Genomic DNA, 72,089 nt, shown 5'->3' on the forward strand with positions numbered 1-72,089 from the left:
TTGCCATTGGGCCCCAGTGATGGGTGGGTGCTGCACAGTGTGCAGGTGCAGGCCTGGGGAGACTGAGGACATGGAAGGTTTGGTGGAGTTCTGCAGTTTGAGCCCAGGACACCAGCTTCAGAGTTGCTCCGAATTCCTTGGTGCAAAGGGTCAGGCCCAAGTTCCATCAGCCTAATGCAAAAGGCATCCAGGAGACCAGCAGGGCCCTGCCTGGGGACATGAAGCCCAGAGGGCAGGTGCAGCCTGGCAGAGGAGCAGGGTGACAGCTGTGGTATGTGGCACTGGCCCCAGGCTCCCCAGAGGTGTACCCTAGCTCTCATGAGGAGAGCCCAGTTACCTGCCTTGCTCTGAGGCTCTGAGATGGTGGCTGGATCCCACCTTACGTGCAGCCGAGCTGGACTGGGGCACACGGGAGCCGGGTGTGTACAGCCCAATAACAAACAAAACCATAAGGCTGAACTTGCACGTGATCCATGTCTCCTTGATCAGCAGCTCTTCACTGCTCAGAGCCTTCATGGTGCCTGCCCTGTGAAGCCATGTGGTGGGGATGGGGGTGGGGACCACAGTGCTGCTGACCCAATCCCCTTCCAATGTTTCTGCCTTCCTGTTCCTATTTCCTCTCTCAAGGTAGCCAGAGGTTTCTTGTCTTTCTGGCCGTCTGAGTGGCTTCCTTATTTATCTCTCAACATCTTGCAGCGAGTGCCAGGATTGCTTTTGTTCTTGGAAACTCAGACAAGCTGGGACCAAACAGAGATCCATGGAGATTGTTCAAAGGAGAGAAGGTAGAGGGAAATGGCAATGGGTTAGTTTTGCAGGACTCAGCTAGGTTCTGGGGGAGCCAGCAGAGAGAAGGATTCCTTTCTTCTCTCTCTCTCTTTCTCTCTTTTTGTTTTTTTCTGTTTTTAGAGACAGGGTCTTGCTCTATCACCCAGGTGGAGGTGCAGTGGCAAAATCGTAGCTCACTGTAGCATCAACCTCCCAGGTTCAAGTGATCCATGATTCTCCTGCCTCAGCCTCCCGAGTAGCTGGGACCACAGGCACACATGCTACCATGCCCGGCTAATTTTTACTTTTGTAGGAATGAAGTCTTGCTATGTTGCCCAGTCTGATTTGAAACTCTGGTCCTCTAGATGTTCTTTCACCTTTTAACTGAAACCAGGACTGACTCCTGTGCCCCTCCTCCTCTCTGACCCAGTAAATGTCTTCTCTTCACAGCTTCTGCACAGAGACCAAGTGAAATTGCTTGGCTGCAGTGGCTGACATGACCCATCACTTTGGGAGGCTGATGCAGATGGTGGATCATTTGAAGTCAGGTGTTTGAGACATGCCTGTCAACAATGGTGAAATCCCAGCCTACTCAAAATACAAAAACTAGCTGGGCGTGTTTGCACACACCTGTGGTCCCAACTACTTGTGAGGCTGAGGTGGGAGAATAACTTGAACCTGGGAGGTGGAGGTTGCAGTGAGCTAAGATCATGCCACTGCACTCCAGCCTGGGTGACAGAGTGACTCCATCTCTGAAAAAAAAAAAAAAAGTGATTGTTAACAGAATCATGGCTCCTAAAGTAGGGTTGCCAAATAAAATACGAGAAGACTAGTCAAATGTGAATTTCAAATAAACAACAAATAATTATTTTCGTATAAGTTATGCCCACATATTGCATGAAATATGATTGAACTCAAGAATTATATGTTGTTTATCTGAAATTCAAATTCAACACAGCATCTTTTATTTTTATTTGCTAAATGTGGCAACCTGATCCTAAAATGGCTCAGCTCTCATAGTTAAAATCAGATTTCTCAGAAAGAGAGGGAGGAGGAGAGAAAACAAAAGAACAAATCACCCCCTAAAGAAATTACTCAGTGTGCCTGAGCAGTGGAGGGGCCTCCTCCCATGGGCCCAGATACAGATGTCCCAGGAGAGAGGGCCAGGCTGCGTGGGGCACTCAGGTGCTAATACTGGTTCAGCCACCAACTTGCCTGTGGGTCACCCTGGGCAGTGGTTTTATTTCCCTGGGCTCCTAGCCACCTCCTTGCTGAAGATCCACAGGCCCAGGTGTCCTGGGTGCTGTCCGTTCATCGCACTAGTTCCCAGCACCCCCTCTGTCTGCAAAGGCCAGGCCCTGGGAGAGGAATAAGACTCCAAGGCCCCCAAGCAGCTGGCTAGCAGGCAGATACAGACCCATAAACAGATCTCCAAGATCCAGGGGGTAGAATTTCTGCCTCTTCCTTTAGACAGAGAGTTAGTCTCTGCTGAGCCCCACACCTATTCTCTCCCCTGTGTCAGCAGCCACTCAGGGATCTGCAGGGGCTGCCTACAGGTGGAACTGGCTGCGGTGGTCCTTCTGATAGTATCCTGTAGTGGCCCTAACATTATTAAAAAAAAAAAAAAAGCTCTCCATGTAGGCTGGGCCCAGTGGCTCACGACTGTGGTTGTAGCACTTTGGGAGGCTGAGGCAGATGGATCACCTGAGGTCAGGAATTTGAGACCAGCCTGGCCAACATGGGGAAACCCTGTCTCTACCAAAAATATAAAAATTAGCCAGGTGTGGTGGTGGGTGCCTATAGTCCCAGCTGCAAGGAAGGCTGAGGCACAAGAATTGTTTTAACCTGAGACATGGAGGTTGCAGTGAGCCAAGATTGTGCCACTGCACTCTAGCCTGGGCAACAGAGCATAGCTCCATCTCATTTTTCCAATTATATCTAGTATAGTGTATTTCAAATCTAAGTTACCTACTAGTACTTCTGCACATTCCAAAAATTTAGAAATTTTCTGAAAAAGAAACTGGTAAATCTATTCCAGGAACAGGATATAAATATATATAAATGTGCAAATATACAGGAAGGGTTACTCTGAATACATGTTTAGACACACTATTACATAACTGTTTTCAGTGGTTCTTCACAAAATATGAATTAAGTAAGATGCTCATTTGAAAGACTTTTCAAATTCTAAAATAAATCATTGAACGCATGCATTTCTTCATTTTCTAATTTCTCGAAAGTTGCATCGCTAAGGTGAATTCCTTGGTAGTTATTAAATTTTAAAAAGCTAACAATATGGTTTTATGACCAGCTTAATGTAATTTTCACCTATTAAGTGTTGGAATTCTTGGCTTAGAAATACCAACAACAGCTACTCTTCTCGCAGGATTAAATAGCATAATGCAAATCAAAGGGTTTGAGAAATTGGTAAATTTGAAACTTCACAGCTTGTCACACAAAGTCATTCAGTATATGTTTGCAAAAAAAATGTAGACAAACGGGATGACTTGTATTAGTGAGTTATGGACATTAATTCTTAATAATACAAGAAACCTCAATTATAAGTGAATATGTTCTTTTGATGAGTTATAATATAAAACTTCCATTTTTTTGGTATATTTTCTATCAGTTCTATGTCACACAGCACATTTTATTGCACATATGAAAATTAGGTTAGAGTCATGATTTAACATTATATTTAAGCATGTTGCTTAAATTTTTTTCTCCTCCCTGTGATGAAATGGTATCCTACTCTCTCCTCCTAGTATTTATGTACCATAAAATTGCCTCACGCTAGATGGACTGCCCTGAGGGGATAGTGAAATCATAAGACTTATCAGAACCTTATAGAAACTCACATTGCTAGAAGAGTCCTTATTACTGTTTCAATAATTTTTGTTTTACTATGGAATTCTGTATTTGGACTGAGAAATAATGGGCTATCAGTTGAATTACCATTTGTTTCATTAGCATTTTTGCTTTAGTGAATGAAACTAAGCAATGTCATGATTATTACGGAAGACAATAGAGGACACAGTAGTTCCACACAACCTCGGAGTTGGACCAGTCTTGATAGGAATTTCATTTTCAGTGTGAGAGCCTACAACAGCTGGAGGTAGGGAAGCATGAATGGAACATGTATTCAGAGAGCACCAACCCTGTATCTCAGTCAGGGGCAGAAACTGAAATGAGGGGCTGGGTTTGTGTTTGCGGGGGTGGGCGTGGATGTGGTGGCTGAAACATGAATGCAGCGTCATCATATAAGTAAGATTGTGTGCTATTTGTCTTTCTGTGCGTGGCTTATTTCACCAAGCATGTTGTCCACCCATGTTGTCAAAAATGGCAGGAATTTTTTCTTTATTAATGCTAAATAATATTCTGTTGTGTCTAGATAGATAGATAGATAGATAGATTTCTTTATCCAGTTATCCAATAACAGGCATTTATGTTGTTTCCATTACTTGGCTACTATAAAAATGCCAAAATGGATATAAAAGTGCAGATATCTTCTTCAGATATTCATTTTATTTCCTTTGGCTATATCCCCAGAAATGGGATTTCTGGGTATATAGTGGTTGCCAGGGGCTGGAGGAAGGAGAGATGAGCAGTTGTTGGTCAAAGGGTACAAAATTTCAGTTACGCAAGATGAGTAAGTTCTGGAGAGCTCCTGTACAACACTATGACTGTAGCTAACAACACTGTGATGTATGCTTGACTTTTGCTAAGATGGTAGATCTTACGTGTTCTTACCACACACACAAAAGAGGGCAACTCTGGAGGTGACAGAAATGTGAGTTTGACTGTGGTGGTGAAGTATACATATATCAGTCATCAGGCTGAACACTATAGAAATCAGATTTTATATCAGTGAATGAATGAATGAATGAACAGATCCACATTTCTGGATTTTTTTTTTTAAAGAAGACACCCACAGCTTTAGCAACACAGGACACCCATTCCCACACTCCTGCACCACCTCTATTCCACAAATACCTGACATACATCCTTAGAGAAACATGATCTATTCTTTTTCACACTTTGCCTCCTTTGTGTAACTAGGAAAATAGAAGCAAATGGGGCTTTTTAAAGGATTTTAATTTTTTTTCTAATTTTATTGTATCCATTTTATCTTCCCTAGTGGCTTATTTATCTTATTTATCATATCTCTATTTGACCTTACTTTATTTTATTTTGTAATGGCTCCAGGGTTTACAGCAGGCACCTTTAACTTAATATATCCTACCTTTTCTTTTATTTTCTTTTTTTTCCCACAGGGTCTTGCCCTCTCGCCCGGGTTCTTTTTTTTTTCCCCTCCACAGGGTCTTGCTCTCTTGCCTGGGTTGGAGTGCAGTGATGCAATCTCAGCTAACTGCAACCTGGAACTTCTGTGCCGAAGTGATCCTCCCACCTTAGCCTGCTGACTAGTTGGGACTATGGGCAGGTACCACCATACCCAGCTATTTAAAAAATTTTGGAAGAGACCAGGTCTCACTATGTTGTCCAGACTCATCTTGAACTCCTTGGTTCAAGGGATCCTCCCACCTCAGCCTCCCAAAATATTGGGATGACGGGCATGAGCCACCATGCCCAACCTACAGTCTGCCTTTAAGTAACATAATACCATTTAATGTACTGTATTGTATATGAAACAGAGATACTTTTTAATAAATCCTGAGACATAAAAAGTAGATAGATAAAGGAGTGGTAAATAACATGGAAGCACAACTTTGGTGCCTACAGAAACTGACTGGAAAAGAAGTGAGTCAGTTTGTCTTGTAGAATGAAAGGCAGGTTGTGAACTTAAGAGGCAAGTGGCACTTTGGAAAGTAGAATAAAATGTAAAACAAAAGCCAGCAAGGTCAGTTGAAAATCTCTAACCAGAGCCCCAAGTTCACCTGTCCTCCCATTTGATAAAAAACTTAGATGTGTGTTCTCTACATATATCAAACCTGAGACTTTCTAGCTCAGATACCATGGTTTAAACCTGAGATATAATGAAAACTGTACACCGAAAATGGAACTCCAACTTTCTTCCCTGACTCTGCTTTTAGAAAGCAAGTACGCTTTTACTTCCCAGGCAGAAAATTGGGAGATCTTTCTCAGAAGAAGCTAAAATGTCTCACATAAAGATCCCCAGATAATACACTGAGGTCCCCCAAATAAAATGCTAGTTCGGCTTCCAAAACCTCACACTTAGTGCTATCAGTTAACAGACATCCTGCTTCCAAATAAAGCAAGCCAGGGACCACCACACATTGGAGGGAAGCCTCCAACAAAAGAGATAGAAGCAACAGAAAAAAAGGAATTCATGGGACCAGTCAAAATCAGGAGCAAAAACTTTAAAAAATATCTTAAAACCCTCTCATAAACATATAAATTTCAATAGAAACAGTAGAGGATAAAGTCACAGATTATCCCAGAAGTGGAATAAAAAGACAAACTGAAAAAAGTAGATGGGGAAAAAATTAAAAACCAATGCAGGTATATTGGTCTAAGCAGCCTAGTGTCTGAATAACAAGACTATCAGAAAAAAACAAAGAAAATAAAAATATTCTCAAGGAGATAGTCTGCAGACTTACTAGACTTAATAAAATGAAAAGATTCCCACCAAGCTGTTATTATGAAAATTCAGAATCTCAGAAAGAGAGCATCTCCTAAAAAGCTTCCACAGACACATAAAGCCTGGTTATAAATAATGTATCACACAATCACAACAGATTCAAGAACAACAGTGTAATGAGAGCACAATTGCAAAATGTCTTCAGAACCATAAATTTAGATTCAACCTAGAGGTTACTCTCTATCAAAGAGGAAGAATTTTAAGGCTGGCCAGATCTCTAAACATTTCCACCCAGGAAAATGTGTTCAAGTACAACTAGAGAGGATAACAAGACAGAAGGAAACAAAGAATCTAGGACTCAGGCCACCTCACACAAGACGGCAGTTATGTGAGATCACAAAAGACTTTCAGGAGACACCACAGAAAAGCAGACATCATGCATATCTAGGGAAAGCCACTCTATATTGAAGTAGGATGACAAAAGCCCAAAGAAAGTTGCCTATCCCCTTGCCAAAAAAAAAGGGAACAGATGTTTTTCAGTAGATGAAAACTATCTTTGAAAGCCATGTGATAAATGCTACACTTGGGGGTAAAATAGCTGTTAGAAAACAGGCAAACAAATATAGTCAGAAAATTAGCTTCATGCTAAAAAAAATAATGGATGTGAAAGCAACCAGACCACTCAGAGGCTACTTACTGCATTTGGCTGAATAAACTAACATAGGCTAGGAAAAAAGAGAAAATCCAGAAGTACAGAAGGGCTCAGATGTCAGAACTATTTCAGAGAAAGAATGAAGAATATGTTCTTCATTATTTTTTCTAAAATCATTAAAAAAAAAAAGGCCAGAATACTAAAAGCTCCAAGAGGAACTTAGATCATGCTTTGTTTCCTACATAGCCTCCGCCTTTGATGCTGGAAGGCCCTTGTAGGTAAACATTCTTACCACTGAAGAGTGAGGGACATGGCATAGCTTTTCTTTTACCGTTTCCATGTTCTCTAGGCGTGAGAAGCCCATGGCTCTGGAAGGAACTGGGAAATACAATTCTGATACAGTTTAGATTTGTTCCCCCTCCAAATCTCATGTTAAAATGTGACCCTTAATGTTGGAAATAGGGCCTAGGGAGAGGTGTTTGGGTAATAGCGATGGATTCCTTATGAATGGCTTGGTCTCATCCCCATGGTAATAAGCAAATTCTCATTCTGCAGGTTTAAAAGAGTATTGTACCTCCCCCCTACCACTTTCTACTCCCTCTCTCACTGTGTGGAACCACTTGCTTCCCTTTTGCCTTTCATCATGATTGTAAGCTTGCTGAGGCCCTTATCAGAAGCAGATGTTGAAGCCATGTTTGTCCAGCCTGGAGATCTATGAGCCAATTAAATCTCTTTTTATTATAAATTACACAGCCTTAGGTATCTCTTTATAGTAATGCAAAAACAAACACAAATTCTAACCAGAAATAACTGACTCAAGACAGGCAAAGTCTACTCAAACTAGAAAAACAAAGGTTACAACCCCCCCATATTTTACTGTGCTGCATTACTTCACATATCATTATAGAACCCTCACTTGTATGCTTGCTGTTTAAATCAACTGGAAAACTTGCCTGTGTATGGCTTTTAAGCAACTAAATGAGGATTTAACATAACATTGAGGAAAATAAGCAGGAGTAGGGCATGTTTGAATTTACATTACATCAAATGAAAAGGTTAATAACTTAAAAGTTTTGAGTAGCATAAACCTGGATGTGATAAATGCATGTGGTCAGAGGACTATGTAAGAGGAAGCCCAAATTCATAGATTCAATCCCTGATGATGAACAACTATGTTTTTTTTATTTGTCAAATGAAAACCAAGCTGAAGCCTAAGTTCTATCATTCATTTTTAAAATGTACCCCTTGAAACAAGGGAAAAGGGACAAAGAATGATAAAGAAAGGTAAATCTATGACCTTTCCATCACATGACAAATTGCACTGATAAAAAGATGGCAAAATGTATAAACAAAAAGTTTACATGTTTTCACTAAGATGGTAACAACTAAAGGAAAGTATATTACATTTTAAAATAAGACAAGTGAATATGTGAAAAGTTGAAAAATTTAAACCAATATGAGTTTTTCTAAATACTTTCTATAATATATCCAATCAAACAAGAGTTTTCACTCTTTTTCTGGGTGGAAAAACAATGGTGTCTCACCATCTGTTGGAGACTTCCTCAAGTACATTGTGCTTGCCTCTGGTTGGCCAGAAGGGTTGGACTCCAAAGCTGTATCTATAGAGGGAGAAAAGAAAAAAGATTTGGTCATTTACAAAAATTTATCAACTCGTTTATTCAACTGCTGCATTTAGGCTATTTCATTACCTCTACTTTTATTCTTATCCATTGAAATGAATGTATAGACATAAGATGGAGACAGGCAAGATGGCACACACTTGTAGTCCCAGCTACTCAGGAGGTTGAGATGGGAAAATCCCTTGAACCCAGGTCAGGAATTTCAGGCCAGCATGAGTAACACAGTGAGACTCTCTTTTATTTTTTTTTAAATGAAGACATAAATGTTGGCTTTGAGTTGTTTAAAATCAAGTTTGCATAAAATAAATCAAGATGGCAGTACATTTTAAAAGACAGGTCTATTTTATAGGCAAAATATAAGATGTATTTTGGAGTTTAAAACCTTTTTAAAAAGTAAATTCAGCATATCTGTCATTTCCATGTCATTCTGAGGACAGAACCTTACTTCTGTTGAGTAGCTGTCTTCCACAGTCATATGAGATCTCTAAGTCTTTATTTCTTCATTAACAACACACAGGGAGAACATACACAAGCCTTTTTTGTATTGGAAAGGGCCAGAAGAGACATACATAAGCTGTGTTGTAATCTTAAAGAATGACAATAAAGAGCCTTTTTTGGGGCTCTCATCAAACACTATCCATCTATTAACTTGTGTTTAAAATCACTCAGAGGCTTTCCCCACACCACCAAGCAGAGTATAAGTTTACACAAGTACTTATGTTTTGTGTATAAAGGTATAATCAATTAATTCACATAATACATTTGTTTATTCTAAAGCGATCCTGAAATATCTTGAAAAATGAGTATAGGGTCGGGCGCGGTGGCTCACGCCTGTAATCCCAGCACTTTGGGAGGCCGAGGCGGGTGGATCGCGAGGTAAAGAGATGGAGACCATCCTGGTCAACATGGTGAAACCCCGTATCTACTAAAAATACAAAAAAATTAGCTGGGCATGGTGGCATGCGCTGTAATCCCAGCTACTCAGGAGGCTGAGGCAGGAGAATTGCCTGAACCCAGGAGGCGGAGGTTGCGGTGAGCCGAGATCACGCCATTGCCCTCCAGCCTGGGTAACAAGAGCGAAACTCCGTCTCAAAAAAAAAAAAAAAAAAAAAAAAGAAAGAAAGAAAAGTGAGTATAGTACTTCCAAGTTACAAAGTCACACTCATCTTGAGTCTTAATCATCCTATCTCTGAAAAAATTTAAAGTTCAACCAAAGTTTAAATAGAAGAGCTATATAAGACATTTCCTCTACAGTAATGAAATCTCTGCCATTTAAATGAAACCAATGAGCCAAATGGATTTAATATCTTTATGGTACAATCTTTTCGATTTTGAAAATTTTAGCTTTTATTAAAGAAACATATTATTATACAGAATTATTTCTACTTAGAGTCATCTCTTTGCAAAATTTTGGAGGCAGACCAACTGTTTTCTCTTTTCTACCCACTCTCATCCCCCTTCCTCTCCCAGCAGTGTAGACTGAGAAACCTCCAACTTTCTTATCTTTGAACAAGATGCTAGTGTCAGGAGGTGGAATGACAAAATGGGAGCCATGGCAACAAACACTTACACAGGCAAGGTCTGGCATTTTAACCATTTTTTTTTTCTATTATACTTTAAGTTCTGGGGTACATGTGCAGATCTTGCAGGATTGTTACATACGTAAATAGATACCATGGTGGTTTGCTGCCTCCATCCCCCCATCATCTACATTAGGTATTTCTCCCAATGTTATCCATCCCCAACCTCCCCACCCCCTGCTATCCCTGCCCTAGCCCCCTACCCCCAACAGACCCCAATGTGTGATGTTCCCCTCCCTGTGTCCATGCGTTCTCATTGTTTAACAACCACCTATGAGTGAGAACATGTGGTGTTTGGTTTTCTGTTCTTGTGTCACTTTGCTGAGAATAATGGTTTCCAGCTTCATCCATGTCTCTGCAAAGGACACGAACTCATCCTTTTTTTACGGCTGCATAGTATTCCATGGTATATATGTGCCACATTTTCTTTATCCAGCCTATCACTGATGGGCATTTGGGTTGGTTCCAAGTCTTTGCTATTGTAAATAGTGCCACAATGTACACATTACAAGTCTACATTTATATTTCATGTCTTTTGAAAGTTTTGACCACAAACATCCCCACATCTTTTTTAGAAGAAGGAGGTAAATGTTTGTTAAGTCACCAGAATAAATCTGAAGACACATTTTGTATTAAAGTAAGAACTTTAAAGTAATCAGAGCCTCATGGGTACACTCTTTTGGGGAAAACAGCCCCCAACCTGTACCCATTTTTCTACAGCCCTAGCTGTGACATTTCACACCTTCCACAATTATTTTACCCACCCTCCATTTTCTTTCCTTCTGCATTCAAATTACAATTAGAAGAAACTAAGCAGCTTCTATCACATGACTTAAAGCACCCCATTAAGAATACCATATAGTCTCTCCCATGGCAACCTCCATTCTGAATTTAAATAAGAAGAAATCCCCAAATATTTGAGTATGAGTTGTCCTGAGATTTAGCTAATTTAACAAGGGAAACAATTAGTCACTTACCTGGCTCCTTCACTTATGTACCATCTGGATAGGTACAAAGGAAGAATGAGATGGGTACTGGAAAGTTGGGGTATTTAAGTTTTTATTGCAAAAAGGGAGATATTTCAAAGAAGCCTCAACAAAGTCCAACAGGATAATAAATAGAGCTACAGACAAGAAGAGCCATAAATAAATGGTCCCATGCCAGCCTGGGAGAATGAGATGAGGAAGAACTGGGCATTTGGGAGGGAAGGAGAAAGGAAACTGACTGGACTCTATGGAGAAAGACTAAGGTGCGGGATGCAAGGCAGAGCCAGCCTTTGTTCCTGGCCAGCCCTGGGAAAGCTGGCTATAGACAGAAATGAGTTTGAAGTGGGGGATGCCTCCCAGGAAACCCTGGGGACAGCAGCAGCCAGAGGTGAGCCAAGGGTACCTGTCACCTCCTTACCTTCAAGCATCTCCCCATCACAGATATGGTGCACACAGAGGCCCTCACCAACTTCGAAAGTCACCTTAGTGGACTCTACAGTGTGAGCCACTGGTGCTCCTGCCATTGTGTCCCCAGCTGCTGCCTCATAGATCTCAGACTCACAGGGACACACTAACCCCTGGCGCTGTTCCAAGTGAAGGCCCTTACCAACTTCAAAAGTCATCTTAGCAGGCTCTACCATGGGAGCCATCAGTGCTCCTTCCATCCTGTCCCCAGCTGCCTCATAGATCTCTGACTCACAGGGACACACTGACCCCTGGTGCTGTTCCAAGTGAAGGCCCTCACCAACTTCAAAAGTCACTTTAGCAGGCTCCACCGTGGGAGCCATCGGCACTCCTGCCATCGTGTCCCCAGATGCTGCCTCATAGATCTCTGACACACAGGGACGCACTGACCCCTGGTGCTGTTCCAAACAGGTGCTGGCCCTGGGGCACTGCACATTAACAGGTCAGTGTGTACCCCACGATGTGTCTCTACTCCTGTCTGCCACCACCTGTGCCTCTGCTCACAGCTTTGACCATGTACTCCCACTGCCCTAGGTGGAAGCTATTCTGCACTTGCACAGATGGTCTTGTCTGCTCCTCACTGTCCACCACACAGCCCAGCCCCAGCAGGGCCTCAGGCCAAGGATATCACCCTGCTGCCACCCCTGAGTTGACTTGTCTAAGAGGGTAAAGACCAGCTGGCTTATTTAATAGGTTGTGAACCCAATAAGTGCTAAGAAAAACAACTTTCTGAAGAGAGTACAGAGGGAGGCTCCACCTCCTTCTGCAGTCACCTACAGACTGAAGCCCACTGGCCCAGGTGGGAGCCAAGGCATGTGTGTCACAATGATCCACCCCACACCTCACAATGTCCCACCCTGGCTGCCTCCACTCCCACACAGCTCAGATTGCTCCTGCTTGGGCTGCCCCACCCTGTGGCTTATGATGTTGTCACTCTCCTGGCCCCTAGTTCAGTGCCAGTGGGACTAAGGTTTTCATTTATTATCAGCTTCCTGAGCATTTTACTCCTAACAAAAGCACAGAATGGTTTCTTACTTAAAGCCATCTTCCCCTATGAATTCTATACAAAGCTTCAGTTAGTAGAGTGGGTCCCATTAGCAACCAAGATGAACAACTTTTATTTACTGACTGAATTTAGATATACCTGAATTGTTGACTGCTTTTGTAACTAAATATTCCCATCTTCCAATGAGTAGTTTTTGTCTGCAACTTGACTACAGCAATCCCTGAAATCCTAGCTATACTCTCAAGAAAGAGTTATGGTTGTGTGAACTTGAACCAACCTTAGGACCCATCCTATCTCCACCTTCTTCTCCATAAAATAGAAACCTAACTTGTCCCTCTCCAAGCTTTGAAATGCTGAAACTTACCAACTCCCTTTTCTCCCCTCTTTCTTCCCTCCATGGCAGGGACTTTCACATTTTATTTATTTTACTAACAAAGCACTAAGTATGATTTTGTCATATAAAATCAAGAGCCATAAAGTAGGGTACCACAGTCCTAATTCAATAAAGACAAATAGTCAACATCTGGCAAACAGTATGTACCTGCCACTGTTCCCACTGTGCTATGCTCATTTGACCCTCAGAACCAATCTCATTTTACAGATTTTACAGAAGTTGAAATGAAGAAAATAAGTAACCTCCCCAAAGTCACATGACTGCTCAGGGTGGGGCCACAATTTGATCCCAGATACTCTGAGTTTCCTAAATCTTCAAGCGTGGTTACCAGAAAGTGCATTAGTCCACCTTCAAACTGACATAAAGAAATACCTAAGGTTGGGTAGTTTATAAAGGAAAAAGGTTTAATTGACTTACAGTTCTGCATGGCTGGGGAGGCCTCAGGAAACTTACAATTATAGCAGACAAGGAAGCAGGCACGTCCTACATGGTGGCCACACAGAGAGTGTGAGCATGTGAAGGAGCAACTGTCAAACAGGTATAAAACCATCAGATCTCGGCTGGGCATGGTGGCTAATGCCTGTAATCCTAGCACTTTGGAAGGCTGAAGTGGGTGGATCACCTGAGGTCAGGAGTTCAAGAACAGCCTGGCTAACATGGGGAAACCTCGTCTCTACTAAAAATACAAAAATTAGCTGGGAGTAGTGGCACATGCCTGTAATCCCAGCTACTCTGGAGACTGAGGCTACAGTGAGCTGAGATTGGGCTACTGCACTCCAGCCTGGGCAACAGAGTGAGACTCTGTCCCAAAAACAAAACAAAACAAAAATCCCATAAGATCTCATGAGAACTCATTGAATATCACAAGAACAGCATAAGGAAAACTACCCCCATGATCCAATTGCCTACCACCAGGCCCCTCTCTCAACACCTGGGGATTATGGGGATTACAACTCAAGATGAGATTTGAGTGGGGACATGGCCAAATTGTAACAGAAAGTAAAGGTAGAAGTCAAGCTTGGAGGGGAAGTGACACTGTAGATTACTTAATATATTTTTAAAAGAACAAATTTTTTTTTTTTTTTTTTTTTTTTCAGATCGAGTCTTGCTTTGTTACCCAGGCAGTGGCACAATCTTGGCACACTGGAACCTCTGCCTCCTGGGTTCAAGTGATTCTCATTCAAGTGCCTTAGCCTCCCAAGTAGCTAGGATTACGGGAGCCTGCCACCACGCTCAGCTAATTTGTGTATTTTTAGTAGAGATGGGGTTTCACCATGTTGGCCAGGCTGATCTTAAACTCCTGACCTCAAGTGATCCACCTGCCTTAGCCTCCCAAAGTGCTGGGATTACAGGCATGAGCCACTGCTCCCAGCCAGAACAATATTTTGCCTCTCCTTCATTCAACATTGTTAAGTCCCTTCTACACGCCAGGCATTGTACGTGTGAAACAGTCCCAACTATCAGTGAGTGTAGGTAGATACACAAACAAAGGCTTAAGGAGTTCAGTTTTATGAGACCACACTGGTGGACAGTGTATGAACCTGGGATACAAACCCACCTTTATTTGATTTTAATTTTATTCTGAGAATTTGAGTCATTTAACAATACAAAGGTAAGAAGTCTCTGTCAGATGTGTGTGTAGTGGTTTGTATAATAAGGAAGAACTGAAGGAAGCAACAAGACCAATTAAGAGACTTTAGTCTAAAGGAAGAGTAATGCTAAAGGCAGTGGGAGTGACAAAAGCGGCGGAAAAAAGTTTTGTGCTCATTTGGGAGATAGAATAGGAAGTGCTTGGTCATGAGATGTGAGAGGGGAAGTAGAGGGAAAACAGAGCTGCAAAGGCTCTGCTGGGGAAGACTGGGTACGTAGCGGTGCCTTCCACCTGGCAGAGAATGTAGGAAGAGAAATAGGTAAAAAGGAAAAGACAGTTTTTAATTCTCAGTGTCACATTAGAATGGAATTCTCTGGTCAAAAGTTGAATATAAATCTCTGTAGACTAAATTCATTTGTGACATCCCAACATATGTTTTCAAAAATAACACACATACTAAATCAAACTTTTAACTGGGGAAATTTCCTAAAATTTACATGCTAAGACTATCATCATTTTTCATTTATTACTTTCAACTCTGAATCTAAGGTTATAGCATATGAGGCATCTTATATAAAATAAAGCTAATACATGAAGCAAAATATTTAAAATTCCATTGTCCTCAAACAATAGAGAAAGCAACTGAAGCCATGGGTGTGGAAGTGATTGCCACGAGAAGTGTATAGTAAGGAAAAGTGGGAATAAAGACCTGGAGAATAGGGTGATTTACACGGCATTAAGTCAAGCTTGCAAAAGTGAGTGCCAGGAGTCAAGGGACCTGCGTATGAATCAGGAACAGCTGCTCCTGTGAGTCACTAGAAAGGAGATGATGTCTGTTTTTCATTTCTGTAACGGCAGCACCTAGAACAGGGTCTGGTCAATAGATACTCAATATGTATTACCTCAATGCACAGAGTCAAATTTTGCCAGGAGGGAAGAAAAGCTACAAATCGGCTATGGTAACTTGGCGATTGGGCTTGTGTGTGTGATAGTGAGTTGGATGTCACACAGTGGGTAAAGTAGTGAACTGGAGTTGAGAAAACAACGACACAAACTGAGGGCTTCTCTTCCCAAGTATCTGACTGAAAAGAGAGATGTAGTAGTAATTAAAGGAAGATGCATGGTAAAGAAAGCCTTTCATTCCAAGATTTGACAAAAAGGGTGAGTATACTTCTATGTTAAAGGGGAAGAGCCAACAGAGAAAACACATTTTTGAGGTTAGAAAAGAAGAAAGAATGAATGCACAAGGGCACCTAAAAGGGACAGGTGTATGCAATCCAGATCAGGGACAGATTAGCTTCAGACTCCTACAAAAGCAAGAAGGGAGAAAGGACCTTATGACTCTAGAAAAATTTCTGGTAGAAGAGAGGTTTAGGAAGAGATCTTTTGATGATCTTTAATAGACTTTTCATAAAACTAGTGTGGGAAAAAGGATATTATGTATAGAAAAGTCTATACTTCTTGATACACCTAACCAAAAAAAAAAAAAAAAAAAGCTTGATACACTAAATAAAACCCAAATAATGTCTTCCCTAAAAAAGTGGAAAACTTAAAAAGCAATTTAAGCAAAAATCAAGGAGTTCATTTATAAATAAGTATATCCAAAAAGTAAAAAATGGGTTTAATTTTTCCCACAAAGAGTTAACAGAAATAACAACTTTAGGTGAAGAGGAAAAATAATTAAGAAGAAAATTATATGCAATTGTAAAATGTGTGAATATTTACAAACTCTAACATAACTAACTACAAAAAGGACCAGCAATAATCATTATCATAGGAAGCAAAGGATCATTTCAAAAATCAGGGAAGGAGGGATGATTCATATTTAATTTCCTTTTGTTGAAAATATTTAAGTTTGAGGACAAAAATAGGTGATGTTAAAATGCTGGAAACCACAGTGAAAGGAAAAAAGAATTCAAGAAAGTTTCATTTCAGTAACCAATATTTAGTAAAATCCTCAAGATCTAGTGGCTACAATCTGTGTTAATAGTGTCTGAAGACCTAGAAATGTCATTAGATATCATTTTGGATAACTCTTACAGACTTGAGATGATGTCTATTTAAAGTTACAAAATGGTGCCTGCACTTAACAACAGACACATGCAGAAACAGATATCCATGACTTTAAAAATTTCAAAATTTTAAACTTCCTAAACACAAAAATATTGGGAAGCATTGTTATGAAAACAGATTTTAAAACATTTTGGTTGAAAGCAATATTGAAGCACATTAAGAAAAAATCCTATCCTTCCATGACATTGGCAAGTCTGAGAGAGCAAAGAGGAACAAATTAGAGTAGTGTGATTTGAATTAATCAGGAATTTGATTCTGTGAAATGAGCTGAGACCTTGTTTATTTATGATTCCAGAGTAAACTAATTAATTCATGGATTCATTCAATACCTGTTTAATACCTGAGCTCTTAGTAAACATGCTGCACACTGTGTGTAAGAGTTGGGGATATTGCTTGGACCAACATGAATAAGGTTCTTATTCTTGTAAAACTTATCTTTCAATAAGGAAGCTAACAGATTGTGTTGCCCATCACCCCTGCCTGCATTATCTAGGATGGCTATTGATCTCCAGCTATTGGAGCTTCATTCCAGACAGTAAAATAGAGAAAGAAAAGGAGGAAGGTTTTTTAGAAGGCACTCATAGCACAATGCTTACAAATTATTGGCTTAAAACTTAGTTACATGGTCATATCTAGTTGCAGGGGAGGTTCAAAAGACAATCATATAGCTAGGGTAATGAATACAAGAAGAAACAATTGGATATGGAAAAAAAGAACTAGCATGCTATGCCACAATCTCTAAAGAAAGATTAGGGAAGTTTTGGCTTAAAGCAAGAATAATCACAATAAAATTTTACAACCCTTTGCAAGTATATATGAAAGACATACAAAAAGTTTGCAGTGATCTTTTCTTAAGCTGACAGGAAAAATGAGAAAATTTAAATTATAAAATGAAACTTTGGTTTAGAGGTAAGAAACATTTTATGACAGTCAAGAGATCAGGGTTGTACAGTTTATTATGTGAATGTTGTGACTTATTGGTTTCATCTTGGATATCATCACTTGACATTTTGAAAAGGAGTTTTTCATGGGAATTTTTTCAGGTGTCCTATAAAGTCCTGTCCCATCAGAAGTGAATAATAATCTTCCATATTCTTGAGATATCTTAATGGCATCTTCTACGGTTTTCCATTGTTTAGTTTAGGTAAACCTGGGAATCATGTTTGGGTATTGTCTTACCCAACTTCTGTTACCCATCCTCACCACAAATCAGGAACATCTTGGATATTTTGTGCTCTAGCAATTAATTCATCATTAATCCTGGAGTTATTTGCTATTCCAGTCATTTGCCCTACTTCGCTTCCTGTAAGCATAATGGATTTACCACCATTAACTCCTAAACCATATGGAATTTCTACATCTTATTTGACTTTGTGAGCAAAAGTTCTATGTATATCCTGTAAATCTTGTCTAGTTTAAAACTTATTTTCAGTAGAGATTATATTTCTGTACTCATGTACCTATGTAATTTTCACTGTTATTGCTGGTCAGGCTTTCCAGGGGTCATTATAACCTCCTGGGTTCTCTGGAAGAGAGACATATTCTTCAGGATGACTTAATATTTTGTTAGGTAAAATCTTTCATCTATCTAAATTGATAGTTCCTAATGTCTTGAGTAACAAGGCTATAGTTTTTTATTTTTCTTAGCTCTGCAAGTTAATGTGACCAATGCCTGAGGTTGGGTAATCAGGACAGTATCAGACTGGTCTTTGCCAGAACGTTTTGCCTAATACATTTCTCTATTGCTTTCTACAAGTCACTGGATGTTAATCTGGGCTCTGGAATTGCAATTTTAAAAAATGTTTTGTGAATGACTAGCAACATAGTAATTTAATTTTCAAACATAATTTACAAGTGAAATGTGTACGCCCCCAATAAGGCACAATGACCTAGATCCTAAATATGATCCCCTCAGAAAAGGCAAATAGCGAGTTGAGCAAGTGTACTCATGTCTGCTTACACCAGTCACTTTTGAACTGCTCAATGGCAGGCAGGGGGAATGACCTCTGGTTGGCAGATGTTCACTCAGTATAACCCTAGATTGGACATATAGTTACCCTGAGTCAGGCCAGTCATGTGTTGTTGGATTACTCCTTGGAGATATACTCATTAGTGACTGTTAAAGTACCTGAGTCATTAGGTGCTTGTAGACTATGCCCACTGATATGTGCATTAGGTGCAAGCTGCCTAGCTGTGCTGACACTGACTAAAGCTGTGAGCTTTCACAATGACATGGCAGCTGATTACACATGCTCAGATTTACCATTTATCAAGAGGCAATGGTATCAATTATGCAGTTATCGTTATACACACAGGCAGTAATAAAGGAAGTAAAAAAAACCACAGTGATGACTCGGCAGATCAGTGTAACTCCAGAAGAGTCCAGTGGGTCCAGAAGTTCTTTGGATGCTGGTTAGATGCTCTTTTTGGGCAGAGATCCCAGCAGCAGCCACCAGGTCTGGATAAGTCCGTAGAGTTCTCATGGACAAAGCTTCTGAAGGCATCTTAGACAAGACCTTGTCTTTGCTGGTTTTATAATCCTCTGCAGATGGGTCTATCTTATTTTCTCAGTCATCTTTTACTTCCTATTAGTTCATTTCAGGTTGCTCATGATCCCAGATAGCAATAGTTGTTATCATTTCAGTTCATTCATATATGCTTATGTCTTTGAGGATAAGGGGACAACTTCACTATGGACTTAATTCTACTGGAGATGAGTGACCCCCATTTTAAGACATCAGGATCACAAATTATTATCACATATTATCAGGGTAGACAATAACTACCACCTGGGGCTGAAAGCGGGTAACTCCATTTATTCAGAAAACATTCTGTCTTGATTATGGTGTCAGTTGCTGTGAGGGACTTCCTTTATGCCACCCGTTCTTAACAAGGTTTGATTCTGAACTGCTAACATTCTACTGATTTCCAGGTGAAGAAACTGAATGCACCTGCCTAGCCCATCAAAGCACTTGCCCCAATACTTTCACTTTAAAAGTTTTCCACCATGTCCAGAACTATAGTCCGTTAATCCCCTCATTTTGATCTCTTATGAGAATAAACAACACATCTCATGTACACACCCTTCTTCCCCCAAATACCAAACACATAAAAATCCAATCTGTCTCCTTCTACCTAAGCAATTTTAGCCACTTTTTCATAATTACCTTAAGCTCCCTGACTTGCTGCTCATCCTTTCTCTGGTAAAATCTCATCCCTGGATGAGCCCCACTTTGTGTTTCCTCAGTGACACCACTCAGCTTAACCAGAAAAATATCAAAAGGTGTTCAGAGGTATCATCATAAATTGAAATTACTTACACAACAAATTGGCCCTAAATATTTCCAGAAATCAATAAAAGTTTTGTTTCTCCAATGACATCATTTCTTCAGAAAGTCAACATGTATACCCAATATTTTCTATATTCTAACTTTTATTTAGCTTCTCTCAACTGATGTCTTGCCATATTATTCAAGGAGAAAATATATCCCATTAGGCAAGAGCCGATTATCTTCCCATCTCCTAAGAAAATAATATGCACCGAATGCACCCACCTCATCTTTCTCTGACTCATCATATCAGAAAAAGTACCCCTGCTTTTATCAAACGGCAAATCTGAGATAAAAGATTTAGACAGCCTATAATTCTGGCACTTGGAGAGACCAATGCAGGGAGATTATTTGAGCCCAGGACTTTGAAACAAGCCTAGGCACGTTAGGGAAACCCCATCTCTAAAACAAATACAAACAAACAATTAGCTGAGAATGATGATGTGGTGGCACATGCCTGTAGTCCCAGCTACTCAGGGTGGGGAGCACTGAGGTGGGAGGATCACCTAAGCCTGGAAGATTGAGGCTGCAGTGAGCCATGATCACACCAGTGCACTACCACCGGGGCAACAGATATTTTCAAAATGATCTTCTCTGTTAAAAATAATCAAATCAACAGATGGCCATGAGGCTGAGGTGACTCCAGCGTGCTCAATTCCTCCTTAAACAAACAAAAACTTCACTCAATGTAAATAATAAAAGGAAACTTAAGTGTAACCAATCAGAAACCACCAACTTACATTGAACTTTCCACTCTAATGATCCAAATGAAGCCACTGCTCCACTTTACCCAATCAAGTATTTCCTTTTTCTTCCACATTCACCATATAAAAGTCTTCCACCACTCTCCCTAAGCCTCTCTGTTGGAGCTCTGAACTGTTTGCAGTCTGGGGCTGCCTGGTTTCTAAATTTCTGAATGCTCAAATATACTTCTTAATGTTTCAAAGTGCCTAATTGTATCTTTTAGCACCTCTCATGATGACATCATTCTTTCCGGATCCTCAAGTTCTACCTCCTTCACTAGATTGATTCCTCAGTATGTCAACAAGTTCTCCTCTACTATCGTAAAGACTCTCCTAATATGGGCAGTTTCTTACCAAACTATACATACTCTTACTATGTAATCCAGCAGTTCCACTCCCTAAGTCTTTATCCAAATGACCAGAAAGTGTATGTCCACACAAAAACCTGCACACAGATGTTTACGGCAGCTTTTTAAAATAGCTGCCAAAACTTAGGAGGAACGAAGACATCCTTCAGTAGCTTAACTGATAAATATACTGTGGTATATTTAGAAAATAAAATATTAATTACCTCTAAGAAGAAATGAGCTATTGAGCTATCAGAAGAGACTGAGGAATCTTAAATGCATATTACCAACTGAAAGAAGCCAATCTGGAAAGTTATCTACTCTATAATTTCAAGAACATAACATTCAGAAAAATGCAAAACTATGGAAAAGATTGGTGGTTTCCAGTGGTTAGAAAAAGAATAAATAGAGCAATAGAGCACAAGATTATTACAGTCCTGAAAATATACTGCAGGCTATCGTAGCAGTTATAATGATACATTCATTATACATTTCAGTCTCATTATACAATTATCCAAACCCTTACAATGTGCGCCACCAAGAGTATCACTCTGAGTGATGAATATTTGCCATTGTAAGTTTACTGACTATAATAAATATTCTACTCTGGTGTAGGAGGTTATAAATGGAGTGACCAGAGAGTGTACAAAAATTTAGGGCATATGAGATCTCTGGACTCTGCACTCCATTTTGCTGTTCCCTCAAAACTATTCTAATACTATCTTTACAAATCTATAACTGTCACATAGCCCATTTCAAAAGTCTCCAACTGGTCTGAGCCACTTCTACTAAAACTTGGAAAACTCTGGTTAATAAGCTAGATTTGACCCAACTGGCAAGAAGAGGCAGGAGAGACCAAGGCAAGGGGAGTATATTGCACATGCATGCACCAAGAAACTGGAGGAAGCTTGGAGGTTCTTTAGCCTGGTCCTGAGCCTGTTGAAACTGCAGTTACAGACACAGATGCCTGGGGCACCAATCTGAATCTGCCAACATCCAAGGCCACATGATCAAAATGTGCAGAGTCTCCTCTGTGATCAGTAGCTAAGGATGTTAGGCCATAATTGGACCAGGATGGGAGATAAACTGAGAACAATAGAATCTGTAGACTTTTGTTCCTACCCCCAAGCATTTAACTCTTTCCTCTTGCCACAGGTAACAGGGAGGCTCCCTGTGAACAACATCTCCATAGCCTATAGTTGTGTCACCCTTGGTCTCTTATACCCTCCTATGGCACAGTCAATCAGGACATCCAACCCTGCAAACTCAAGGGTCCACACATGGCCAAGATAATGTAGGAGTGAACAGAACCCCCACTCTGATCTGCAGACAAATGTGCCCTATCTTCTGGGCCTCTACCAGCAACTGGAGGTCCTGGAAATTTCCAAACACACATCAGTGTTCTAAACTGCAGGCTGCTTCCCCATCCTATGGCAGAGTAGACCTTTTCTCCACCAGACTTGACCTGTTATCCAGTTGAATGAAATGTCTTTTTAATACAGAAACAGGGCACAGAAACTAGTGTTCCTTGGCCCTGAACCCCATCACACAGTCTGCAGATACACATCAGTCCCAAGCAAATACCACAGAATTGAGGTCTCAGGCCCTGGAGTGTACTCTTCGGCTCTGCTTTTTTGGCAAGTCTGCAGGCTTCATGCAGAAAAACAAAAATGAAAATAAAACAAGTGATGAACACACATACACACACACACACACACACACACACACACATGCCATAGTGACTAACAGAATCTCTGTCCAGGGAATTTGCAGAGAGAAGTGCAGAAACCATCCCAGGGTCCTTCCACAGTTACATCCTTGAGTCCCTTTTCAGACAGTGTCGTCTAGACCTGTCTTAGTCCAAACACCACCACTCTGATATGCAGGAGCTGGTTTCCTTACCTAAAATTCAACATCAAGAAACAATTTCTTCTACTTAACACTGAAAGAAATATTCTCAAGCAACGTCCTCATTGGCAGGGGTGGAGTAGGGGAGTTTCTTAAAAACTGAGGCCTCTGCCCACCATCTAGAGAACCTGGAAAATTCCATCTACACCACAAAGTCCAAATCACTGGTCACTGTCCCAGTGTATGGCAGGCTAAAACATCTCTCCATTAGATGTGGGTTGCTATTTCATTGAATAAAATGACTTTTCTATTACAGGGACAGGATAAGGAATCAAAAGGGTCTTATGACTGAACTCCAGCATACAGTCTGCACAGACACTAGGGTTGTGCAAATATGACACAGTGAGGCCCCAGGATCCTTGAGCCAGCTGAATGAACTGAAAACAGTGAGATACATTCATCAAAACACTGGGCTTCATGCTGAAAGAAATCAGTCCAAGAAAACACACATTGCACACACATATACACACACACAAACACATATGCAGACACCCTAGTGGCCAATAGGTCCTCTCACCAGGAACCTGAAGACAGGAGAGCAAAAGCCTCCCAGGGGTTCATCAGTTTGCTTTCTGGAGCGCCTTATTAGATGAGCAGCCCCAGGACAGCACTGTCTTATCCTGGTCCAGCTCAAACTGCCACTTCACCAGAACTTCAGAAAATTTTCTCCTTTTTTTTTTTTTTAAATGATGAGGGAGAACCTTCCAATATTGTCCTGATCAGGGTGAGTGGAGAGGAGGGTTTCCTAGAAAGGCAGGGCAGAGCTAAAGGCCTCTGGGTTAGCTGTGAGCTTTTTATATGAAGGCAGGTAAGACTGGACAAGTAGGGGGATTAGATAGGGGATGGACTGGGGTGTGGAGAACTCCAGTTGGGCTCTGTACACCAGGGAAAATGACCACAAGACGTCTCATCTTCACTGCTCAGAGGAGGCTAAATGTGCTATGAGCTAGAAAGCCATATGGGAGTAGCTGATGAGTCATCAAATGAGAGAAACCTGAGTCCTGTGTTCCACAGGCCTCTGGTCCTTGTTCAGGCAGCAGGTCACTGTGAGATGTGGCCCCTACCAGTCACCACCTTGATTGCATGCTTCAGGGAAAGAGACTGAAGTCCAAGAATGGGGTCTTGCTCACCACAGGATGATGGCTCAGTGTGCAGAGATGAGCTACAGCCCAAGAGGCAGAAGGTGGAGATGACCCAGGCTGGGCTGGGGTATCCAACTGAACATGCACTTGCTAAGAAGCTGTGGGCTGCCAAGATGCCTTGGGACCCTGGTCTGGGTCTAGACTTGCAGCAAAACAGGTTAATGGTAAAAGTTTTTGGGAAGCCAACCCACTTTTGCTATCATCCACGGGTGAACAAACCAACCCCCACAACCTGCATTAACCACTTCCCAATCCCTTTGAAAGCCACCTGCCCCTCTGATGGACCACACAACAGTGTCGTGCATTAAGGCACAGGTAGACAAGGCATGCAGCCATGCACACTCCAGGGCCCACACATGTCCAGAATACACTGGTTCTTGTTGAGACATGATTCTTCCAAACACAGACAAACACTCCCCATTCTCCTCAGCCACTCCCAGCAACTGGAGGCCTAAAAACTTTCATGCATGCCGCTATAGTCTAAACCACTTGTGGTGGTTCTGATTTCCATTTTCCTGATAATCAGTGATGTTAAGCACCTTTCATTTGCCTTTTGGCCAACTGGATGTCTTCTTTGGCTAAATGTCTATTCAAATCAATTGCCCATTTATAAATCTGCTTATTTGTGGGCTTCTTGATTTTTTTTTCTTTTGTTTTTATTTTCCTATTTATACAAGTTCCTTAGGTATGTTGGATATTTGTTAAAATGCTTTTCAGCTCCACTGCCCAGTTATAAATCTGCTTATCCGTGGGCTTTTTGATGTTTCTCTGTTTTATTTCATTTTTTCCCTATTTATTAAGACCAGTTCCTTAGGTATTTTGGATATTTGTTAAAAAGCTTTTAAATTCCTTCATTGCTTTCTTTGTTGTGAAGGTTTTCAATTTGACATAGTCTCATGTTTAGTCTTCATGTCTCTACTTTTGTGACATACTCAGTAAATTATTGTCAAGACCCACGCCTAGAAACTTCTAGAGAAAAACCGTAAAAAAAGGATTTCTCATTTCAGGTTTTACATTCAATTTTTTTTTTTTTTTTTTTTTAATGAAGTCTCACTCTGTCACCCAGGCGGGAGTGCAGTGACAACAATCTTGGCTCGTTGCAACCTCCACCTCCAAGTTCAAGCGATTCCCCTGCCTCAGTCTCCTGAGTAGCTGGGACTACAGGTGCATGCCACCACGCCCAGCTAATTTTTGTATTTTTGGTAGAGACGGGGTTTCACCATATTGGCCAGGATTGCCTCGATCTCCTGACCTCGTAATCCACCTGCCTCAGCCTCCCAAAGTGCTAGGATTATGGCGTGAGCCACCGCACTCAGCCACATTTAAATATATCACAATATACTCAGAAAACTGAAATTTTCTAAATTAAATCTTTTTAAATCTTTAATAAATTGTTATTTTTTTTTTGTAGTGGATGGTCTAAGATAAAGCCATGGTTTCCTCCTTTCGCATGTCGATACTATTCTTTATATCATGTCGATTCATTTCTGCATATTTGATAAAAGAAAGTTTTATTTCCACATTGTAATTGCTTGTCCCCCCTCCCTTTGAAATATCTGTTGTCTATCTATATAGGTTATTTCTAGTGACTTCATTCTGTTTCATTGTTTATTATATGTATATTTTTATGCCAAACATGCAAGTTTGGTTACTGTAGCTTGTAACATGTTTTGAAATCAAAAAATGTAATGTCTACAACATTGTTCTTTCTCAGAACTGCTTTGGCCACTTCGTTTTCTTTTCCCTTGAGTACAGTGGAATTCACTGGTACATGACAAGGTGGGGCTCCCTAGGTCCCTTCCTCTTCAGGGGGTCTGGCTTTGAAAATGTGTTGAAGAGAGTCTTAGGATGATGGAAGATGAGTGGTCCAGGAACTTCCCAACAGCTAAGGGCCTCTCATGCTCTTCTTGGGGCTGGGGGACTGGGGGTTCTTAATCCATGAAGACCATGTGAACCGTAAGATACCCTACCCTGTTGTTGTAGCCAAATTCACTGGCAAAGTGGTCATCAAGTAAAATGCCAGCACCAGTATCAAAAGTGAAAGATTGGGTGTCACCATTAAAGTCAGAGCAGACAACTTGGTGCTCAGCGAAGCCCAGGATACCCTTGAGGGATCCCTCTAAACCTTGTTTTACCACCTTCTTGACAGCATATTTAGCAGGTTTCTCCAGATGGCAGGTCAGGCCCTTGACTGACAGATCCATGGTGGGAACACAGAAGGCCATGCCAAGGAGCTTCTTACTTATCTCAGGGATGACCTTACCCATAGCAGCCTTGGCAGTGCCACCAGATGCAGGAACAATGTTTTGCAGAGCACTGTGGCCATGACACCAGTTTTCTAGAGGGTCTATCCACAGTATTCTAGATGGCAGTGATGGTATGGACTGTGGACATGAGTTTCTTCATGATGTCGAAGTTGTGATGAATAACCTCATCGGGGGGCTAAGCAGATGGTGATGCAGAAGACAATGTTGATAACCTTGAGGCTGTTTTTGTACTTCTCATGGTTCATGCTCATTACAAACATGGGCAAATCAGCAGGAGAGGCCAAGATGGTAACCTTTTTCAAACCCCCCTCTAACTAAACTTCAGATTTCTTCATGGTAGTGAAGATGGCTGTGGGTTCCATAAGCATCATTCCCTTTGATTTTGACAAGATCTCTCTTCTGAAAGATGGGAATGAGATTGCCATTGATGACAAGCTTCCTAGTCTCAGACTTAATGGTAGCATGGAACTTGCCATGGGTAGAACCCTACTGGAACCTGTACTCCATGTCACTGGGATCAAGGAAGGGGTCATTGATAATGACAATACCCACTTTTCCAGAGTTAAGGCATCCCTGATGACTAGGTACCTAACACAGTCATATCCTTTTTGTCTGGCCTTCACTGTCTGCATAGTGTCTCCGAAATATGGCTGGTAGTGCGCAAGGTTTGGCTATCTGTCAAACAGGAGGAACAGAGAGCCAATATTTGTGTGCTTTTCATGTTCCATATCAATGGCATTTTTTCTAATTTGGTGTAAAATAGTCATTGAACATTTGAAGGAGCTAGCATAAAGTCTGTAGGTTGCTTTGCAGAGCATGGGCACTTTAACAATGGTAAGTCTTCGGACCCATGAACACAGGAAGTCTTTTCATTTATTTTTGTGCCCAATAATTACTTTTCCTGATCTTCTCCCTTCTCCCACCTTTAACTCTAAGCAGTGTCTGTTATTTGTGTTCATGAGTTCTCATCAGTTAACTCCTACTTACTTAAAAGTGAGAGCATGTGGTATTTGACTTTCTGTTCCTGTGTTAGTTTGCTAAGGATAATGACCTTCAGCTCCATCCATGTTCCTGCAAAAGACATGATCTCTTTTTTATGGCTGCATAGCATTCCATGGTGTAAGCACTACATTTTATTTATCTAATCTATCAATATTGGGCATTTAGGTTAATTCCATGTCTTGGCAATTGTAAATAGGGCTGCAATGAACATTCATGTACATGTGTCTTTTTGGTAGAATAATTTATATTCTCTTGGGTATATACCTAGAAATAGGATTGCTGGGTTGAATGGAAATTCTGTTTTCAGCTCTATGAGGAACTGCCATACTGCTTTCCACAATGGTTGAACTAGTTTATACTCCCACCAAGAGCGTATAAGTGTTCACTTTTCTTCACAACCTTGAAAATGTGTTTTTTTTTTTTTTGACTTTTCAATGACAGCTATTCTGACTGGTGTGAGATGGTATCTCATTGTGGTTTTGATTTGAATTTCTGTGATAATAAGTAATGTTGAGATCTTTTTATATGCTTGCTGGCTGCATGTATATCTTCTTTATAAAAGTGTCTTTTTATATCCTTTGCCCACTTTCTAATGGGGTTTTTGCTTTTTCTTATATATTTAAGTTCCTTATACATGCTAGATGGTAGACCTTTGACAGATGCATAGTTCACAAATACTTTCTCCCACTGTCTGTGTACTCTGTTGAGAGTTTCCTTTACTGTGCAGAAGCTCTTTAGTTTAATTAGATATTATTCGTCAATTTTTGCTTTTGTTGTGATTGCTTTTGGCATCTTTGTCATAAAAGCTTTGCCCATTCTTATGTCCAGGATGGTATTGCCTAGGTTGTCTTCCAGGGTTTTCAGTTTTGGGTTTTACATTTAACTCTTTAATCCATCTTGAGTGAATTTTTGTATATGGTATAAGGAAGGTATCCAATTTCAATCTTCTGCATATGGCTAGCCAGGTAACCCAGCATCCAGTTATTTATTCAATAGAAAGTGCTTCTTTCCTCTTTTTTTTTTTTTTTTTTTTTTTTTTTTGGTCAGTTTTGTTGTCAATCAGAAGGTCATAGGTATGTGATGTTATATTTAGGCTCTCCATTCTGATTCTGGACCATTAGTCTATGGTTTGTTTTTGTACCAGCATCACACTGTTTTGATTACTTTAGCCCTGTAGAATAGTCTGAAGTCGGGTAATATAATGTCTCCAGGTTTGTTCTTTTTTGTCAGGATTGCCTTGGCTATTCAGGCTCTTTTTTGCTTCAATATGAATTATAAAATAGTTTTTCTAGTTCTTTATAAAATGTCATTGGTAGATGCATAGGAATAGCATTGAATCTATAAATTGCTTTAGGTGGGATGAACATTTTAACAATATTGATTCTTCCTATCCATGAATTAAGTCATCCAGTCCCAAACAGTCATTAAATAGGAGGATATTCCTGTATTATGCATGGCTGCTGTTCCTACAAGAGACCTAGAATGCAGGACTGCTGCCTATCTGCTGTGGTGGTGGCCCTGCATAACTTAAGGATCTGTAAGTTATCAAAACTTTTAAACTCTCACACTGTGGTTGTCACTGAAGCCATGACCACAATCTAACCCCTGCTGGTGAGACCACCTGAGATTGTTATGTAGGTGCATTACGTGCTGTTGCTCTTCTGTCTGGGCCTCTGGTGGCTGCCTGTAACAGCTGCTAGCCAAGTGAAAAGAAAAACCCAAAATGTTTCAATAATTAGTTTAGTTGGCAGGTTTTTGGCCTCAGCTTGGACGTTGTCCCAATACCTGTTTTGTGCAAATGGCTTACTGATGTTCTATACCAGACGGCCCACTGGGTGTGCGATGGCACTACAGTTTGCCAGCATTAAATCACGTTGTTTTGTGCTACTACATACTGCTGTTGCATGGTGTTGTTTTCAGGATTCTCCTGAAACTGCAATGGCTGGAGACAATGCTCAGACCTTCTGAACTCCCCTAAAGCCATGGAGGGCCAGTCCCAGTATAGGCAAGTTTTCCAGCATGGTATCAACGCCCTTGCTGGGATCAGGTCCCTGAACCCAATACTTGAGAGTGTGTTGCTTTCAGCTAAGTACTCTGGTCTAGTGACCTGGGGTCTTGGGAGTGCTCAGGACTGTACTGGCTGTAAGCTGCAAAGTCCTGGCATTGAGCCAGAGTGAGCAGGTCTGGACAGTGGAACTCCACTTTCACCTAGTCAGTGGTAGAAATGTAGACTACCAATCTCCAGGGGAACAACAATTCCCCCCTAGAGACTTGGAGTGGATGATGTGACACTAAGCTCTCAGTGTCCATGAGTGGAGCCAGGTGGAAACAGTAAATGGCTTAACCCTGACCCATGGGGGGGTAACTTCACACCTGAGTCCTCACAACACCTCACAAGATTAAGCATGGCTGAGGCAAGTACCTTCTCTGTTGCTGCCTTCCTTGCTTCTGGAAGGTGCTTGCATGCTGACCTTTGGGGATACCAAGGGGTTTACCCATGATGAGGGGTCACAAAATGATGGTTAACTGTGGTAATCCTGAACATGTGGCTCAGCTCCCTCTAAGTCTCTGGAGGAGGCAGAAACTTTTTCAGTTCTTTTCAGACATTTGCTCACATGGCTGCATGCTCCTATCCCTGCATCCTGCCAACATGCCAAGGGCCAAAGATCTCACTCTGCCATCCTAAGCATCTCTGCCTTTGGTGCCACACCAACAACCCCTACCTCCTTCCTTTAGTGGATGCTGACTGAGACCCCTCAGAGGTTGATCGTAATGCCCTTGAGTAGAAAGTGGCACCCTACGAGGTAGGGCAGAGGATCCACCTCCTCCCCAGGGATTCCCAGTCACCACCTGACACCCCAAAATTTCTAAAGATGCCCAGGAAGAATGAAAGGTGGAGACACATAACTACACCATGGTGGAAATGCAACATTTCCTAGAGAAGTTGATGCAAAACAAAGAAAAAAGGGAAACTAATTGGTTATAAAAACTTTCAGGGATGGGGTCTGAGCATGCAGTTCATGGCAGCAAAATTGGGTCAACTGGTGGGGCTAGCCAGAGACCCCAAAACACATAATTTGCTAAATATCTCTAAGGTAATTAGAGAAAAATTTGTCTGGTAACCACAAGAAGAGTCTCCACTTTATAACATACTTCCATCAGCGTAGGAGTCATAGCATCAAGGACATGAATGAAGACAGGTTCACAGCGGGGAGTGATGAGAAACTGACTGCCAAGGAGGAGGCACTGCCTCTTTTCATATGGGTCTTTACAGCTTGGTGAAAGGCTTACAACTTCTTCACCCTGATTATGATGAAGGCATAGGGAAAGTGAAAAACCTTCGCAAGGGCTGGACTTCTGCCCTGTTGACAGGCATTGTGCAATGGGTCAATCATTTTGCTAAGTACCATTCCCCTACAGACCCCACCACTATCTCGAAACCACAGGAAGCTCCTTAGAGTCAAAGCCAAGAAATTTTTGCTTAAAGAAGCCGTTCCCGACCGGGCATTCACACCTGTAATCCCAGCACTTTGGAAGGCTGGGGTGGGTGGATCATGAGGTCAGGAGTTCAAGACCAGCCTGGGCAAGATGGTGAAACCCTGTCTCTGCTAAAATTACAAATATTAGCTGGGTGTGGTGGTAGGCATCTGTAATCCCAGCTACTCCAGGGGCTGAAGCAGGGAATTGCTTGAACTTGGGAGGCAGAGGTTGCACTGAGCCGAGATCGTGCCACTGCACTCCAGCCTAGGTAACAGAGCGAGGCTCTGTCTCAAAAAAAAAAAAAAAAAAAAAGGAGCTGCTACCCTCACCCCACCCCGGAACTCTGCCACTCGAAACCTACCAGGGAAGTCTAACTTTCTAGTTCGTAGAAACCACTGACATGGTCCAACAAGCCTCAGACCAAATGGATGCCTTAGGCTGCTACACAAGAGACGCCAGAGAAGCTGAAATACTGTCTGCTCATGGGTTCCCAGTAGAGGCTGGGGTCCCTACAACCCACAGCCTTGCCATTTCCAGAAAGGCAGATGGGAATTCAATGCTCCTTATTGTTCACCACCACACAGGCAACACTCTGAATGCAGGAAATCATCTGCTCCCCTCTTCACAGAGAGGAGAAATAATTGGAAAAAAAAAATCCTCTACTGGCAGCTCCATAGCTTTGGCATGTGAAATCATCTCAACATGGGTCAGATCAGAGGTAATTTATGTATGGTGGCCAAGGCATTCCGAGTCCTGACTCACATGGGATGGACAAGATAGCCACAACATCCCTAGTACCACTGCAACTCAAGACCCATCAGCAAGGCTCATCTTGACCTTTTTGCAGACCTGCAGAAACGGCAGCCTCCCCAGTCCCTATCCTAGAAACTTGGAAGTGCCCTGGCCCACGTCCCTCCAACAAAACACAACTGTCCATACACATCAGTGACCATTCATTGGAACAGACCTAACCAACAATACTCAATTCTACCCTTAGAGACCCTGGAGCACAAATCATAGTCATTTTTAGGAATCCAAAGCACCCAAAGGACAGGTCACCCATTGCTTTCTGAAAACTCTGGCCAACCCAGTCATGAGCAAACATATCACCACTGAGGTCGCAGTGGGCATCATTTTTAAAATCTACTAATTGTAGTGGCTCCCTTCTCTTTCTTATATCCCATTTTAGGCATGGACGTCATAACCTGCCAACACTCTATATAGAACAAATCTATGTTCCTGGCCCTCCTGGCAGGACAAGTCAAATGGGAATTGGCATGTTTTCTATAGCCAGTGAAGGAGGTTCATATACCATAGCACCACCTGGGTCTGAAAACTGAGAGGCTTTGGTTCATTATAAAATATCTTTTAGATATAAGAGTTATCAAGCACATAACACACTCTTTCAATTCTCCCATTTGGACAGTACTTAAATCTCTTACAAATAATACAAACTATTGATCATAGAAAGCTAATGTCCAGCTACCCTCCCCATCAAGGTCCAAACTACGAACATAGTTCGGTTAGTAAAAGGCAATCAAAGGACTATGGGACAACATTTTGCAGCAGATTTGGCCAATATGTTCTGTGCTATTCCCGAAACAGAGGAGTCCCCATCTGCTTATACTTTTGAAGAGAGTCCATACACATTTACCAGACTGCCCACATGCTATATCAGTAGCCCAGCTGCAGAACTTAAACATGTGTTTCAGGACCTTTGTACCCTGTGGCATTACACTGATGATATTTTTCTCAGAGGCCCCTCATATAAGGAAGTCAAAAGCACACTGGCCACTTTAGTGGCATTCCCCCAAGATCATGGCTGGGCAACAGCCCCACACAATGTTAAGAGTGCAGACACCACAGTAAAGGTTCTGACTATAGCCTCATCCTCAATGGACATTTTACATTTGATTCTTCCTTCAAATAATATTCTTACATATTAAATGTAAGAATATTATTTGAAGGAAGAATCAAATCTAAGACATGGAGAGATCTTTATAAAAATGACCTTCGGGAGGGAGATCCAAGATGGCCATTTAGGAACAGCTCAGGATTGCAGCTCCCAGTGAAAGCGCAGAGGGTGAGTGGACGCTGCATTTTTATTGCCTACAGACTAGGAAATTCCCAGGCGGAGGAGCTCCACAGGTCGCCAGCGAGGCTGTTCCGGCCAGCACGGCTGTGCCGGCTGGCGCCGCTGCTTTGCCCCGCACAGCTGCTTTGTCGGCGCCCCGGAGCAGCGGTTCTCCATACAAAATACACTGGTCCAGGTGCCCTCTTGGCTGGCGATTGGAGCCACGAGAAGTCGCCCATTCGTCTGTTTAAAATGGGGACTGAGCAGGGAGCCAGGACAGTAGATTCCAGGGCAAAAAAAGTGCCACGAATCTCAGTGCCGCTGTTTAAGCCAGAGCAGTGAGTCACCGCAGGGGAAAAAACACAGACCCCTGCGCCTCTTCAACAGGTGACTGGCTCTGAGGCAGGGAGACAGCGATCAGGCTCGGCTGGTCCCACCCCCACAAAACAACAGCAATCAGAAACTCTGGATTGAGAGTTTCACAGCAAGCGCAGCTGAACCCAGGAGGGTTCAGCTCTGTGGGGGAGGGGCGTCCACCATTACCGAGGCAGCCCGCCACGAGGGAGGTAGTCAGTCAATGCTGAGGCAGCCCACCGTTGCCAAGGCAACCCGCCGTTGCTGAGGCAGCCCACCGTTGCTGAGGCAGCCCACCGTTGCCAAGGCAACCCGCCACTGCAGAGAGGCTCTGCCTTAACAGAGGCAGGCCACCATTGCCCAGGCAGTTCTAACTACACCCATATAAACAGGACTGCAGGGAAGCTCACTCGGCAGCTGGGCAGAACCCACAGCAGCTCAGCAAAACCTCTACAGGCAGATAGTTACTAGGCTGCCTCCTTGCTGGACAGGGCAGCTCTGAAGGAAACAAAAAAAAAGAGAAGGCAGCAGCATAACCAAAACTCATAAAGCCCTAAATCCCTGGGACAGAGCACCTGGGAACAAAAAGCAGTTTATGAGTTCTGCTGCAGCAGACCTAAACGCACCTGCCCAGCAGCTCTGATTGAAAAACACAGCTCACAGCTCAGCATTTGAGCTCCTATAAAGAAGACACCGTCTCCTCAAGCAGCTCCCTGACCTCTATATGTCCAAAGAGCCACCTCATAAAGGAGAGATCAGACTGACACTTGGCAGGTATCCTTCTGGGACAAAGATAACAGAAGAAGAAAACTGGTAACAACCCTTACTGTTCAGCAGCTGCTGCAGGTGAACTCCAGGCAAGCAGGGCCTGGAGTGAACCTCAGCAGACCTACAGCAGAGGGGCCAGACTGTCAGAAGGAAAACCAAGAAACAGAAATAACCTCATCATCAACAAACAGAACGTCCACTAGAAGACCCAATCTGAAAGGCAGCAACCACAAAGTCAACAGGTGGATAGATCCATAAAGATGGGAAGAAACCAGTGCAAAAAGGATGAAAACACCCGAAACCAGAACACCTCTCCTCCTACAAGGGATCACAACTCCTCACCAGCAAGGGAACAAGGTTAGATGGAGAATGAGTGTGATGAAATGACAGAATCAGACTAAAGAAGGTGGGTAGTAAGAAACTTCTGTGAACTAAAAGAACATGTTCTAACCAAATGCAAAGAAACTAAGAATCTTGAAAATAGATTTGACAAAATGCTAAAGAGAATGGACAAAATAGAAAGGAATATAAGTGAATTGATGGAGCTGAAAAACGCAACAAGAGAATTTCGCGAAGCATGCACAAGTATCAACAGCTGAATTGACCAAGCAGAAGAAAGGATATCAGAGGTCGAAGATCAACTCAATGAAATAAAACGGATAGGCAAGACTGGAGAAAAAAGGGTAAAAAGGAATGAACAAAGTCTCCAAGAAATGTGGGACTACATGAAAAGACCTAATCTACGTTTGATAGGCGTACATGAATGCAACGAAGAGAATGAATCCAAGCTGGAAAATACTCTTCAGGATATTATCCAGGAAAACTTCCCCAACCTAGCAAGGCAGGCAAACATTCAAGTCCAGGAAATACAGAGAACACCACAAAGATATTCGTCAAGAAGAGCAACCCCAAGGCACATAATCGTCAGATTCACCAGCGTTGAAATGAATAAGAAATTACTAAGGGTAGCCAGAGAGAAAGGTCGGGTTACCCACAAAGGGAAGCCCATCAGACTTACAGCAGATCTCTCAGCAGAAACCCTACAAGCCAGAAGAGCATGGGGACCAATATTCAACATCCTTAAAGAAAAGAACTTTCAACCCCAAATCTCCTATCCAGCCAAACAAAGCTTCATAAGTGAAGGAAAAATAAAACCCTTTGTGAACATGCAAGTACTCAGAGATTTCATCACCACCAGGCCAGCTTTACAAGAGCTCCTGAAAGAGGCTCTACATATATAAAGGAATAACCAGTACCAGCCACTCCAAAAACATGCCAAAAGGTAAAGAGAATCAACACAATGATGAATCTGCATCAACTAATGGGCAAAACAGCCAGCTAGCACCAAAATGGCAGTATCAAATTCACACATAACAATATTAACCCTAAATGTAAATGGACTAAATGCCCCAATCAAAAGACACAGACTGGCAAATTGGATAAAAAGCTAAAACCCATCGGTGTGCTGTATCCAGGAAACCCATCTCACATGCAAGGATACACAACAGCTCAAAATAAAGGGATGGAGGAAGATTTACCAAGCAAACGCAGAACAAAAAAAAGCAGGAGTTGCAATTCTCATCTCTGATAAATTAGACTTTAAAGCAACAAGGATCAAAAGAGACAAAGAAGGACATTACATAATGGTAAAAGGATCAATGCAACAAGAAGAGCTAACGATCCTAAATATATACGCACCCAATACAGGAGCACCCAGATACATAAGGCAAGTTCGTAATGACTTACAAAGAGACTTAGACTCCCACACAATTATAGTGGGAGACTTTAACACCCCATTGTCAATATTAGACAGATCACCCAGACAGAAAATTAACAAGGATATCCAGGACTTGAACTCAGACATGGACCAAGCAAACCTAATAGACATTAACAGAACTCTCCACCACAAATCCACAGAATATACATTCTTCTCAACACCACATCACACGTACTCTAAAATTGACCACATAATTGGGAGTAAATCACTCCTCAGCAAATGCAAAAGAATGGAAATCATAACAAACAGTCTCTCAGAACACAGTGCAATCAAGTTAGAACTCAAAATTCAAAAACTAACCCAGAACAGCACAGCTTCGTGGAAACTGAACAACTTGCTCTTGAATGTTGACTGGATAAACAATGAAATGAAGACAGAAATAAAGATGTTCTTCAAAACCAACAAGAATGAAGACACAACATACCAGAATCTCTGGGACACATTTAAAGCAGTCTCTAGAGGAAAATATATAGCAATAAGTGCCCACATGAGAAGCAAGGAGAGATCAAAAATGGACACCCTATCGTCAAAACTGAAAGAGCTAGAGGAGCAAGATCAAAAAAACTCAAAGTCTAACAGAAGACAAGAAATAGCTAAGATCAGAGCAGAACTGAAGGAGATAGACACACAAAAAACCCTTCAAAAAATCAATAAATCCAGGAGCTGGTATTTTGAAAAGATCAACAAAATAGACAGACCACCAGCCAGAATAATAAAAAAGAAAAGAGAGAATAACCAAATTGATGCAATAAAATATGATAAAGGGGATATCACCACAGATTCCACAGAAATTCAAACCATCATCAGAGATTATTACAAACAACTCTATGCACATAAACTAGTAAACCTGGAAGAAATAGATAAATTCCTGGACACTTGCCTTCTCCCAAGCCTAAACCAGGAAGAAGCCGAAACCCTGAACAGACCCATAACAAGGTCTGAAGTTGAGGCAGCAATTAAGAGCTTACCACCCAAAAAAAGCCCAGGTCCAGATGGGTTCACAACCAAATTCTAACAGACATACAAAGAGGAGCTGGTACCATTCCTTCTGAAACTATTCCAAACAATACAAAAAGAGGGAATCCTTCCCAAATCATTTTATGAGACCAACATCATCCTGATTCCAAAACCCGGCAGAGACTCAACAAGAAAAGAAAACTTCAGGCCAATATCCATGATGAACATAGATGCAAAAATCTTCAATAAAATACTGACAAGCCGATTACAACAGCACATCAAAAATCTTATCCACCATGATCAAGTAGGCTTCATCCCGGGGATGCAAAGCTGGTTCAACATATGCAACTCTATAAACGTAATTCACCACATAAACAGAACCAAAGACAAAAACCACATGATTATCTCAATTGATGCAGAGAAGGCCTTTGACAAAATTCAACAGCCCTTTATGCTAAAAACCCTCAATAAGCTAGGTATTGACGGAACGTATCTCAAAATAATAAAAGCTATTTATGACAAACCAACAGCCAATATCATACTGAATGGGCAAAAACTGGAAGCATTCCCCTTGAAATGTGGCACCAGACAAGGATGCCCTCTCTCACCACTCCTATTCAATATAGTACTAGAAGTTCTAGCCAGAGCAATCAGGCAAGAAAAAGAAATAAAGGGCATTCAAATAGGAAAGAAGGAAGTCAAATTGTCTCTATTTGCAGACGACATGATTGTATACCTAGAAGACCCCATCGTCTCAGCCCAAAATCTCCTGAAACTAATAAGCGAGTTCAGCAAAGTCTCAGGATACAAAATCAATGTGCAAAAATCACATGCATTCCTATACACTAATAACAGACTTAAAGAGAGCCAAATCAAGAACAAACTTCCATTCACAATTGCCACAAAGAGAATAAAATACCTAGGAATACAACTAACAAGGAACGCAAAGGACCTCTTCAAGGAGAACTACAAGCCACTGCTCAACAAAATAAGAGAGGACACAAGCAGATGGAGAAACATTCCATGTTCATGATTAGGAAGAATCAATATCGTGAAAATCGCCATACTGTCCAAAGTAATTTACAGATTCAATGCTATCTCTGTCATGCTACCAATGACCTTCTTCGCAGAACTGGAAAAAATCACCTTAAACTTCATATGGAACCAAAAGAGAGCCTGCATAGCCAAGTCAATTCTAAGCAAAAAGGACAAAGCGGGAGGCATCACACTACTGGACTTCAAACTATACTACAAGGCTACAGTAATCAAAACAGCATGGCACTGGTACCAAAGCAGAGATATAGACCAATGGAGCAGAACAGAGGTCTCGGAAGCAACACAACATATATACAACCATCTGATCTTGGACAAACCTGACAAAAACAATTAATGGGGAAAGGATTCCCTGTTCAATAAATGGTGTTGGGAAAGCTGGCTAGCCATGTGCAGAAAGCAGAAACTGGACCACTTCCTGACACCTTACACTAAAATTAACTCCAGATGGATTAAAGACTTAAACATAAGACCTAACACCATAAAAACCCTAGAAGAAAATCTAGGCAAAACCATTCAGGACATAGGTGTAGGCAAGGACTTCATGACCAAAACACCAAAAGCATTGACATCAAAAGCCAAAATAGACAAATGGGACCTAATCAAACTCCACAGCTTCTGCACAGCAAAAGAAACAGTCATTACAGCAAATCGGCAACCAACGGAATGGGAAAAAAATTTTTAGAGTTTACCCATCTGACAAAGGGCTGATATCCAGAATTTACAAAGAACTAAAACAGATTTACAAGAAAAAAACTAACAAGCCCATTCAAAAGTGGGCAAAGGATACGAACAGACACTTTACAAAAGAAGACATACGTGAGGCCAACAAACATATGAAAAAATGCTCATCATCACTGGTCATCAGAGAAATGCAAATCAAAACTACATTGAGATACCATCTCATGCCAGTTAGAATGGCAATCATTAAAAAATCTGGAGACAACAGATGCTGGAGAGGATGTGGAGAAATAGAAACACTTTTGCACTGTTGGTGGGAGTGTAAATTAGTTCAACCATTGTGGAAGACAGTGTGGCGATTCCTCAAGGACCTAGAAATAGAAATTCCATTTGACCCAGCAATCCCATTACTGGGTATATATTCAAAGGATTACAAATCGTTCTACTATAAGGACACGTGCACACAAATGTTCATTGCAGCACTGTTTACAATAGCAAAGACCTGGAACCAACCCAAATGCCCATCAACGATAGGCTGGAAAAGGAAAATGTGGCACATATACACCATGGAATATTATGCAGCCATCAAAAACGATGAGTTTGTGTCCTTTGTAGGGACATGGATGAACCTGGAAACCATCATTCTCATCAAACTGACAGAAGAGCAGAAGATCAAACACCGCATGTTCTCACTCATAGGCGGGTGTTGAACAATGAGAACACGTGGACACAGGGAGGGGAGCACTACACACTGGGGTCAGTTGGGGGGAAATAGGGGAGGGATGGTGGGGGGTGGGAAGCTGGGGAGAGATAGCAAGGGGAGAAATGCCAGATGTAGGTGATGGGGAGGAAGGCAGCAAATCACACTGCCACGTGTGTTCCTATGCAATAATCTTGCATGTTCTTCACATGTACCCCAAATCCTAAATGCAATAAAATTAATAAATGGAAAAAAAAAATGACCTTCAAATCATTAAGGAGTGGAGGCAGCTGGAGCTGTTAAAATGCCAGATTACCTCGGTGCCGATCAGCAGAAGACCAAAGAGGATGAGAAGGACAAGCCCATCCAAGCTCTGGATGAGGGGGATATTGCCTTGATGAAAACTTACGGTCAGAGCACTTATTCTAAGCAGATCAAGCAAGTTGAAGATGGCATTCAGCAACTTTTCAAGAAAAGTAATGAGCTCACTGGTATTAAAGAATCTGACACTGGCCTGGCCCCTCCAGCACTTTGGGATTTGGCTGCAGATAAGCAGACACTCCAGAGTGAACGCCTTTACAGGTTGCCAGGTGTACAAAGATAATCAATGCTGATTCAGAGGACCCCAAATACATTATCAGCGTAAAGCAGTTTGCCAAGTTTGTGGTGGACCTTAGTGATCAAGTGGCATCTACGGACATTGAAGAAGGGATGAGAGTGGGTGTGGACAGAAATAAATATCAAATTCACATTCCACTGCCTCCTAAGATTAACCCAACAGCTACCATGATGCAGGTGGAGGAAAAACCTGATGTCACATACGGTGATGTTGGTGGCTATAAGGAACAGATTGAGAAATTGCAAGAAGTAGTTGAAACCCCATTACTTCATCCAGAGAGGTTTGTGAACCTTGGCATTGAGCCTCCCAAAGGTGTGCTGCTCTTTGGTCCATGCGGTACAGGCAAGACACTCTGTGCATGGGCAGTTGCCAACCGAACTGATGTGTGCTTCATTCAAGTTATTGGATCTGAACTTGTACAGAAATATGTCGGTGAGGGGGCTCGAATGGTTCGTGAGCTCTTTGAAATGACCAGAACAAAAAAAGCCTGCCTTATCTTCTTTGATGAAATTGATGCTATTGGAGGGGCTCGGTTTGATGATGGTGCTGGAGGTGACAATGAAGTGCAGAGAACAATGTTGGAACTGATCAATCAGCTTGATGCTTTTGAAACTCGAGGCAATATTAAAGTGCTGATGGCCACTAACAGACCTGATACTTTGGATCCAGCACTGATGAGGCCAGGGAGATTGGATAGAAAAATTGAATTTACCTTGCCTGATCTAGAAGGTGGGACCCACAACTTTAAGATTCACGCTGGTTCAATGAGTGTTGAAAGAGATATCAGATTTGAATTGTTAGCACGACTGTGTCCAAATAGCACTGGTGCTGAGATTAGAAGTGTCTGCACAGAAGCTGATATGTTTGCCATCAGAGTATGGCGAAAAATTGCTACTGAGAAGAATTTCTTGGAAGCTGCAAATAAGGTCATTAAGTCTTATGCCAAATTCAGCACTACTCCATGTTACATGACATACAACTGAACCTTGAAGGCTTTCAAGTGAAAACTTTAAATTGGAATCCTAACCTTCTACAGGCTTGTTAACTACTTCACAAAAAAATCTCCTGAAACTGATAAGCAACGTCAGCAAAGTCTCAGGATACAAAATCAATGTGCAAAAATCACAAGCATTCCTATACACCAGTAACAGGCTTAAAGAGAGCCTAATCAAGAACGAACTTCCATTCACAATTGCTACAAAGAGAATAAAATACCTAGGAATACAACTAACAAGGAACGTAAAGGACCTCTTCAAGGAGAACTACAAGTCATTGCCCAACGAAATAAGAGAGAACAAAAACAGATGGAGAAACATTCCATGTTCATGGTTAGGAAGAATCAATATCATGAAAATGGTCATACTGCCCAAAGTAATTTACAGATTCAATGCTAACCCCATCAAGCTACCAATGACCTTCTTCACAGAACTGGAAAAAAATACCTTAAACTTCATATGGAACCAAAAGAGAGCCCGCATAGCCAAGTCAATTCTAAGCAAAAAGAACAAAGCGGGAGGCATCACATTACCAGACTTCAAACTATACTACAAGGCTACAGTAATCAAAACAGCATGGTAATGGTACCAAAACAGAGATATAGACCAATGGAACAGAACAGAGGCCTCGGAAGCAACACAACATATGTACAACCATCTGATCTTTGACAAACCTGACAAAAACAAGCAATGGGGAAAGGATTCCCTGTTTAATAAACGGTGTTGGGAAAACTGGCTAGCCATGTGCAGAAAGCAGAAACTGGACCCCTTCCTGACACCTTACACTAAAATTAACTCCAGATGGATTAAAGACTTAAACATAAGACCTAACACCATAAAAACCCTAGAAGAAAATCTAGGCAAAACCATTCAGGACATAGGCGTAGGCAAGGACTTCATGACCAAAACACCAAAAGCATTGACAACAAAAGCCAAAATAGACAAATGGGACCAAATCAAACTCCACTACTTCTGCATGGCAAAAGAAATAGTCATTAGGGTGAATGGGCAACCAACAGAATGGGAAAATATTTTTGCAGTCTACCCATCTGACAAAGGGCTGATATCCAGAATTTACAAAGAACTAAAACAGATTTACAAGAAAAAAAAACAAACAAGCCCATTCAAAAGTGGGCAAAGGATATGAACAGACACTTTACAAAAGAAGACATACATGAGGCCAACAAACATATGAAAAAATGCTCATAATCACTGGTCATTAGAGAAATGCAAATCAAAACTACATTGAGATACCATCTCATGCCAGTTAGAATGGCAATCACAAAAAATCTGGAAACAACAGATGCTGTAGAGGATGTGGAGAAATAGGAACAATTTTACATGGTTGGTGGGAGTGTAAATTAGTTCAACCATTGTGGAAGACAGTGTGGCGATTCCTCTAGGACCTAGAAATAGAAATTCCATTTGACCCAGCAATCCCATTCCTGGGTATATATCCAGAGGATTATAAATCGTTCTACTATAAGGACACCTGCACATCAATGTTCACTGCAGCACTGTTTACAATAGCAAAGACCTGGAACCAATCCAAATGCCCATCGATGGTAGACTGGACAGGAAAAATGTGGCACATATACACCATGGAATATTATGCAGCTATCAAAAACGATGAGTTCATGTCCTTTGTAGGGACATGGATGAACCTGGAAGCCATCATTCTCAGCAAACTGACACAAGAACAGCAAATCAAACACCGCATGTTCTCACTCATAGGCAGGTGCTGAACAATGAGAACACATGGACACAGGGAGGGGAGCATCACATACTGGGGTCTGTTGGGAGGAAATAGGGGAGGGACAGCGGGGGGTGGGGAGTTGGGGAGACATAGCATGGGGAGAAATGCCAGATATAGGTGAAGGGGAGGAAGGCAGCAAATCACGCTGCCATGTGAGTACCTATGCAACAATCTTGTATGTTCTTCACATGTATCCCAAAACCTAAAATGCAATAAAAAAAAAAAATGACCTTCATTCTGAGGTGTAATCTTCAACATATTCTTGAGCACACCTATGTACACATGCACTTCCACATTCCACTGAATCCTCTAGATTTCTTTTTTTAAGAGATGGTGTCTTGGTCTGTCCCCAAGACTGGAGAGCAGTGTTAGGATCATGGCTCACTGCAGCCTCAAACTCCTGGATTCAAGTGATCCTCCTACCTCAGGCTCTTGAATACCTTGAACTACAAGAATAAGTCAGCCACCATGCCCAGCCAATATATTCACTTTTTGTGGAGATGAGATCTTGCTATGTTGCCCAGGCTAATCTTAGACTCCTGGCCTCAAGCAATCCTCCCGCCTTGCCCTCCCAATGTGCTGAGGTTACAGGTGGAAACCACTGTGTCCAGCCACCAGATTCTTTATTAAGAAAACTTGTTTGCTGATATGCAGGCAATGAATTAATGAATAGTTTGTAAATTACTAATTTACAAGTCAACATAAATGAGTTGAGTAAACACAAAATAACACCATGAATTAATCAACAGCATTTGACTTCAAGTTCTTTTTTTCCTTTCAAATGTAGCTCTGACAGGGACTACTAGTAGTCCATTCCATGGAAAAGTCAGAGGTGGTTAAAATATCAGAGGTACACTTACTAATACCTTGCTGCCTTTTGTGTAGCTTTCTCTCAGTACTTCACCAGTTGAAGTTGACACATTTCTCCAGCTGGGTTCAGGAGCCACACAGGAGCACACAGAACTGGGAATCCAATGCCATCTCTGACACTAAAAGCAATGAAAACATAAATAATCAAACATATTATCAAAAAATGAACAAGAGATCAGTATCAAGTATAGCAAGAAGAGAAGAAATAATTTAATCTGCCAGGCTTTCATTCTGACAGAATAATTTACAACATGGGTCTCTATGTGACATGCATGAATAGAAAAAAGAACTCACATACCCGGTCGAATTGGAAGATGAAAATGAAAAAAGAACTCTTGCTTATTCACGAGTGTACAATCTAATCTTGACTACTGACACACTTTCATACAACGATTCTATGTAACACATGCTTTACTGCCATTTGGAAATAGAATTTGCTTTGATTTAAATATACTTTCTTTGATTTCTTGCTTTAAGTAGATTTTCTTAACATATTCACAGCTACACTGTCAGTACAAATTTTCAGGTATAAGTAACTATTTCTGCTTTTAATAAACTGATAGTATAATTGGCAAAATAAGGTATACTCCCATGCAAAGGTAAGAGTACGATAAGACTCCAGAGTCAAGTAAAACATAACAGTCGAGAAAAAAAGAGGTGCGAGTAATGGGGTGGTGGGGAAATCTTGTGTGTGAAAAGAATGAATCTGTAAAACTGTTCTTCCCTAAGAGTTCAGCAGGATTTGGATGATACAGAGAGCTTTGTGCACAAGGGATCCAGTTCCACATGGTTTAGGTCTAATTTCAAAGGCAACTTCTAGTGTAACCTGTGACTCACCCTATCCTAAAGTGCTATATGTAAAGGGTCTGGAGATATCCAACCAGCAGCACTGTGAACCCCTAACTGCAAGCCTTTCCAGATGAATGCCCAGGCCATTCATCTGATGACACAGAGCAGAAGACCTGAAAAATAATACCTCTTGGGCCAATGAACTGCCAGTCACTATTATTTAGTGTAAAATGCTATATTACATATGTGTAATTTCTTTCTAAATTGCAGCGTTTCACATAGAAGCAATTAAATATAAAAGCCAAATATTTATTCAGCTTAAAGGCAACTTAGAAATACTGATGCCAGAAAGATGCTTTAGCCCCAAGTCAGCTGCTTAAAAATGCCACAAATAAACCAACAAAGAGATCTTGAGGCATAATAAGTGTTCATACATTTTCAGCTATACTTCTGTCGTCTTGAATATGAAAACCTAAGCTGCAGTTATGCCACAGTACAGAATCTGTTATATTTTATATCACTGAGCCTTAGTTTACAAATGGTAAATAATAGGAAAGGTAAACTGTGAGGTTTCCTGAGGAGCTTTTACATCCAACAAACACATGAAAATCTTTGTGAAGTTTCCCTACTGATGGGCTCAATGGGGAAAAGCTATGCATCTGTCTCAATTTTCATATGCTCAATGGCAATAAAGGATTTCTAGGATAAAAAAGGGACATAGCCAGGCGTGGTGGCTCACGCCTGTAATCCTAGCACTTTGGGAGGGCGAGGTGGGTAGATCACCTGAGGTCAGGAGTTCAAAACCAGCCTGGCCATCATGGTGAAATCCCATCTTAAAAAAAAAAAAAAAAAAAGGACATAAATGACACAGCACACTGATAAGACTGTAATGTTACTTCAGAGTGTTGCAAAATAAAGATCACAGGTGCAAGTTTTAGTTCACTGAATCATGTAATCATGTATATTCCAATAGTGTGTTTAAAAGTCTTATATCACTTACATTCTTATGTGGGAAAATGTATCTTGTTTGTGTTTTATGGATGAAATCTGAACAGGCAAAACTAAACACAATTTTACAAAACAAATCACCAGATGTTAATGGCTGATTAATTCAACCGTAATCCCAGCTGCTCAGGAGACTGAGGTAGGAGAATAGCTTAAACCTGGGAGACAGAAGTTGCAGTAAACCAAGATCACACCACTGCACTCCAGCCTGTGTGACAGAGTAAGACTCTATCTCAATAACAACAAACCCGCCTTTTATGATATTTTCTCCTCCCCAATTCATGGAATTTTAAAAAGTCCAGGACTATCAAAACAAAAACAAGTAGAAAATACACAGTAACTCTCTAAACTTTGTTAAGAGTGAGACAATGCTGCCACTCTCACCTGGCTCAGGTGCCAACAGGAAAGGACCCTCCAGATTCTGCAGAAGGGGGAACACTCCTCCTTGCCCTAGCTGTACCTTCACCGCTGCCACTGAGGCCCATGGTACAGCACCTGCAATTTCCTCCCCATCCCAGGCTAGGAAGGGACCTGCAGTGCTCCCATTCCCCCTTCGTGGCCCTCAGACTTGCTGTTGCTGCCACCACTAGTGCACCCACCAATACAACCACTGCGGCGGCACCAGCCCACCCTACAAGGCTCCTACCACCTGGCCACCCCAGGTGCCCTTCTACTGCTCCAGTCGAGCTGAAGTCTCCTTCGTGGCCACCAACCACAGCAAGGTGAGCCACAGAGCCAGGCCATCTGCAGGATCCGGCCACCAGGGTCCAGCTGGTGGCTCCTCCCTTTCCTCCTCTAGCTGAGCAGGGAGCAGCTGGGCAGGCAAAGCCAAAAAAGCCTAAAACAGGATGAGTGAGTGCTGGCGTTACAGCCTCACCTTGTCATGGTGGCTACTGTCTACAAAAATACAAAAGTATTTTTACAAAATACAAAAATATCTCTACAAAAATACAACAACATCAGCCAGGCATGCTGGCATGTGCCTGTAGTCCCAGCTACTCAGGAGGCTGAGGCAGGCGAACCACTTGAACCCGGGAAGCGGAGGTTGGAGTCAGCCAAGATCGTGCCACTCACCAAACTCCAGCCTGGTTGACAGAGGCAAGACTCTATCTCAAAAAAATACATAAATAAATTAAAAAATGCTTCTTCCACTAAGCAGATATACAGCCAAACTTAGTTTTGCCTTTGAATTCCTCTACAGGTTGCCACCTGAGTACATTTGCAGGATTAGATTCCACAGCTCAAGCTGTCACTTACTCCTATTAGCTGCATATCAAAATCACACCCACTCTTAAAGGCCCAACTCAAACCCCACTATTCATCTTTACATTCTCTACATAATGATTAAGAAAGGGATTTCAACAAAATAGTCACAATTCCTAATGAACTGAGAAGGAAATGGAGGGTGAGAAAAGCTACAAAATGGCTAGAAATCAATAAATCTTTCTAGAAGCATTTTTTAAAAGATCACTATTCAAATATTAGTGAATATTTCAACAAGCCCTCTATAGACCCAGCACTGTTAGCCAGTATTTATTAAATGCTAATAATGTGCAGTGGAGAAGCTTAATAGCAGGGTATGTCATCAGCCTGATAAAAGGCTATAATCTGGATCTAGGATTCAAATTCCAATTATATTTGTATTTGTATTTCACTTAGGAAAGGAAAATCAAAATAAGAGAATTTAGCATTTCAAATGGAGAGTCAGAAGCTCAAATAAGCCTACAGCAGTGAAAGAAATAGTTGTTCAGACTATTAAAAAGCTTTATCAGATAAGGGAAATCTTACCAGATGGGGGTATCTTTTCAATTGACATGTCCTAAACTTAAAAGGGTTTTTTAAAGTTAATCTTGTTAAAAGGCCAAAGGATATGATGGGAAATTATGAGCCTCTCATAATGAGACAGGTTCATTGGCACAATTGCCAGTGAGTGCAACGGGAATGAGATGTATGGTAGAGTGATGATGCTATTATCTCTTCATTACTTTTTAGGGCCTTATTTCTTTTAGGTTCCACCTAATTTAAATTCTCCCTCGGCTCCTAAGCCTGTGAGTTCATATTAATTTTCACAGTGGTATTCCTCATTTTGCCCCTAAAGAAAGTGAAAATATTAAAGGCTCAATTAAAGTTCTTTAAAAAAAAAAATCTAAGTAATCTTTCTATCTAGCTACAATACTTGATAAAATATGCCTTCTATGGCATTTCCAAAATTATGATTGAAATTAGAATACATTTCTGAAACAGACTTTATAATTTAATTTATACATTGCAATGCACAAAATTCTGCAATTATTAATTACACTAAGGAAAGCAGGGTGTTTTTCTAAAAATAGTTGGAAAGAGTTGTGGTGTGTGAAGTAGAATCTCAGTCTACAAACTTAAGAATAACTTCTGCTCTTCTGTCAGTTTGCTGAGAATGATGGTTTCCAGGTTCATCCATGTCCCTACAAAGGACACAAACTCATCGTTTTTGATGGCTGCATAATATTCCATGGTGTATATGTGCCACATTTTCCCTATCCAGTCTACCATCGATGGGCATTTGGGTTGGTTCCAGGTCTTTGCTCTGGGGTCAGTTGGGGGGAAATAGGGGAGGGACGGTGGGGGGTGGGGAGCTGGGGAGAAATAGCAAGGGGAAAGATGCCAGATGTAGGTGATGGGGAGGAAGGCAGCAAATCACACTGCCACGTGTGTACCTATGCAACAATCTTGCATGTTCTTCACATATACCCCAAAACCTAAAAGGCAATAAAATAAATGGGAAAAAAAAAAGAATAACTTTAGTTCTATGACCTCAAGAATTAGCTTCACCTTGAAATAACTTTCTCACCTGAAAAAAGAAATAACACCATCTTTTCCTCTTTCAACGTGGCTGTTCAAATAAAATGAAATAATGTGTGTAGCCCAGTACCTGCCACAAAGTGCTCAATACATTAGTTTACTTCCTTCAGTCAGCACAAAAGACACATTCACAAGATTCAGATTTAAGGGAATCTACTTCCACAAGTCTTCACCAGCACAAAATGCTGCATACAGCTAGTTTGCTCTAATAAAAACAATCAAATTAGGCCCAACTCCAAACGGATCTTTAATAAAGCAAGAGAGTGGTGCTGGTTTATCCTTCCTGAAACGCCAACAGTACAATGTTAAACAGTACAATATTAACATCCACTTAAAAGCAAAACCTTCAAGACAGAAACATTCCACCAACACTGCTGTCAGTAACGCATTTTAGAAAACCTGTGCGGAGCCGACGATTAGCATCCTGAGGATATTTAATCAAAGCCGTTCACTGCAAACAGAGGCGAGGAGGAAAAAAATGATTATTTCGGTGTTCTGCACACACCTCGAGGCAAACCGCTTTCAAGACCTCAGCTGCCAACACCGACAAGCACCAGTTTTACAATAAAAAGTCAAAAAAAAAAAAAAAAAAAAAAAAAGGCCATGACGCTAGCAAATTGAGGGGTGGGGTCTCTCCCATTACCTTCCCCAGGGTCTAGACTTGAAAGGCCGAGCTGCAACTGGGGCAGGGGTCCCCAGGTCCTGACCTCCGCGCCACGCGCCACATCCTGTGCCCCTGCCCAAGCGACCGCTAACTGGGGAAGTGCCGGAAATACACCTAAACCACAACGCCCCCCGTGAGCCTCGGCGCGCGGACCACATTGAAGTCCGGGTTCAAGGTCGCCGGGCGCCTGAGTCCGAGGCACGGGTGAGACCTAGGCTGCGTCCTCTACGCCCAGGAGCTGTGTCCTCTCCCCCCAAGAAATGGGGGGACCAGGAGCCCAGGCGCGGACACGCACCACACTACACGGTGCCATACGCGCCCTCCAGGATGTACCAGCGGCTGGTGTTGTGCGGTCCCACAGCGAACACTTGCCCGTGGACCATCTCCGCCCCGCGCCCTCCGCAGCCGCCGCCTCCGCCGCCGCCATGTTGGCTGCCGGGTGGTCTCACTGGGCTCCAAACTCTGCGCCGCCTTTCAGCTCCTGTCGTCCCTCTCGAAAGGACCGTGCCGCCTCCAGTGCAACTGCCGCAGCTGACAGGGAGAAGGAAGGAAGACACAGCGCGGGAGAGCTGAAGACCCCAGGAGATTCCAACCGATTGCCTGCCTGCCTACCAGACCGGTGGGCTGCGGTGTGGCAGATCACGAGCCCAGCGCGGCGGAGGCGGGTGCCGGGGGCGGAGCCAAGCAGCGTGCCTGCAGATTGGTTCTTCGCGGCTGGGGCTTGTCATCCCAGCACTTTGGGAGGCCGAGGCGGGCAGATGACGAGATCAGGAGTTCAAGACCAGCCTGGCCAACATGGTGAAACTCCGCGTCTACTAAAAATATAAAAATTAGTTGGGCACAGTGGTAGGCGCCTGTCATCCCAGCTACCCAGGAGACTGAGACAGGAGAATTGCTTGAACCCGGGAGGCGGAGGTTGCAGTGAGCTGATATTGCACCACTGCACTCCAGCCTGGGCAACACAGCAAGACTCCGACTCGGAAAAAGAAAAAATAGTAATACAAAAATTAGCCAGGCCTGATAGTGGGCACCTGTAATCCCGGCTATGCAGGAGGCTGAGGGAGGAGAACCACTTGAACCTGAGAGGAGGAGGTTGCCATGAGCCGCATCACTGCACTCCAGGCTGGGCAACAGAACAAGACTCTATCTCCAAAAAAAAAAAAAAAAAAAATTAAAAAAGGAAAACAATTAGGGGGTGGTGGGTTGAAACACTTGAGACAAACATTTGCATTCAAAGACAGACCCAGATTGGTACAGATGGGCAGAAATGTTGACAGAGCTGAAACTGAAAAAGAAGTGCAAAGATGAAATCAATAAAACCAAAACATTGAGATGTAGAGAAAACGAAACAGGTACACCAGGCTCAGAAACAGTCACAAACAACAGAAGTTGAAAAAACAAAATTTAGAGTCCTGAAGCAGGTGGATATCAAGAAAAACTAAGACAACGAGACAGACAACGGACCCAGCCACTGCCTCTGAACCATTTCCCTGCCATCTTTGGAAGAAGAAGGAAGAACAGCAGATCCTATATCTTCTTTGTCCAACACGTCTGTCTTTAAAACCATCAACTCTTGACTTCCAGACATCAACAAAGATCAGTTAGTCTCAAAGGAAAATAGACAAAGTTTTGTTTTTGTTTGTTTGTTTGTTTGTTTTCCCTCTAGTGGAAGCTGGTGTGGTGCCTCATGCCTGTAATCCCCAACAACTTGGGGCCAAGAATTCAAGACCAGCCTGGACAACACAGCAATACCCTGTCTCTAAAACAAAGAAACAAACAAAAAATCCCGTGAGGGAAAAAGGATGAGAAAAGGAATAAACTGCTACAGCCAAAATGTACTCCTTCAAAATATATTTAGCCCATGAAGCAGGACCCAATTTTAGAAACTACCAAATTCTTATTCAAAAGAGAACATTGAGTATTTAAAAAAAAAAAAAAAAAAAAAAAACAGGTCAAGATACATGGAGTACCATGAAATTAAAACCAAAATAACCAGCCGGGTGCAGTGGCTCATATCTGTAATCCCAGAACTTTGTGGGGGCGAGGCAGGCAGATCATGAGGTTAAGAGATAAGGACCATCCTGGCCAACATGGTGAAACCCAATCTCTACTAAAAATATAAAAATTAGCTGGATGTGGTGCCATTAGCTGGGTGTGGTGCCACGTGCCTGTAATCCCAGCCACTTGGGAGGTTGAAGCTGGAGAATCACTTGAACCAGGGACTTGGAGGTTGCAGTGAGCCGAGATCGTGCCATTGCACTCCAGCCTGACAACAGAGAGAGACTCCATCTCAAACAAACCAACCTCATCTCTACTAAAATGCAAAAAATTAGCCAGGCGTGGCGGCGTGCACCTGTAGTCCCAGCTACTCGGGAGGCTGAGGCAGGAGAATTGCTTGAACATGGGAGGTGGAGGTTGCAGTGAACTGAGATCTCACCACCGCACTCCAGCCTGGGCGACAGAGCGAGACTCTGTCTCAAAACAAATGAAAAAACCTCACAATAACCAAAGTAAAAGCAAGGTTGAAGCAGCAAGAGTAGACTTGATGCAGAAGAGTACATTAGCAATATAGAAGATAAACATGAGAAAAGTTTTAAGAATATGGAAGAAAATGATGGATTTCTGTAAGAGAAGATAATGGGGATGGAAAGCATCTAGGGGTTCTAACTCTAGGCATCCCCACAGGAAGACGGAGCAAAATGGTTAGAGCAAATAATCAGATTACAATGGGAGAAAAGTTTCCTTAGGTTACACAAAGATGGTGGAGGTGGGAAATAGAGTGGGTTTACTGGGATTGAGAAAAATTAATAAGAAAACACCAGCAACAACACACAGTCTGCAAAAATCGTTAAGTTTCAGGGATAAAGAACAAACAATAGACCCAGTTAGGGGAAAATGTTATTTATAAAAAAGCTGGCTGGAAGGCTTGGTGGCTCATGCTTCTAATCCCATCGCTTTTGGAGGTGGGTGGATCATGAGGTCAAGAGTTCTAGACCATCCCGGACAACATGGCAAAACCCCGTCTCTACTAAATACTAAAAATTAGCTGGGTGAGGTTGTGTGCACCTATAATCCCAGCTACTTGGGAGGCTGATGCAGGAGAATTGCTTGAATCTGGGAGGTGGAAGTTGTGAGCTGAGATCGTGCCACTGCATTCTAGCTTAGGCAACAGAGTGAGAATCAATGTGGTGGTGGTTACATGACAGTTTATATTTGTTAAAACTCAGAGGCCCGCACAACTAAAAAGTGAATTTTAGTCTATGTAAATTATTCTTCAATAAAACTGACTTTAAAAATTATCAAGTGACAAGATTAAAATATGTAATTTTTTTTTTTTTTGCGGGGTCCTAGTCTTCCTGAAACCTAAAAATGTGACTTTAGGCTGGGTGCAGTGGCTCACATCTATAATCCCATTACTTTGAAAGGCTGAGGTGGGCGGATCATGAGGTCAGGAGTTCGAGAACAGCCTGGTCAGCATGGTGAAACCCTGTCTCTGTTAAAAATACAAAAATGAAGGATTCCATGTTTGAATCCCCTTCCACGAACACTCTCGTGCTCGTGGAAGCTGTTTTTCTCTATCCAGGATTTTCCCTCTGGAGTCACCTTCCATGAACACTCCCTTTGTGGAAGCCCGTCTTCCTCTCCCAAACTCCATCTCTCACTATTCCCTTCCACTCAGTGTGGAAGCTGCTTTCCTCTTTCTGGATTCTCTCACTCCGTGTGAGAGTTAACTGTTTATTTCTCTCTCCTTCTCCTGTTTCTCTCTCTCTCTCTCTAAATAAATCACTTTCTACAAACAAACAAAAAATACAAAAATGAGCTGGACATGGTGGTGTGTGCCAGTAGTCCCAGCTACTTAGAAGGCTGAAGCAGAAAAATTGCTTGAACCCAGGAGGTGGAGGTTGCAGTTAGCTGAGATAGGGCCACTGAAGTCCAGCCTGGGTGACAGAGCAAGACTCCGTCTCAAAAAAAAAAGAAAAGGTGACCTTAATGCAAGTTAAAATTAGCAAGACAGCAATTCAGAGTGAGCACTAAAGAAAGGAGAATGAGGCCGGGTGTGGTGGCTCACGCCTACAATCCCAGCACTTTGGGAGGCTAAGGTGGGCAGATCACTTGAGGTCAGGAGTTTGAGAATAGCCTGGCCAACATGGTGAAACCCCGTCTCTATTAAAAATACAAAAAGAATTAGCCAAGCATGGTGGCGGGTGCCTGTAATCCCAGCTACGTGGGAGGCTGAGGCAGGAGAATTATGAGAACACAGAGGCAGAGATTATGTGAGCCAAGATTGTGCCACTGCACTCCAGCCTGGGTGACAGAGCGAGACTCGTCTCAAAACAACAACAAAGTCAATTAACTTGTTAAATTAGAATTTCTAAAGTATATATCAGTCCTTTTTTGAAACAATTTGAGAGACAGATTCAGAATTGTCATAAATTGGAATTGGAAAAAGAAAATGGTCTAAAATCCTTGATTTCTGGCTTGGGGAAAGTGTGTGCTAGCTCCAGCATATTTTACCAATCTCTTTAAAAAATATTCTCAACTGGGCACAGTGGCGCATGCCTGTAATCCTAGCACTTTGGGAGGCAGAGGCGGGCCGATCATCTGATAACAGGAGTTCAAGACCAGCCTGGTCAACATGGTGAAACCCCATCTCTACTAAAACTACAAAAATTAGCTAGACATGGTGGCAGGCACCTGTAGTCCCAGCTGCTCAGGAGGCTAAGGCAGGAGAACTGCCTGAATTCAGGAGGCAGAGGTTGTAGTGAGCCAAGATTGCACCACTACACTCTTGCCTGGGTGACAGAGGAAGACTCCATCTCCCCCCCCACCAAAAAAAATACATCATCTTCCTTTTCTATTCATTTTTAAGGAATATATTTTATTTTAAAAATACTGTTAGAAGTTATGGGAAGATACTTTGGGGGGCTGAGGTGAGAGCACAGCTTGAGGCCAGAAGCTTGAAGCTGCAGTGAGCTATGATTGCAGTTGCATTGTTTTATACTCCTAATAGGATGTGAAAGAAAATGCATTTCCTCATGTCCTCAACAACGGTAGATATTATCTAATTATTATTATTTTTATTTGCCAGACACATTGGCTCACACCTGCAGCCCCAGTTACTCGAGAAGCTGAGGTGGGAGAATCACTTGAGCCGAGGGATCTGAGGCTGCAGTGAGGTATGACTGAGCCAATGCATTCCAGTTCTAGCCAGAGCAATCAGGCAAGAAAAAGAAATAAAGGGTATTCAAATAGGAAAGGAGGAAGTCAAATTGTCTCTATTTGCAGATGACATGATTGTATATCTAGAAGACCCCATCGTCTCAGCCCCAAATCTCCTGAAACTAATAAGCAATTTCAGCAAAGTCTCAGGATACAAAATCAATGTGCAAAAATCACATGCATTCCTATACACCAATAACAGACTTAAAGAGAGCCAAATCAAGAACGAACTTCCATTCACAATTGCCACAAAGAGAATAAAATACCTAGGAATACAACTAACAAGGAACGTAAAGGACCTCTTCAAGGAGAACTACAAGCCACTGCTCAACAAAATAAGAGAGGACACAAACAGATAGGGAAACATTCCATGTTCATGGTTAGGAAAAATCAATATTGTGAAAATGGCCATACTGCCCAAAGCAATTTACAGATTCAACGCTATCCCCATCAAGCTACCAATGACCTTCTTCACAGAACTGGAAAAAAACACCTTAAATTTCATATGGAACCAAAAGAGAGCCCGCATAGCCAAGTCAATTCTAAGCAAAAAGAACAAAGCGGGAGGCATCACACTACCGGACTTCAAACTATACTACAAGGTTACAGTAATCAAAATAGCATTGTACTGGTACCAAAACAGAGATATAGACCAACGGAACAGAACAGAGGTCTCGGAGGCAACACAACATATCTACAACCATCTGATCTTTGACAAACCTGACAAAAACAAGCAATGGGGAAAGGATTCCCTGTTCAATAAATGGTGTTGGGAAAACTGGCTAGCCATGTACAGAAAGCAGAAACTGGACCCCTTCCTGACACCTTACACTAAAATTAACTCCAGGTGGATTAAAGACTTAAACATAAGACCTAACACCATTAAAACCCTAGAAGAAAATCTAGGCAAAGCCATTCAGGACATAGGCGTAGGCAAGGACTTCATGACCAAAACACCAAAAACATTGGCAACAAAAGCCAAAATAGACAAATGGGACCTAATCAAACTCCACAGCTTCTGCACGGCAAAAGAAACAGTCATTAGAGTGAATCGGCAACCAACAGAATGGGAAAATATTTTTGCAGCCTACCCATCTGACAAAGGGCTGATACCCAGAATTTACAAAGAACTAAAACAGATTTACAAGAAAAAAACAAACAAGCCCATTCAAAAGTGGGCAAAGGATATGAACAGATACTTTACAAAAGAAGACATACATGAGGCCAACAAGCATATGAAAAAATGCTCATCATCACTGGTCATCAGAGACATGCAAATCAAAACAGCATTGAGATACCATCTCACACCAGTTAGAATGGCGATCATTAAAAAATCTAGAGACGACAGATGCTGGAGAGGATGTGGAGAAATAGGAACATTTTACACTGTTGGTGGGAGTGTAAATTAGTTCAACCATTGTGGAAGACAGTGTGGCGATTCCTCAAGGACCTAGAAATAGAAATTCCATTTGACCCAGCAATCCCATTCCTGGGTATATATCCAAAGGATTATAAATCGTTCTACTATAAAGACATGTGCACACGAATGTTCATTGCAGCACTGTTTACAATAGCAAAGACCTGGAAGCAACCCAAATGCCCATCGATGATAGACTGGACAGGGAAAATGTGGCACGTATACACCATGGAATATTATGCAGCCATCAAAAACGATGAGTTTGTGTCCTTTGTAGGGACATGGACGGACCTGGAAACCATCATTCTCATCAAACTGACAGAAGACCAGAAGATCAAACACCGCATGTTCTCACTCATAGGCGGGTGTTGAACAATGAGAACACATGGACACAGGGAGGGGAGCACTACACACTTGGGTCTGTTGGGGGGAAGTAGGGGAGGGACTGTGGGTGGTGGGGAGTTGGGGAGAGATAGCAAGGGGAGAGATAGCAAGAGGAGAGATGCCAAATGTAGGTGATGGGGAGGAAGGCAGCAAATCACACTGCCATGTATGTACCTATGCAACAATCTTGCATGTTCTTCACATGTACCCCAAAACTTAAAATGCAATAAAATAAATAAATGGAATAAAAAAGAACATTAAAAAAGAAGACATAACATTGAATAAACATGTTTCAAAAGAAGACATATGAAAAGATGCACATCATCACAAATTATTAGAGAAAAGCAAATCAAAACCAAAATAAGCTATCACCACACACTCATTAGAACTGCCACTATTAAAAACAAACAGAAAACAGTAAGTTTTGGTGAGGATGTAGAGAAATTCCAACCCTTCTCCTCTACTGAGTGTGTAAAATGGTGTAACTACTTGGAAATTCCTCATGAAAATAAAATTCCCATATAGTCCAGCAATCCTACTCCTAAGCATATATATTCAAAACAATTCAAACAGAATCTCTAAGAGATATTGGCATGTTCATATTCACTACAGCATTATGCACAATACATAAGATGTGGAAGCAACCCAAATGTCCACTGTGGATGAATGGATAAAGAAAATATAGCATATAAAAATAGTGGAATATTATTCAGCCTTTTTTAGGGGGAGGGGGAAGAAGTTTTGCTCTTGTTTCCTGGGCTGGAGTGCAAAATGTGATTTTGGCTCACTGCAACCTCTGCCTCCCGGGTTCAAGAGATTCCATGCCTCAGCCTGCTGAGTAGCTGGTATTATGGGCCTGAGCCAACACACCCAGCTATTTTTTGTATTTTGGGTAGAGATGGGATTTCACCACATTGGCCAAGCTGATCTCAAACTCCTCAACTCAGTTGATCCACCCGCCTAGGCCTCCCAAAGTGCTGGGATTACAGGTGTGAGCCACTACGCCTGGCTTATTCAGCCTTTAAAAAAAAAATACAAGGAAATTCAATTCAACATCCAAAAACCATGGGCTTTTTTTTTTTTTTTTTTTTTTGTAGAGATAGGGCCTCACTATGTTATCCAGCCTGGTCTCAAACTCCTGGTCTTAAGTGATTCTCCCACTTCAGCCTCCCAGAGTGCTGGGATTATTTTTTTTCCATGAGAGATACCCATGTCTCTAATTTGCTAATACATATGTTTGTCTGGGGATGATGTTTTAGAGTCCTATAGTGTCTCAACAGGTGCTAACTTCATATTATTAGGAAAAGGTCTCAACTCTCTCTCTGCCTTGTTTTCCTATTCACTCTTCTTCCCAGTGATTTTTTTATAGTGTATGTATGTATGTATGTATTTATACTTTAAGTTTTGGGGTACATGTGCAGATCCTGTAGGTGGTTTTTATCCTTTGGTCATTTACTACTCGTGGCAGTATTTTGGTGTTGTGGCTCTGCCTATAGGTGGCGGTCTCCTGTTCTAAGGTGTCCCAGTCAGTCTCCACAGGGTTGGAGTCTACCTCCACGAGGGCAACTGTGGCACTGCCTGATTTGTTCTTATGCTTGTTTCTAAAATCAAAGCTCTTGGTCTGGCGATACACTATTTCACACTATTGGCCCTTCTGGGCAACCTTCACATAGTACAACAGCCAGTTACCATAGGCACTTCTGGGGACATTGTAAATACATAAGAAGTCAACTGGAGACTTCTTTACCCTGACTGCAGCACTCTAAGGACAGTTGCTCAGGGAGGACTCAGCTTTTTGAGCTCTACCATAATTTAGATTGGAGAATCAGAGCAGTACCTGACAGTCACAATACAATGTGGCAGCTGCTAAAATACAAGCCAGCAGTGCTATTCCAGACAGTATTTACTCTTTGTTGGATTCAGTTAGTAAGCCAAGAGCAGTCTAAAGGCATATCATCCTCATCAACCACCAAACCACCCTGTTCAATACAAAAATTGTTTAAAAATGTACTCAAGATATGTTTTATTATAATTAGATATGGCAAGATGGTAGACACGAAGACAACTGCCTTTGAAAGAAGTATTTATTACTCACAGTTCCCCTGAGGACAAGAGGCATGACATGTCACACAGAGCCACACAGGGTCACTCACAAGGAGAAGCAGAGAGAGAAAAAGGATGCTGCTGCTGGCCCTACACTTTCTTTGAGATTCTCCCCTACTCTCCCATGTATTTTCTGCTAAGCTTTCCTTTAGTCTGGATGCTCTGTAAATGAATGTAACTTTTGAAAATTACTCACCTAAACTGGCTATGCTCTCAATCTATACCTTCTATGCCATTTCCTCGTCAAGCTGTCTGTATTACCTATTAATGCCCCTTCTCCCAAGTCTTACCTAATGCTGGATGTTAACTCCACTCCTGAACTTCCTGCTAGATCCCACCCTCGGCCCAATGCAAACTTCATTTATCCACTCTATACTATGTTCTCTTCTAGACTTGATGTACACTCCATCCATTTCCTCTTGCCAAGTCCACCCCTAGATTTGATGAATACTCCAACCATAAACAGTCTGGGTGGCCTCTCATAGCCTTGCTACACTTTCCATCTACACACTTCTTGCCATGCAATGCCACAGGCTGATTTCGCCCCCTAGCCATTCACTCTCTGTCAGATCATGCAACAGGCTTGTATCATTCATCTTTGCCCCTTCAGCTAATTCCTTTCCTGTTTTGGTTACATCCGTCCAATCATCCCTCCACCAGTTATCATGTCATTCCCTAGGGTTTCCACTTGCTTCAACCACACACCTAACGTAGGTTCCTCCCTTCACTGGGTGAACCTTCTACTATGAGTTCTCTTAGGAGAGATTTATAATTTTTCATACAAATATTTACTTGTTGGAAGTTCTTTCTTTCCTGTGAATGCTTCCTCCATTCCTGAAGTACTGCTGGGCTTTCCCTAAAGCCAGCTGTACTCACCACTACTGAATCTGATATTGGATCTCTCTATAGGCTGGTTGCATTCTCCATTCATGCAACTCCTGTGTGTTTTTCTCCTAGACTGTATACTCCCATCACCACATACCTCCTGCTTACACTTCTCATGGGCTAGATGCTATCTTGACCCATTCACGACTTGCCAAATCCTTCCCGTATGCTGGCTGCATTATCCATCCATGAAGATCCTTTTGATTTCTTTTTTAGGCTGATTGCTACCTCTACACAATAACCTCCTCAGAAGACTCCCTAGAATGACTCCATCCTTTCTCATAAAACCTATTCTGGGTCCTCATCTGGGCTGAATGTTCCGTATATCCAAGATACTCTTGCACATTCTTCCCCCCATCCTTGATACCCACTCTCCCCATGTGCCACCAGCTATGTCTTACTTAAACTGGCTACATTCTCCACCTATAAACCTTTTGCCTCTACCTACAAACCTTTTTCTTAGACCATATGCACTTTCCACTAGTGAAACTGCTTCAGAGTCCTTTCCTAGGCTGGATGCCCCTTCCAACAATATACATTCTTCCAGAAATTCCTCTAGATTTGCTGTGTCCTCCAATAATGCACCCTCTTCCAAGACCTTTTCCACCATGGATTCTCCCTCCACTGACATACCATCTGATAATTTCTCTTCTAGGCATGTTGCAACCTCAACCTATAGCACCAAATGCACAACTCTCTTCTAAGTTTACACACTTCCTGCTGAAGTGTTTTTTTTTTTTTTTTTTTTTTTTTTTCCTAAGCTGGATGTTTTTTCTACCTATACATCTCTCCCAAAGTTCTTCTCTGGGTTGGGTGCTCACTTGACCCATGGATTTCTCATCAAATCCTCCCATATGCTCCTTCCACCAAACGTGCATCTTCTGCTGAATTTTTCCCTAAGCTATATAATATTTTCACTCATATATTTCTTGCTATATCCTTCCCAAGGCTGGAGGATCCCTTTAACTATGCACTTCCTGGTATGCCCCTCTTAGACTGGCTACAACCTCCAACCATGCACTAATTACCAATCCCTCCTTTAGGCTAGCTGCACCATCTACCTATGGACTTTCCAACAAGTTTACACCTAGTCTGGATGTTTTCTCTACCCACACACCTACTGTTCAATTCTGCCCATCTCAAATGCATAAATCTCCAGTCAACTTTTTAATTTTACATTTTCAAATTAAGTTCTCTATAAAAAAATGATATAAAGAATTAAACTTTCACAGTATCTCTAACATTTAAAACTCTCTCTGTGGTTTTCCATGTAATTCCTGGAATCTCACAAAGATTTGTTCTTTCAATTAATGGATAGCACTGTGTTAAAATATTTAAGTTTATTTGTTGCTATTACTAATGAGCTGTTAAAGCTTGTCATCTCCAGATAATTTTTTCGCTTTACTCTGATGCTTCCCAAAAGGCTCTGCAACCAGATAAAAATGAGAGTTCTTGTATTTGATGACAGAAGACAATTTGACAGCTTTGAGGAAAAAGGCAGTACCCCCCAGTACTAGTACTTTGAAGAACAGTCTCTTTGGTACACACTTCAGCTAATAGAAGCTTCTGATGACACATAATCACCTTTAAGACCACGACGGTGAACAGAGGCAGTCCTCAAAAACACCTTAGTTGAGAAGTAGTTTCATACAATCAGTTTTTTTTAAACCTAGCCTACCTAGCCTTCACCAAATAAAACAGAAATGAAGGTAATTGAGAACAAGTTATTTAGATGCTTTGCTAGATATCCAATAGACCCTAACATCTTAGTACTGAAGGCTAGTTTCTGTTTTCTAGAGGAAAACAATATTTTTTTTTTCCTGAAGGCTCATTTCTCAGGGCAGAATAGAGGAAAGAGCAAAACAATAGGTAAGGAAAGCTGAACTCTTGCCCCCACTGTACTATACATACTCATCATGTGACTTCGAGCGAGCTAATTGACATCTTTGAATCTTGGTGGCCACATCTGTAAAAATGGATACTAGTAATGTCTGTGTCAGATTGGCAAACCTGTTGTCCAGCTTAGGTATGTGACCTAGCAGTTTGTAATCTGCGCCTTAGGGAAATAATGTAGCTGATATTTTCTTTTACTTGAATCCTATTTTGGGGTTTCAAAGACCTTTGTGAAAAGTCTTTCACACCTGTAATCCCAGCACTTTGGGAGGCTGAGGCAAGCAGATCACCTGAGTTTGGCAGTTTGAGACCAGCCTGACCAACATAGAGAAATCCTGTCTCTACCTAAACTACAAAGCTAGCCAGGCATGGTGGCACATGCCTGTAATTCCAGCTACTCAGGAGGCTGAGAAAGGAGAATAACTGGAACCCAGGAGGTAGAGGTTGTGGTGAGCAGAGATCACGCCATTGCATTACAGCCTGGGCAACAAGAGCAAAACTCCTTGTCAAAAAATAAATAAATAAAGAGTCCTGCCATCTACCTCAGAACACATGTGCAATATCTGTCACATACAAGGACCAGGAGATCTGGGCCTTCAAAATGCTTCTGTTGCAAAAGATGTTCACTCTGGGAGGCCAGTCTGGTAGCCAGGCCTTGTACTCATGCCAAGATCAAGTCACCATTACTCTCCAAGTCCCCTGCCTCCAGGCTCAACTCTAGTGCTCATCTTTCCTCACACATGATGTTTTCTGCATCTTTACCCAAGTCTGGCCCCTGCCAGCCCTGACACTGCTTGTGATCAGTGGCCTGGGTGGCAGCCACAGTCATCCCAGCCTCTTTCCTTGCTCACTTAGGTGTTAGTTTTCCCACCCTCAATAGGATACTGGCCACGAATGCTGTTCCGTCCACAGGGCACAGGCCACAGGGATTCCTTCCTCACGTTTCCCTCCCACTTATTAGAAATGCACACAAGGCCCAAACCTGGGTGGGCTCATGCCTTTCCAATGACAGTGATTCTCTCTGCCTCCCCGCCTCCCCTGAGTATAGGATTCCTTATACATGTGGAGGGGGGATCTGGCAGGGTGCTGCATTAGCCTGATGCTGTGCTGGCTGTGGCCCCTGCGTTTCCTGTGAAACCCACAAGCACAGCTGAGCATAATTCTTAAAGGGATGGCAGTCACTCCTGCTGACTGTCCCATGCCCCTTGACTTTGCAGAGGGCTTGCAACAGGGGCTCATCCAAGGTCAACCTCCGAACTCTACCTCAGACATGAAACAGAGTCTGAAAGATCCCAGAAGCCCAGGTCATTACGAAGTCACAGTGACCGTTATTGTTGACTACTGCATAAACTGTAAGGTGACCACCTGACTACACAGAGGGACTCACCCTCCATGGGCCACCAACCTACTATGGCTTCTCCTGCCTTGAAGGAAGATCCCAGATGTTCATTCCAGTGAAGTATCCAGGACATTATGTCTAGTTCTACCATAAGCCACAACCGTAAGCAACATCAGCAGTTTTTAAATACCAGACAGCTACTTAGCCAACATGTCAAGTTTTGAGGAAAAAGATCAGTTCCTTGCCATTACCCATCCTAGAGGCACCACTTCTGACTGGAGGACACTGAACTAGCAGAAACGCATACCCTGAACACAAAGATGTTTCACTTTGGCAAGCAGAGGGGGCTCTGCCGTCGCCATGAAGGGATCAGCTGAAGGTGACTCTCCCCCTGCAGCTGCTGGAGAGAGGCCTGCTTCCTGTTTAAATGCACAGGAGAGAAAGTGATGACCTGGGCTAAAGCTGGAAATACTCTACAGCTCTCCATAAGGAATCACGGAGTGGTGGGACGGGCATCTTGACAATGAGTTCCCTGGGAATATATGGTTCAGTAGGCATCATGTGACAAGAAAAGCTTCTGGGATTCAGACAAGCCCACCTCTCAAATGGCCCTAATGACAACCCCAACACTATTTCCTTCCTTCTCAGGACACTACTCTGAATTAGCCAAAGGCAAAGCTAGGTCCTTCTCCTTAGACAGAAGCAGAGAGAGACCGAGTCGCCAGGTAGGAGGAGCATAGGAGATACCAGAGTGGGGACTGCCTGACTCACCCCTCTGCTCCCGTCTCCTTCTTCTGCGGGGCACACTCCTGTCTCTCCACAGGGCTCAGCAGGATGTGGTACTCACAGCCAGTGGCCGATGTACCCATCGGTCACTTGAGAACCAGGCCCACTGCACCCTGGGGAAGCCTACTCGCGTGTCTGCTGTTAGGGAAGGATACAGATGCAGCTATTTATTAAGGGCGACCCTGTGCATGCACTGTGTGGAACAGCAATTTACAGGCCCAACTGGGCTCAATCTCTGAAAAACACACATATGGAGGAACTCTTATTACCCCCATTTTACACACAAGTAGACCTGATCAGAGGGAGGAATTGAAAGTCCAGTATCATGTGGCCAGAAGGTGGTGAACTGGGACCTTAAACCAGGCCTTCAGCTCCCATTGTTGAAGCCGGCTGGGCAGCCTCTGACCAACCATCTGTGAAACACCAGCAGGCAGCGGACAGTGGCTCCCGAGGACCCAAGGAACAGGTGAAAACCTAAAACGTGGACACTCACAGGCAAGGGGACAGATTGCTACAGCACCTGATGTGACACCTTTTTTAAACTAAGCACAGAGCAGGAAGTTTTGAAAATGATTGCACGTGCTTTAGAGGAGATCATTTGGGACAGAATTATTTCTATACCTCTTAAAACATATATTCAGTCGCTGATAATTCTTTGGTGCAGTATGCAACATATGGTCATTATAATGAATAGGTATTTAATTTAAAAATGAGATTGTTAATCATGTTTTAAATGAAATGCATTTATAATTAAGCCAATTCATTAATAATTAACCATTAAAAATTTCTTGAATTTCCCATCTTAGGCCAGATCATAGGTTTTATATAATCTCATGATTTATTTTATGAGTGTCCTGAAGAGAGGACAGAAAGATATATTCACAGCACTAGCTGCGAATCCCTGTCTCAAGTCCTCTTTCATAATGAGGCAGGGTACAGAGAAATAAGAAATGCAATCCAGCAGGCCATCATTTCTTTTATGCATTTTTCATGTTGGTTTCTCATTCACTCCTCAATCTCCATATAAAGCCCCTGTCCCATTAAGTTCATGCTAGCCAATGTGCCCCCTCTCCACCCACCCCTGTGACCACCGCCCTCTGACTTCAGACCTTTGCTCTCCTGAATAAAGCCTCCAGCACCTCAGTCAGAGACTGAGGCAGCTCCACCCCAGTCCCCAGCATCAGGCTGAGAATTCAACAAGCCTCGGAGGCCCCCAGCCAACTCCCTGGCCTCACAAGGCCTTCCTGTCCTAGGCAATGAGGAAGTCTCTGTGTCTACCCCAGCCAGTTCCTCCCACCAGGGCCAGTGCCCTCACCATCACCATTGGAAACTGCCCCCTCTAAAATCACAGATTCAAACATTCCCCACACTGGCCACCCCTTCCACTCCTTCAATTCTCTAGGAATAGCTTCTCCTAGATGTCTCCCAGACACCTCCACACAAAGTGACGGAAATTGAGAGGAGTCAGAAGCACTGTCATGGATTTACCCAGTTTAATAGCTTGGGCAGATGGAAGCAGCCTGGAATTTTTCATCTATGGGAATTTTGGCAGCTGGAAGAGGTTGCTGATGAAGTCCTGCATGGCTCCGAAACTCAGGAATCCTCCCTCCTTCATCTCCTCCTCTCCAAAACTCAGGAACTCTCCCCATCCATCTCCTCCTCCTCTCCGAAACTCAGGGACCCTTCTTCTTTCTTCTCCTCCTCTCCGAAGCTAAGGAATTCTCCCTCCTTCTCCTCCTCGGGTTGGGACACTTCTTCTACCTGAGATGGGGTGTCAACTTCCAGTTCCAAGATCCATCTAAGCTGTTCATCCTTTTGCAGTGCCCTCTGCACGTGTTCTGGGGTGATACGCACCCTGCGGCTGTTCTCGGCCTCCTGGCCCGCTTGCTCCAAGATGTTGGCGGTCAGGTACTCCAGAACACCAGCCAGAAACACAGGTGTTGTTGCGCTCAGGCGCTGGGCATACTGACTTTCTCGCAGGGAGCGTTCCACGCGGCTGACGGGAATGTGCAGCTCTGCTCTGCTGGAACGGGAACGGCGCTGTCTCCTAGGCTTACAGGAGCTGCGACTGCTTTTCTTTCCAGCCATGGTATTTTCTGGGTTTTGCCCGGATTGGCACAGCTTGTTTTTCCTGCTGGCCGGAGCCTCTCAATGTACTAGTGCTTAACGCCGCCCACTGTACCTCATGCTCCAGCCCCTCATTGGTCAGGAGTTGCCTTTGTGACAACCTCCACTTTGTGACGTCATTGGTGTCCACTGGGCCCTGAGCAGGCCTCAGCCTAGAAAAGCCCATGAGAGGACTCTGGTCACCCTAGTAACGGGAACTTCTTTTTAAGAGAATGCTAACTATCTACCCGATTTTAACATTCTAGCAGAAACTATGTTTCAATGAAAACCTTTTCCTTGTTCATAGGATACAACTCCAAGTTATCCATCGGATTCTAGCCTTGCATTGTCTTTAAGCTCTTTTACAACCATTTGTATGTTGTAGGTAACTGAGAGACATGCTCAACCTATAGAGACCTCAACAGTAGGCTCAGTCTCCCCCCACCAATACACACAACAGTAATCAAACCAGTTTTGCCTCCATTGACATATTCATCTCAGTATTCCTTATCTGTATGCTGGTTTCTGTATTTTGGATTCTACATTATATTGGTTATATATGCCAACTGCCTTATGTGATAAATATTTTAACGTGTTCACATTTGTGTGTCATGATTTTACAGTCTTAATAATTATCTTTACTTGTTTTGAAGGACACACTGATATGTCCAATTGATGTACTGGCTAGAACCATGTAAACTTTGATGACAGAAGTTCACCAAACACATGCAAGTTTAAAGCCTAACATGTGTTTTATTGTCTCTTCTATGTGAATCCAATTTACCAATGGTACTTTGTTGACTCTGTTTTTATAATTTGTGTTTTCCTCTATGCTAATTTAGTGTGTTATTTTTGGTTCATTTTTGTTTTGTTTTGTTTTTGGCTTATTTTATAGCCAATAAGTTACTCCCATTGTTGAAAATCATGGTTGGGAATTTAGTTTTTGGCTTTGTATTTAGTTTACTTTTTAATTAAGTTCACATAACATAAAATTTATCCATTTAACCATTTGAAGTGTACAATTCAGTGTCTACACTACATTCATAATTATCATCCCTATCAGATTCCAGAATGTTAAGCAGTCACTCCTGTTTCCATCTCCCCACAAACCCCTGGCAAAAATTTACCTACGTTTTATCTTTACGGATTTGCCTATTGTAGGCATTTTATATAAATGGGACAACACAATATATGGCCTTTTGAAATTTGGCTTCTTGGCTGGCTGTGGTGGTTCACACCTGTAATCTCAGCACTTTGGGAGGCCGAGGCAGGGAGATCACCTGAGGTCAGGAGTTTGAGACCAACCTGACCAACGTGGAGAAACCTCGTCTCTACTAAAAAATACAAAATTAGCCAGGCGTGATGGCACATGCCTGCAATCCCAACTACTCAGGAGGCTGAGGCAGGAGAATTGCTTGAACCCGGGAGGTGGAGGTTATGGTGAGCCGAGATGGTGCCAGTGCACTCCAGCCTGGGCAACAAGAGGGAAACTCCATCTCAAAAAAAAAATTGGTTTCCTTCATTTAGTATGTTTCAAGGTTCATTCACATTATAGTGTATGTCAGTACTTTATTCATTTTTATGGCTATAAAATAGACCATGATATGCATAAATCACATTTTTAAAATCGATTCCTTAGTAGATGGGCATTAGGGTTGTTTTCACCTTTGGGGTATTATAAGTAATGCTGCTATAAGCATTTGTGTGCAAGTTTTTGTATAAACACATACCTTTGATTGTCTTGTGTATATACCTAAAAGTGCATTTGCTTGGGTGTGTGATGAGAATTCGTTTTATGATCTGACCATTTGGTTATTTTCTAAATAGATTGATAGTTTGTAGAGATCTGTTCTTTTTTGAGTGAGAGAAACCACAGAATCTGTTGTGTCAGTGTTCTGTCTGTCTGTCTATTTTTGAGCTCAAACCAATGAAAAATTTCATACTCTCTGGGAAGGAAACAACTATTGGATATCTGTACCAGGGGTTTTTACTGTTTCTGTGTTTACTCTTGAATCATGGTTGAAATTTGTAACATGGAAATTAAATGCTCTATTTCTCCATTCCTGTATGTCTGCATGTCTGTAATGTGGAAACACCTTCAGTTCTGATTGTGTGAGGATGTAAAATTTTCCTACCTCCACGTTGTACTAATATATTATATTATTAATTATTCAAAATTAAAGGCTGAAACTTCCATCTTTTCATCTCCTTCCAAATCATCCTCCAGGCTTATTGTATCTGATACTCATGCACTTCCTGCTGGATCCTCTCTAACAATGGCTGTTTTCAGCACTAAGGCCCCTTCTTCTTACTTCTCCCTCAGTCTGGATGTAACTTCTTCCCATGCATGTCTTGTCAGTTTATCCTCTAGAAGAATGCTACACCACTCCTGCTGAGTTTTCTTTGAATGGATTCCCCCTCCACTTATTCACCTCCTGTTATATTGTCTCCTAGGCTGACTGTATGTGCTTCAACTATGAACTACTTGCCAGATGCTCCCTTGGGCCAGTATAACCACTTACTAATGAACTTTCTATGAAGCTCTCTTCTAACCTGAATGCTTCCTCTAATATATCTCCTGCTAGGTCCTTTTCAAGGCTTGATTCTCCTTTCTACTATGCACGTACTGATGGAATGACCCCTAGGCTGGGTCCACCCTATACCATGCAACACCAGCCATGCATCCCCACCCATGCTCATCCTCCCATGTTCCCTCCAACAATACATCTCTTCTGCCAGATTCTACCTTACAATGGATGCACCCTCCTCTATTAATATATGTCCTCCTACTTCTCCCCAAAGATAGAAAGTCTCTAAAACTCAACATTTTACTGTGTCCTCTGCTAGGCTGGTGGGACCTTTCGCCAACGAACCTTCTGCTGAGTCCTATCTTAGGTGGAATGACTCTTCCACCCATACATTTTCTGCTGAGTCTTACCCTAGACTAGATGTTTTCTACACTTACGGATTTATGGCAATGTCCTCACCTCTGATCTCTGCTCCCTCCATTCACGTATTTTCTGCCTAATGTTTTTCCCAGGCTAGATGAACACTCCATAATTCAGTTCCTGCTAGGACCTTCACTAGACTGGTTATACTCCATTGGTGTACTTTTTGCCAGGTCCTTCCTAGCTTGGCTGCACCCATGCAGTTCTGACTGTGTCCAACTCTAAGATAGATGTTCATTTGATCTATCTACTTCCTGGTAACTGCTTCTCAAGACTGTACGTTCATACATACCCTTTAGTGTCACTCCTAAGCTAGATGCCCCCTTCACATATGCACCTTCTGCCCTGTCCTTAAATTTGGCTGCAACCTTGACTCAGGTATTTCCTGCTAGGTCCTACCCTATACTGGCTGCTTCACTGCTCATGAGTTTATTGCCATATCTGTGCCTCTGCTCACTAAATACTCCATCCATGCAACTACTGCCAAGACTACCCCTAAGGTGGATGCTCTCTCCAGTCATGTGCTTATTCCCATATTAGTTTTTTGGGCTACATGTTTCTTCCACCTATGTACCTCTCTTTGGCTAGTTTCACTCTCCAACAAAACACCACCTGAAAACTTTTCCCCCTAGATTGAGTGTATTCTCCACCCTTGCACTGTCTGCTGAATCCTATCTTATTCTTACTGCACCCTGCATATATAAACCCACAGATTCCCCACCTTGGTTGGATGCCTCCTTTACCACGCAGATTTAGCCAATTCTTCTGGCTGTATTCTCCATGTTTGCACATCTTTTTGATTCCTCTCATAATGTGGGTGCATCCTCTACATATATAGTACCCACTGGGTCCTTGTATGGATTTCCTGCTTGCTGTATGCATGCAATTTTTACCAATTCTACCTTAGGCTGAATGGTACCTCTTCCCATGAACCCTCTGCTCCCTCATCTGACTCACTTGCTGCTGGTTTTTTAGAAAATGGAATACTTCCACAAACCTTTAACTTCCAACTGTGCCCACCATTAGACTGTACGCTCCCTCCACGAATACATCTTCTGCCTAATCTCCCCTAGGATTTCTGAACCCTCCATACTTGAACCTACTCATGATTGTTCCACATGTGCTCATGCACTTCTTGGTGGTTCTCACTGCATATTTTATGCAGGCACTTTCTGCAGATTTTCCCCTAGGCTTGCTTCCCTTTCCTATACTGCAACTGCTGCCATTTCCCCCATTAGCCTGGATTCTCTATCCAGCAATGAACTGCCCACCTGATCCTACTATTGACTGAATACTTTCTCCACACATGCATTTTTGCAACTACCTCCTTTCTGTTGGATGTTTCCTCTTCCCAATGTATACCAAAAAGTGTCTAAAACAGGTATCAATCAATTTAGAGGTTTATTTTGCCAAGGTTGAGAACACACCCAGGAAAAAAAAAGACAAAAGTCACAGTAAGATCTGTGGTCCATGCTTTTTCCAAAGAGGGTGTTGAAGATTTCAGTATTTAAAAGGGGAATAGGAGGCAGAAGAGAAAGAGGAATAGTTAATCATTCATTTGTCTGGTGTTCTTTATATCTGTATTTTAGATAATAATATATAATAAATATATATATAGATAGATAATAATAAAATATATATTTATTTTAGATAATATAAAGTAAACAGAGTAGAGGAAGAAGTCAAATATGTATTTCTGTCAAGGTGGGTAGAGGGATGATTTCTAGTCTTGTCTTTGTCTCATACACATGAAGATAAGCTGTTAATTCACATTGTTAGGGTGAAATTAAACAGAACTCTATTTTAGGGTAAAGATTTTGCAGCCCACAAGCAATTTCCTTGTAAGAAGTTTGTGAGCAAAGCCACCTGCAGAGATATGTGGCCTTCTTTCTTTGCAGCTGTCTGTTTAAGAACAATAGGAAGGCAGGATTTGGGATGACTCAGTTCCCAAGCTTAACTTTTCCCTTTGATATACTGAATTTGAGTTCCTGAGATATTATTTTCTTTTCACACTATGCACTTCCAACCAGGTCAGCCCCTTGGTTGTTTGCACCTTCCACCTGTATATCATCTTTTAATTCCTGTCCTAATATGGCTGCAGCCCACATATACACGCCCTGACATGTTTTTAGACTGGCTGAACCCTCCACTCATAAACTTCTGGCCTTGCCTCTGGCTGGACGTTTCCTCCACCCATTATCTGACCACTCTGTCCTACCATAGACTGTATGTTCCTCCTCCTTTGCACCTCTTGCTGAGACCTCACAAAGTCTGGAATTTTCCTCTTAACATGAACCTCTTGGTGGATTTTACCTTCCAACCACACACATCCTTCCCGTTTTATGATAGCTTGGCTATACCTTCCACCCATGCACTTCCTGACATAACCTTCCCTGTGCTAGTTGAGACCTCATCCATACACTTTCTGCTGGTACTTCCCTAAGTTGGCTGCATTTTACACCCATGTCCTTTCATATATTGGATGACCTATCCACCATTCACTTCTTGATGATCTTCCCCGAGGCTGGCTGCATTTTGGACACACACAGCTATTAAAATGCCCTGCCCTAGGCTGGCTACTCTGTGCAATAATGCACTTCCTCCTGATTCCTACCATAGGTTTGATGCCTTTGCAACCCATGGACATTTTCCCATATCCTTCCTTAAGCTGGCTTCAACTCCTTTTAATGAATCTTCTCACAAATCCTCCCCTAATCTGAATGCCTCCCACTTATGCACTTACTGCTAGAATGTCCTTTGGTGGCTTTCTCTTTCATTCATGAAAGTCATCCTAGTCCTTCCCTAGGCATGAAGCTCTTGACACTTATGCATTTTCTGCCTAGTTTTCCCCTAGGCTGCCTTCATTCCCAACCTCCTGCCAGATCCTCCCAAGGGTTCTGCACCCATAACTCATGCACCACCAGTCATGTTCCATACATTCTGTCTGTCCCCTCAGATCATGTGCCTTCAACAGAATACTCATCTAGCTTGGATCCTTTCTACACCCATTTACCTCCCTCCATGTCCTCCCTCAGGCTAGCTGCATGTTTCACTTCTATACTTCCTGTTCCCTTCCCTATGCTGAATATAACCTCCACTCCTACACCTACTGCCTGGTCTTCTACCAGGCTAGTTTATCCCTTCACCCATGCACTACATTCTGGTCTACTATTTGGTTAGATGTTTCTTTCACCCGTTAATCATGAACTTGTTTCTGTGATAGGCTGATTGTTCCTTCTTCCCTTGTGCCCATTGCCAAGATCTCACTTAGCCTGGATGTTCACTGGTCCCATGCACCTCCTGCTGGCTTCTGACACAGGCTGGCTGCAGCCTCCAAGGATGCATATCTTACTTGGTCCTACCATAGCCTGGCTGCACTTTCAATCCATGCATCTCCTAAAATAATCCTCCTATGCTGGCTGAAAACTGACCCATGCATCTGCTGCTTTTATTTCTCTAGACCGGCTGCATTTAACATCCATGCACTGCTACCATGTCTTTTTATATGTTCAATGAACTTTCCACTGTTCCTTTCTTCCTTGTTTTCCTATAAGCAGACTGCATACTCCACCCTGGCTCCTCTTGTTCTGTCCTATGGTGGGCTGGCTGTACCCTTCACAGTAATGCATCTCCTCCCAAATCCTTTTCCAGATGTGATGGCTTCTGCAAACATACACATTCTGTCATGTCTTACTTTTACTTTAAGCCAAGCTTCCAACCCATGGTGTGCAGGCCACATGCGGCCCAGAATCACTTTGAATGAAGCCCAACACAAATTTGTAAACTTTCTTAAAATATCATTTTTGTTGTGATTTTTAAAATCTCATCAGCTATCACTAGTGTTAGTATGTTTTATATGAGCCACAAGACAAACCTACTTCTTTCAATGCGGCCCAGAGAACCCAAAAGATTAACATCTAAGCTGACTGTTTTCACCCCAAATGTATTACCTCCCTAATCTTCCCACATACTGAATTCTTCCTTCACTCACACACTCCCTGGAATCGTTGCCCTCTCTATTCATGAATGTTTTGCTTGTTCTTTTCTGGGCTTGAAGCTCCTTACAACTGTGTACTTTCTGCCTGGTCTTCCATTAAGTTGACTTCACCCTTCACCCAAGCACATCTTTCCAAGTTTTGCACAAATCTAGTTTCATCATGAACCCATGTACCACC

At 42.2% G+C, this 72,089-nt stretch overlaps 1 long non-coding RNA gene and 1 pseudogene across 2 annotated transcripts; one reads left to right on the top strand and one right to left on the bottom strand.

The window, feature by feature from the left end:
• Nucleotides 1-14,618: 14,618 nt before the first annotated feature.
• Nucleotides 14,619-38,588, bottom strand: LOC116541725. Its single transcript, XR_004264914.1, has 4 exons — nucleotides 38,577-38,588; nucleotides 35,881-35,885; nucleotides 35,607-35,610; nucleotides 14,619-15,105 (listed from the first exon to the last, which is right to left on the bottom strand). It is a non-coding gene; the product is annotated as an uncharacterized LOC116541725 (long non-coding RNA).
• A 969-nt stretch (nucleotides 38,589-39,557) lies between these two features.
• LOC116541724 lies at nucleotides 39,558-40,975 on the top strand (annotated as a pseudogene). Its single transcript, XR_004264913.1, has one exon. The product of XR_004264913.1 is annotated as a 26S proteasome regulatory subunit 7 pseudogene (transcript).
• Nucleotides 40,976-72,089: the final 31,114 nt, after the last annotated feature.

This window comes from Sapajus apella, unplaced genomic scaffold (genome assembly GCF_009761245.1).
Source record: "Sapajus apella isolate SASKATOON/1434 unplaced genomic scaffold, GSC_monkey_1.0 scaffold154, whole genome shotgun sequence".
Classification (NCBI taxonomy): domain Eukaryota; kingdom Metazoa; phylum Chordata; class Mammalia; order Primates; family Cebidae; genus Sapajus; species Sapajus apella.